A 60,996-nucleotide genomic window follows, 5' to 3' on the forward strand; every position below is an offset into this window, starting at 1 on the left:
GCTCATTTTTCATTAAAATATTCATGAAAAATAGAAATTCCACTAAAATCCAATAAAAACTGCTGTGTCTCATTCTGCCAGTATAACAAGACATTTGGCCGTTGATTTTGAGTGGATGGCTCAAATGACCTGGGAGCTATTGAAAAAATCGGGCGGTGTATTGGCTAAAAACGCTCATTTTTCATTAAAATATTCATGAAAAATAGAAATTCCACTAAAATCCAATAAAAACTGCTGTGTCTCATTCTGCCAGTATAACAAGACATTTGGCCGTTGATTTTGAGTGGATGGCTCAAATGACCTGGGAGCTATTGAAAAAATCGGGCGGTGTATTGGCTAAAAACGCTCATTTTTCATTAAAATATTCATGAAAAATAGAAATTCCACTAAAATCCAATAAAAACTGCTGTGTCTCATTCTGCCAGTATAACAAGACATTTGGCCGTTGATTTTGAGTGGATGGCTCAAATGACCTGGGAGCTATTGAAAAAATCGGGCGGTGTATTCGCTGAAAATGGTGATTTTTTGAAAAAAATATTCATGAAAAATAGAAATTCCACTAAAATCCAATAAAAACTGCTGTGTCTCATTCTGCCAGTATAACAAGACATTTGGCCGTTGATTTTGAGTGGATGGCTCAAATGACCTGGGAGCTATTGAAAAAATCGGGCGGTGTATTGGCTAAAAACTCTCATTTTTCATTAAAATATTCATGAAAAATAGAAATTCCACTAAAATCCAATAAAAACTGCTGTGTCTCATTCTGCCAGTATAACAAGACATTTGGCCGTTGATTTTGAGTGGATGGCTCAAATGACCTGGGAGCTATTGAAAAAATCGGGCGGTGTATTGGCTAAAAACGCTCATTTTTCATTAAAATATTCATGAAAAATAGAAATTCCACTAAAATCCAATAAAAACTGCTGTGTCTCATTCTGCCAGTATAACAAGACATTTGGCCGTTGATTTTGAGTGGATGGCTCAAATGACCTGGGAGCTATTGAAAAAATCGGGCGGTGTATTGGCTAAAAACGCTCATTTTTCATTAAAATATTCATGAAAAATAGAAATTCCACTAAAATCCAATAAAAACTGCTGTGTCTCATTCTGCCAGTATAACAAGACATTTGGCCGTTGATTTTGAGTGGATGGCTCAAATGACCTGGGAGCTATTGAAAAAATCGGGCGGTGTATTCGCTGAAAATGGTGATTTTTTGAAAAAAATATTCATGAAAAATAGAAATTCCACTAAAATCCAAAAAAAACTGCTGTGTCTCATTCTGCCAGTATAACAAGACATTTGGCCGTTGATTTTGAGTGGATGGCTCAAATGACCTGGGAGCTATTGAAAAAATCGGGCGGTGTATTGGCTAAAAACGCTCATTTTTCATTAAAATATTCATGAAAAATAGAAATTCCACTAAAATCCAATAAAAACTGCTGTGTCTCATTCTGCCAGTATAACAAGACATTTGGCCCTTGATTTTGAGTGGATGGCTCAAATGACCTGGGAGCTATTGAAAAAATCGGGCGGTGTATTCGCTGAAAATGGTGATTTTTTGAAAAACATATTCATGAAAAATAGAAATTCCACTAAAATCCAATAAAAACTGCTGTGTCTCATTCTACCAGTATAACAAGACATTTAGCCGTTGATTTTGAGTGGATGGCTCAAATGACCTGGGAGTTATTGAAAAAATCGGGCGGTGTATTCGCTGAAAATGCTCATTTTTCATTAAAATATTCATGAAAAATAGAAATTCCACTAAAATCCAATAAAAACTGCTGTGTCTCATTCTGCCAGTATAACAAGACATTTGGCCGTTGATTTTGAGTGGATGGCTCAAATGACCTGGGAGCTATTGAAAAAATTGGGCGGTGTATTCGCTGAAAACGCTCATTTTTCATTAAAATATTCATGAAAAATAGAAATTCCACTAAAATCCAATAAAAACTGCTGTGTCTCATTCTGCCAGTATAACAAGACATTTGGCCGTTGATTTTGAGTGGATGGCTCAAATGACCTGGGAGCTATTGAAAAAATCGGGCGGTGTATTGGCTAAAAACGCTCATTTTTCATTAAAATATTCATGAAAAATAGAAATTCCACTAAAATCCAATAAAAACTGCTGTGTCTCATTCTGCCAGTATAACAAGACATTTGGCCGTTGATTTTGAGTGGATGGCTCAAATGACCTGGGAGCTATTGAAAAAATCGGGCGGTGTATTGGCTAAAAACGCTCATTTTTCATAAAAATATTCATGAAAAATAGAAATTCCACTAAAATCCAATAAAAACTGCTGTGTCTCATTCTGCCAGTATAACAAGACATTTGGCCGTTGATTTTGAGTGGATGGCTCAAATGACCTGGGAGCTATTGAAAAAATCGGGCGGTGTATTGGCTAAAAACGCTCATTTTTCATTAAAATATTCATGAAAAATAGAAATTCCACTAAAATCCAATAAAAACTGCTGTGTCTCATTCTGCCAGTATAACAAGACATTTGGCCGTTGATTTTGAGTGGATGGCTCAAATGACCTGGGAGCTATTGAAAAAATTGGGCGGTGTATTCGCTGAAAACGCTCATTTTTCATTAAAATATTCATGAAAAATAGAAATTCCACTAAAATCCAATAAAAACTGCTGTGTCTCATTCTGCCAGTATAACAAGACATTTGGCCGTTGATTTTGAGTGGATGGCACAAATGACCTGGGAGCTATTGAAAAAATCGGGCGGTGTATTGGCTAAAAACGCTCATTTTTCATTAAAATATTCATGAAAAATAGAAATTCCACTAAAATCCAATAAAAACTGCTGTGTCTCATTCTGCCAGTATAACAAGACATTTGGCTGTTGATTTTGAGTGGATGGCTCAAATGACCTGGGAGCTATTGAAAAAATCGGGCGGTGTATTGGCTAAAAACGCTCATTTTTCATTAAAATATTCATGAAAAATAGAAATTCCACTAAAATCCAATAAAAACTGCTGTGTCTCATTCTGCCAGTATAACAAGACATTTGGCCGTTGATTTTGAGTGGATGGCTCAAATGACCTGGGAGCTATTGAAAAAATCGGGCGGTGTATTGGCTAAAAACGCTCATTTTTCATTAAAATATTCATGAAAAATAGAAATTCCACTAAAATCCAATAAAAACTGCTGTGTCTCATTCTGCCAGTATAACAAGACATTTGACCGTTGATTTTGAGTGGATGGCTCAAATGACCTGGGAGCTATTGAAAAAATCGGGCGGTGTATTCGCTGAAAATGGTGATTTTTTGAAAAAAATATTCATGAAAAATAGAAATTCCACTAAAATCCAATAAAAACTGCTGTGTCTCATTCTGCCAGTATAACAAGACATTTGGCCGTTGATTTTGAGTGGATGGCTCAAATGACCTGGGAGCTATTGAAAAAATCGGGCGGTGTATTGGCTAAAAACGCTCATTTTTCATTAAAATATTCATGAAAAATAGAAATTCCACTAAAATCCAATAAAAACTGCTGTGTCTCATTCTGCCAGTATAACAAGACATTTGGCCGTTGATTTTGAGTGGATGGCTCAAATGACCTGGGAGCTATTGAAAAAATCGGGCGGTGTATTGGCTAAAAACGCTCATTTTTCATTAAAATATTCATGAAAAATAGAAATTCCACTAAAATCCAATAAAAACTGCTGTGTCTCATTCTGCCAGTATAACAAGACATTTGGCCGTTGATTTTGAGTGGATGGCTCAAATGACCTGGGAGCTATTGAAAAAATCGGGCGGTGTATTGGCTAAAAACGCTCATTTTTCATTAAAATATTCATGAAAAATAGAAATTCCACTAAAATCCAATAAAAACTGCTGTGTCTCATTCTGCCAGTATAACAAGACATTTGGCCGTTGATTTTGAGTGGATGGCTCAAATGACCTGGGAGCTATTGAAAAAATCGGGCGGTGTATTCGCTGAAAATGGTGATTTTTTGAAAAAAATATTCATGAAAAATAGAAATTCCACTAAAATCCAATAAAAACTGCTGTGTCTCATTCTGCCAGTATAACAAGACATTTGGCCGTTGATTTTGAGTGGATGGCTCAAATGACCTGGGAGCTATTGAAAAAATCGGGCGGTGTATTGGCTAAAAACGCTCATTTTTCATTAAAATATTCATGAAAAATAGAAATTCCACTAAAATCCAATAAAAACTGCTGTGTCTCATTCTGCCAGTATAACAAGACATTTGGCCGTTGATTTTGAGTGGATGGCTCAAATGACCTGGGAGCTATTGAAAAAATCGGGCGGTGTATTGGCTAAAAACGCTCATTTTTCATTAAAATATTCATGAAAAATAGAAATTCCACTAAAATCCAATAAAAACTGCTGTGTCTCATTCTGCCAGTATAACAAGACATTTGGCCCTTGATTTTGAGTGGATGGCTCAAATGACCTGGGAGCTATTGAAAAAATCGGGCGGTGTATTCGCTGAAAATGGTGATTTTTTGAAAAACATATTCATGAAAAATAGAAATTCCACTAAAATCCAATAAAAACTGCTGTGTCTCATTCTACCAGTATAACAAGACATTTAGCCGTTGATTTTGAGTGGATGGCTCAAATGACCTGGGAGTTATTGAAAAAATCGGGCGGTGTATTCGCTGAAAATGCTCATTTTTCATTAAAATATTCATGAAAAATAGAAATTCCACTAAAATCCAATAAAAACTGCTGTGTCTCATTCTGCCAGTATAACAAGACATTTGGCCGTTGATTTTGAGTGGATGGCTCAAATGACCTGGGAGCTATTGAAAAAATTGGGCGGTGTATTCGCTGAAAACGCTCATTTTTCATTAAAATATTCATGAAAAATAGAAATTCCACTAAAATCCAATAAAAACTGCTGTGTCTCATTCTGCCAGTATAACAAGACATTTGGCCGTTGATTTTGAGTGGATGGCTCAAATGACCTGGGAGCTATTGAAAAAATCGGGCGGTGTATTGGCTAAAAACGCTCATTTTTCATTAAAATATTCATGAAAAATAGAAATTCCACTAAAATCCAATAAAAACTGCTGTGTCTCATTCTGCCAGTATAACAAGACATTTGGCCGTTGATTTTGAGTGGATGGCTCAAATGACCTGGGAGCTATTGAAAAAATCGGGCGGTGTATTGGCTAAAAACGCTCATTTTTCATTAAAATATTCATGAAAAATAGAAATTCCACTAAAATCCAATAAAAACTGCTGTGTCTCATTCTGCCAGTATAACAAGACATTTGGCCGTTGATTTTGAGTGGATGGCTCAAATGACCTGGGAGCTATTGAAAAAATCGGGCGGTGTATTCGCTGAAAATGGTGATTTTTTGAAAAAAATATTCATGAAAAATAGAAATTCCACTAAAATCCAATAAAAACTGCTGTGTCTCATTCTGCCAGTATAACAAGACATTTGGCCGTTGATTTTGAGTGGATGGCTCAAATGACCTGGGAGCTATTGAAAAAATCGGGCGGTGTATTGGCTAAAAACGCTCATTTTTCATTAAAATATTCATGAAAAATAGAAATTCCACTAAAATCCAATAAAAACTGCTGTGTCTCATTCTGCCAGTATAACAAGACATTTGGCCGTTGATTTTGAGTGGATGGCTCAAATGACCTGGGAGCTATTGAAAAAATCGGGCGGTGTATTGGCTAAAAACGCTCATTTTTCATTAAAATATTCATGAAAAATAGAAATTCCACTAAAATCCAATAAAAACTGCTGTGTCTCATTCTGCCAGTATAACAAGACATTTGGCCGTTGATTTTGAGTGGATGGCTCAAATGACCTGGGAGCTATTGAAAAAATCGGGCGGTGTATTGGCTAAAAACGCTCATTTTTCATTAAAATATTCATGAAAAATAGAAATTCCACTAAAATCCAATAAAAACTGCTGTGTCTCATTCTGCCAGTATAACAAGACATTTGGCCGTTGATTTTGAGTGGATGGCTCAAATGACCTGGGAGCTATTGAAAAAATCGGGCGGTGTATTGGCTAAAAACGCTCATTTTTCATTAAAATATTCATGAAAAATAGAAATTCCACTAAAATCCAATAAAAACTGCTGTGTCTCATTCTGCCAGTATAACAAGACATTTGGCCGTTGATTTTGAGTGGATGGCTCAAATGACCTGGGAGCTATTGAAAAAATCGGGCGGTGTATTCGCTGAAAATGGTGATTTTTTGAAAAAAATATTCATGAAAAATAGAAATTCCACTAAAATCCAATAAAAACTGCTGTGTCTCATTCTGCCAGTATAACAAGACATTTGGCCGTTGATTTTGAGTGGATGGCTCAAATGACCTGGGAGCTATTGAAAAAATCGGGCGGTGTATTGGCTAAAAACGCTCATTTTTCATTAAAATATTCATGAAAAATAGAAATTCCACTAAAATCCAATAAAAACTGCTGTGTCTCATTCTGCCAGTATAACAAGACATTTGGCCGTTGATTTTGAGTGGATGGCTCAAATGACCTGGGAGCTATTGAAAAAATCGGGCGGTGTATTGGCTAAAAACGCTCATTTTTCATTAAAATATTCATGAAAAATAGAAATTCCACTAAAATCCAATAAAAACTGCTGTGTCTCATTCTGCCAGTATAACAAGACATTTGGCCGTTGATTTTGAGTGGATGGCTCAAATGACCTGGGAGCTATTGAAAAAATCGGGCGGTGTATTGGCTAAAAACGCTCATTTTTCATTAAAATATTCATGAAAAATAGAAATTCCACTAAAATCCAATAAAAACTGCTGTGTCTCATTCTGCCAGTATAACAAGACATTTGGCCGTTGATTTTGAGTGGATGTCTCAAATGACCTGGGAGCTATTGAAAAAATCGGGCGGTGTATTCGCTGAAAATGGTGATTTTTTGAAAAAAATATTCATGAAAAATAGAAATTCCACTAAAATCCAATAAAAACTGCTGTGTCTCATTCTGCCAGTATAACAAGACATTTGGCCGTTGATTTTGAGTGGATGGCTCAAATGACCTGGGAGCTATTGAAAAAATCGGGCGGTGTATTGGCTAAAAACGCTCATTTTTCATTAAAATATTCATGAAAAATAGAAATTCCACTAAAATCCAATAAAAACTGCTGTGTCTCATTCTGCCAGTATAACAAGACATTTGGCCCTTGATTTTGAGTGGATGGCTCAAATGACCTGGGAGCTATTGAAAAAATCGGGCGGTGTATTCGCTGAAAATGGTGATTTTTTGAAAAACATATTCATGAAAAATAGAAATTCCACTAAAATCCAATAAAAACTGCTGTGTCTCATTCTACCAGTATAACAAGACATTTAGCCGTTGATTTTGAGTGGATGGCTCAAATGACCTGGGAGTTATTGAAAAAATCGGGCGGTGTATTCGCTGAAAATGCTCATTTTTCATTAAAATATTCATGAAAAATAGAAATTCCACTAAAATCCAATAAAAACTGCTGTGTCTCATTCTGCCAGTATAACAAGACATTTGGCCGTTGATTTTGAGTGGATGGCTCAAATGACCTGGGAGCTATTGAAAAAATTGGGCGGTGTATTCGCTGAAAACGCTCATTTTTCATTAAAATATTCATGAAAAATAGAAATTCCACTAAAATCCAATAAAAACTGCTGTGTCTCATTCTGCCAGTATAACAAGACATTTGGCCGTTGATTTTGAGTGGATGGCTCAAATGACCTGGGAGCTATTGAAAAAATCGGGCGGTGTATTGGCTAAAAACGCTCATTTTTCATTAAAATATTCATGAAAAATAGAAATTCCACTAAAATCCAATAAAAACTGCTGTGTCTCATTCTGCCAGTATAACAAGACATTTGGCCGTTGATTTTGAGTGGATGGCTCAAATGACCTGGGAGCTATTGAAAAAATCGGGCGGTGTATTGGCTAAAAACGCTCATTTTTCATTAAAATATTCATGAAAAATAGAAATTCCACTAAAATCCAATAAAAACTGCTGTGTCTCATTCTGCCAGTATAACAAGACATTTGGCCGTTGATTTTGAGTGGATGGCTCAAATGACCTGGGAGCTATTGAAAAAATCGGGCGGTGTATTGGCTAAAAACGCTCATTTTTCATTAAAATATTCATGAAAAATAGAAATTCCACTAAAATCCAATAAAAACTGCTGTGTCTCATTCTGCCAGTATAACAAGACATTTGGCCGTTGACTTTGAGTGGATGGCTCAAATGACCTGGGAGCTATTGAAAAAATCGGGCGGTGTATTCGCTGAAAATGGTGATTTTTTGAAAAAAATATTCATGAAAAATAGAAATTCCACTAAAATCCAATAAAAACTGCTGTGTCTCATTCTGCCAGTATAACAAGACATTTGGCCGTTGATTTTGAGTGGATGGCTCAAATGACCTGGGAGCTATTGAAAAAATCGGGCGGTGTATTGGCTAAAAACGCTCATTTTTCATTAAAATATTCATGAAAAATAGAAATTCCACTAAAATCCAATAAAAACTGCTGTGTCTCATTCTGCCAGTATAACAAGACATTTGGCCGTTGATTTTGAGTGGATGGCTCAAATGACCTGGGAGCTATTGAAAAAATCGGGCGGTGTATTGGCTAAAAACGCTCATTTTTCATTAAAATATTCATGAAAAATAGAAATTCCACTAAAATCCAATAAAAACTGCTGTGTCTCATTCTGCCAGTATAACAAGACATTTGGCCGTTGATTTTGAGTGGATGGCTCAAATGACCTGGGAGCTATTGAAAAAATCGGGCGGTGTATTGGCTAAAAACGCTCATTTTTCATTAAAATATTCATGAAAAATAGAAATTCCACTAAAATCCAATAAAAACTGCTGTGTCTCATTCTGCCAGTATAACAAGACATTTGGCCGTTGATTTTGAGTGGATGGCTCAAATGACCTGGGAGCTATTGAAAAAATCGGGCGGTGTATTGGCTAAAAACGCTCATTTTTCATTAAAATATTCATGAAAAATAGAAATTCCACTAAAATCCAATAAAAACTGCTGTGTCTCATTCTGCCAGTATAACAAGACATTTGGCCGTTGATTTTGAGTGGATGGCTCAAATGACCTGGGAGCTATTGAAAAAATCGGGCGGTGTATTGGCTAAAAACGCTCATTTTTCATTAAAATATTCATGAAAAATAGAAATTCCACTAAAATCCAATAAAAACTGCTGTGTCTCATTCTGCCAGTATAACAAGACATTTGGCCGTTGATTTTGAGTGGATGGCTCAAATGACCTGGGAGCTATTGAAAAAATCGGGCGGTGTATTCGCTGAAAATGGTGATTTTTTGAAAAAAATATTCATGAAAAATAGAAATTCCACTAAAATCCAATAAAAACTGCTGTGTCTCATTCTGCCAGTATAACAAGACATTTGGCCGTTGATTTTGAGTGGATGGCTCAAATGACCTGGGAGCTATTGAAAAAATCGGGCGGTGTATTGGCTAAAAACGCTCATTTTTCATTAAAATATTCATGAAAAATAGAAATTCCACTAAAATCCAATAAAAACTGCTGTGTCTCATTCTGCCAGTATAACAAGACATTTGGCCGTTGATTTTGAGTGGATGGCTCAAATGACCTGGGAGCTATTGAAAAAATCGGGCGGTGTATTGGCTAAAAACGCTCATTTTTCATTAAAATATTCATGAAAAATAGAAATTCCACTAAAATCCAATAAAAACTGCTGTGTCTCATTCTGCCAGTATAACAAGACATTTGGCCGTTGATTTTGAGTGGATGGCTCAAATGACCTGGGAGCTATTGAAAAAATCGGGCGGTGTATTGGCTAAAAACGCTCATTTTTCATTAAAATATTCATGAAAAATAGAAATTCCACTAAAATCCAATAAAAACTGCTGTGTCTCATTCTGCCAGTATAACAAGACATTTGGCCGTTGATTTTGAGTGGATGTCTCAAATGACCTGGGAGCTATTGAAAAAATCGGGCGGTGTATTCGCTGAAAATGGTGATTTTTTGAAAAAAATATTCATGAAAAATAGAAATTCCACTAAAATCCAATAAAAACTGCTGTGTCTCATTCTGCCAGTATAACAAGACATTTGGCCGTTGATTTTGAGTGGATGGCTCAAATGACCTGGGAGCTATTGAAAAAATCGGGCGGTGTATTGGCTAAAAACGCTCATTTTTCATTAAAATATTCATGAAAAATAGAAATTCCACTAAAATCCAATAAAAACTGCTGTGTCTCATTCTGCCAGTATAACAAGACATTTGGCCCTTGATTTTGAGTGGATGGCTCAAATGACCTGGGAGCTATTGAAAAAATCGGGCGGTGTATTCGCTGAAAATGGTGATTTTTTGAAAAACATATTCATGAAAAATAGAAATTCCACTAAAATCCAATAAAAACTGCTGTGTCTCATTCTACCAGTATAACAAGACATTTAGCCGTTGATTTTGAGTGGATGGCTCAAATGACCTGGGAGTTATTGAAAAAATCGGGCGGTGTATTCGCTGAAAATGCTCATTTTTCATTAAAATATTCATGAAAAATAGAAATTCCACTAAAATCCAATAAAAACTGCTGTGTCTCATTCTGCCAGTATAACAAGACATTTGGCCGTTGATTTTGAGTGGATGGCTCAAATGACCTGGGAGCTATTGAAAAAATTGGGCGGTGTATTCGCTGAAAACGCTCATTTTTCATTAAAATATTCATGAAAAATAGAAATTCCACTAAAATCCAATAAAAACTGCTGTGTCTCATTCTGCCAGTATAACAAGACATTTGGCCGTTGATTTTGAGTGGATGGCTCAAATGACCTGGGAGCTATTGAAAAAATCGGGCGGTGTATTGGCTAAAAACGCTCATTTTTCATTAAAATATTCATGAAAAATAGAAATTCCACTAAAATCCAATAAAAACTGCTGTGTCTCATTCTGCCAGTATAACAAGACATTTGGCCGTTGATTTTGAGTGGATGGCTCAAATGACCTGGGAGCTATTGAAAAAATCGGGCGGTGTATTGGCTAAAAACGCTCATTTTTCATTAAAATATTCATGAAAAATAGAAATTCCACTAAAATCCAATAAAAACTGCTGTGTCTCATTCTGCCAGTATAACAAGACATTTGGCCGTTGATTTTGAGTGGATGGCTCAAATGACCTGGGAGCTATTGAAAAAATCGGGCGGTGTATTGGCTAAAAACGCTCATTTTTCATTAAAATATTCATGAAAAATAGAAATTCCACTAAAATCCAATAAAAACTGCTGTGTCTCATTCTGCCAGTATAACAAGACATTTGGCCGTTGACTTTGAGTGGATGGCTCAAATGACCTGGGAGCTATTGAAAAAATCGGGCGGTGTATTCGCTGAAAATGGTGATTTTTTGAAAAAAATATTCATGAAAAATAGAAATTCCACTAAAATCCAATAAAAACTGCTGTGTCTCATTCTGCCAGTATAACAAGACATTTGGCCGTTGATTTTGAGTGGATGGCTCAAATGACCTGGGAGCTATTGAAAAAATCGGGCGGTGTATTGGCTAAAAACGCTCATTTTTCATTAAAATATTCATGAAAAATAGAAATTCCACTAAAATCCAATAAAAACTGCTGTGTCTCATTCTGCCAGTATAACAAGACATTTGGCCCTTGATTTTGAGTGGATGGCTCAAATGACCTGGGAGCTATTGAAAAAATCGGGCGGTGTATTCGCTGAAAATGGTGATTTTTTGAAAAACATATTCATGAAAAATAGAAATTCCACTAAAATCCAATAAAAACTGCTGTGTCTCATTCTACCAGTATAACAAGACATTTAGCCGTTGATTTTGAGTGGATGGCTCAAATGACCTGGGAGTTATTGAAAAAATCGGGCGGTGTATTCGCTGAAAATGCTCATTTTTCATTAAAATATTCATGAAAAATAGAAATTCCACTAAAATCCAATAAAAACTGCTGTGTCTCATTCTGCCAGTATAACAAGACATTTGGCCGTTGATTTTGAGTGGATGGCTCAAATGACCTGGGAGCTATTGAAAAAATCGGGCGGTGTATTGGCTAAAAACGCTCATTTTTCATTAAAATATTCATGAAAAATAGAAATTCCACTAAAATCCAATAAAAACTGCTGTGTCTCATTCTGCCAGTATAACAAGACATTTGGCCGTTGATTTTGAGTGGATGGCTCAAATGACCTGGGAGCTATTGAAAAAATCGGGCGGTGTATTGGCTAAAAACGCTCATTTTTCATTAAAATATTCATGAAAAATAGAAATTCCACTAAAATCCAATAAAAACTGCTGTGTCTCATTCTGCCAGTATAACAAGACATTTGGCCGTTGATTTTGAGTGGATGGCTCAAATGACCTGGGAGCTATTGAAAAAATCGGGCGGTGTATTGGCTAAAAACGCTCATTTTTCATTAAAATATTCATGAAAAATAGAAATTCCACTAAAATCCAATAAAAACTGCTGTGTCTCATTCTGCCAGTATAACAAGACATTTGGCCGTTGATTTTGAGTGGATGGCTCAAATGACCTGGGAGCTATTGAAAAAATTGGGCGGTGTATTCGCTGAAAACGCTCATTTTTCATTAAAATATTCATGAAAAATAGAAATTCCACTAAAATCCAATAAAAACTGCTGTGTCTCATTCTGCCAGTATAACAAGACATTTGGCCGTTGATTTTGAGTGGATGGCTCAAATGACCTGGGAGCTACTGAAAAAATCGAGCGGTGTATTGGCTAAAAACGCTCATTTTTCATTAAAATATTCATGAAAAATAGAAATTCCACTAAAATCCAATAAAAACTGCTGTGTCTCATTCTGCCAGTATAACAAGACATTTGGCTGTTGATTTTGAGTGGATGGCTCAAATGACCTGGGAGCTATTGAAAAAATCGGGCGGTGTATTGGCTAAAAACGCTCATTTTTCATTAAAATATTCATGAAAAATAGAAATTCCACTAAAATCCAATAAAAACTGCTGTGTCTCATTCTGCCAGTATAACAAGACATTTGGCCGTTGATTTTGAGTGGATGGCTCAAATGACCTGGGAGCTATTGAAAAAATCGGGCGGTGTATTGGCTAAAAACGCTCATTTTTCATTAAAATATTCATGAAAAATAGAAATTCCACTAAAATCCAATAAAAACTGCTGTGTCTCATTCTGCCAGTATAACAAGACATTTGGCCGTTGATTTTGAGTGGATGGCTCAAATGACCTGGGAGCTATTGAAAAAATCGGGCGGTGTATTGGCTAAAAACGCTCATTTTTCATTAAAATATTCATGAAAAATAGAAATTCCACTAAAATCCAATAAAAACTGCTGTGTCTCATTCTGCCAGTATAACAAGACATTTGGCCGTTGATTTTGAGTGGATGGCTCAAATGACCTGGGAGCTATTGAAAAAATCGGGCGGTGTATTCGCTGAAAATGGTGATTTTTTGAAAAAAATATTCATGAAAAATAGAAATTCCACTAAAATCCAATAAAAACTGCTGTGTCTCATTCTGCCAGTATAACAAGACATTTGGCCGTTGATTTTGAGTGGATGGCTCAAATGACCTGGGAGCTATTGAAAAAATCGGGCGGTGTATTGGCTAAAAACGCTCATTTTTCATTAAAATATTCATGAAAAATAGAAATTCCACTAAAATCCAATAAAAACTGCTGTGTCTCATTCTGCCAGTATAACAAGACATTTGGCCGTTGATTTTGAGTGGATGGCTCAAATGACCTGGGAGCTATTGAAAAAATCGGGCGGTGTATTGGCTAAAAACGCTCATTTTTCATTAAAATATTCATGAAAAATAGAAATTCCACTAAAATCCAATAAAAACTGCTGTGTCTCATTCTGCCAGTATAACAAGACATTTGGCCGTTGATTTTGAGTGGATGGCTCAAATGACCTGGGAGCTATTGAAAAAATCGGGCGGTGTATTCGCTGAAAATGGTGATTTTTTGAAAAAAATATTCATGAAAAATAGAAATTCCACTAAAATCCAATAAAAACTGCTGTGTCTCATTCTGCCAGTATAACAAGACATTTGGCCGTTGATTTTGAGTGGATGGCTCAAATGACCTGGGAGCTATTGAAAAAATCGGGCGGTGTATTCGCTGAAAATGGTGATTTTTTGAAAAAAATATTCATGAAAAATAGAAATTCCACTAAAATCCAATAAAAACTGCTGTGTCTCATTCTGCCAGTATAACAAGACATTTGGCCGTTGATTTTGAGTGGATGGCTCAAATGACCTGGGAGCTATTGAAAAAATCGGGCGGTGTATTGGCTAAAAACGCTCATTTTTCATTAAAATATTCATGAAAAATAGAAATTCCACTAAAATCCAATAAAAACTGCTGTGTCTCATTCTGCCAGTATAACAAGACATTTGGCCCTTGATTTTGAGTGGATGGCTCAAATGACCTGGGAGCTATTGAAAAAATCGGGCGGTGTATTCGCTGAAAATGGTGATTTTTTGAAAAACATATTCATGAAAAATAGAAATTCCACTAAAATCCAATAAAAACTGCTGTGTCTCATTCTACCAGTATAACAAGACATTTAGCCGTTGATTTTGAGTGGATGGCTCAAATGACCTGGGAGTTATTGAAAAAATCGGGCGGTGTATTCGCTGAAAATGCTCATTTTTCATTAAAATATTCATGAAAAATAGAAATTCCACTAAAATCCAATAAAAACTGCTGTGTCTCATTCTGCCAGTATAACAAGACATTTGGCCGTTGATTTTGAGTGGATGGCTCAAATGACCTGGGAGCTATTGAAAAAATTGGGCGGTGTATTCGCTGAAAACGCTCATTTTTCATTAAAATATTCATGAAAAATAGAAATTCCACTAAAATCCAATAAAAACTGCTGTGTCTCATTCTGCCAGTATAACAAGACATTTGGCCGTTGATTTTGAGTGGATGGCTCAAATGACCTGGGAGCTATTGAAAAAATCGGGCGGTGTATTGGCTAAAAACGCTCATTTTTCATTAAAATATTCATGAAAAATAGAAATTCCACTAAAATCCAATAAAAACTGCTGTGTCTCATTCTGCCAGTATAACAAGACATTTGGCCGTTGATTTTGAGTGGATGGCTCAAATGACCTGGGAGCTATTGAAAAAATCGGGCGGTGTATTGGCTAAAAACGCTCATTTTTCATTAAAATATTCATGAAAAATAGAAATTCCACTAAAATCCAATAAAAACTGCTGTGTCTCATTCTGCCAGTATAACAAGACATTTGGCCGTTGATTTTGAGTGGATGGCTCAAATGACCTGGGAGCTATTGAAAAAATCGGGCGGTGTATTGGCTAAAAACGCTCATTTTTCATTAAAATATTCATGAAAAATAGAAATTCCACTAAAATCCAATAAAAACTGCTGTGTCTCATTCTGCCAGTATAACAAGACATTTGGCCGTTGATTTTGAGTGGATGGCTCAAATGACCTGGGAGCTATTGAAAAAATCAGGCGGTGTATTCACTGAAAACGCTCATTTTTCATTAAAATATTCATGAAAAATAGAAATTCCACTAAAATCCAATAAAAACTGCTGTGTCTCATTCTGCCAGTATAACAAGACATTTGGCCGTTGATTTTGAGTGGATGGCTCAAATGACCTGGGAGCTATTGAAAAAATCGGGCGGTGTATTGGCTAAAAACGCTCATTTTTCATTAAAATATTCATGAAAAATAGAAATTCCACTAAAATCCAATAAAAACTGCTGTGTCTCATTCTGCCAGTATAACAAGACATTTGGCTGTTGATTTTGAGTGGATGGCTCAAATGACCTGGGAGCTATTGAAAAAATCGGGCGGTGTATTGGCTAAAAACGCTCATTTTTCATTAAAATATTCATGAAAAATAGAAATTCCACTAAAATCCAATAAAAACTGCTGTGTCTCATTCTGCCAGTATAACAAGACATTTGGCCGTTGATTTTGAGTGGATGGCTCAAATGACCTGGGAGCTATTGAAAAAATCGGGCGGTGTATTGGCTAAAAACGCTCATTTTTCATTAAAATATTCATGAAAAATAGAAATTCCACTAAAATCCAATAAAAACTGCTGTGTCTCATTCTGCCAGTATAACAAGACATTTGGCCGTTGATTTTGAGTGGATGGCTCAAATGACCTGGGAGCTATTGAAAAAATCGGCCGGTGTATTGGCTAAAAACGCTCATTTTTCATTAAAATATTCATGAAAAATAGAAATTCCACTAAAATCCAATAAAAACTGCTGTGTCTCATTCTGCCAGTATAACAAGACATTTGGCCGTTGATTTTGAGTGGATGGCTCAAATGACCTGGGAGCTATTGAAAAAATCGGGCGGTGTATTGGCTAAAAACGCTCATTTTTCATTAAAATATTCATGAAAAATAGAAATTCCACTAAAATCCAATAAAAACTGCTGTGTCTCATTCTGCCAGTATAACAAGACATTTGGCTGTTGATTTTGAGTGGATGGCTCAAATGACCTGGGAGCTATTGAAAAAATCGGGCGGTGTATTGGCTAAAAACGCTCATTTTTCATTAAAATATTCATGAAAAATAGAAATTCCACTAAAATCCAATAAAAACTGCTGTGTCTCATTCTGCCAGTATAACAAGACATTTGGCCGTTGATTTTGAGTGGATGGCTCAAATGACCTGGGAGCTATTGAAAAAATCGGGCGGTGTATTGGCTAAAAACGCTCATTTTTCATTAAAATATTCATGAAAAATAGAAATTCCACTAAAATCCAATAAAAACTGCGCTGTGTCTCATTCTGCCAGTATAACAAGACATTTGGCCGTTGATTTTGAGTGGATGGCTCAAATGACCTGGGAGCTATTGAAAAAATCGGGCGGTGTATTCGCTGAAAATGGTGATTTTTTGAAAAAAATATTCATGAAAAATAGAAATTCCACTAAAATCCAATAAAAACTGCTGTGTCTCATTCTGCCAGTATAACAAGACATTTGGCCGTTGATTTTGAGTGGATGGCTCAAATGACCTGGGAGCTATTGAAAAAATCGGGCGGTGTATTGGCTAAAAACGCTCATTTTTCATTAAAATATTCATGAAAAATAGAAATTCCACTAAAATCCAATAAAAACTGCTGTGTCTCATTCTGCCAGTATAACAAGACATTTGGCCCTTGATTTTGAGTGGATGGCTCAAATGACCTGGGAGCTATTGAAAAAATCGGGCGGTGTATTGGCTAAAAACGCTCATTTTTCATTAAAATATTCATGAAAAATAGAAATTCCACTAAAATCCAATAAAAACTGCTGTGTCTCATTCTGCCAGTATAACAAGACATTTGGCCGTTGATTTTGAGTGGATGGCTCAAATGACCTGGGAGCTATTGAAAAAATCGGGCGGTGTATTCGCTGAAAATGGTGATTTTTTGAAAAAAATATTCATGAAAAATAGAAATTCCACTAAAATCCAATAAAAACTGCTGTGTCTCATTCTGCCAGTATAACAAGACATTTGGCCGTTGATTTTGAGTGGATGGCTCAAATGACCTGGGAGCTATTGAAAAAATCGGGCGGTGTATTGGCTAAAAACGCTCATTTTTCATTAAAATATTCATGAAAAATAGAAATTCCACTAAAATCCAATAAAAACTGCTGTGTCTCATTCTGCCAGTATAACAAGACATTTGGCCGTTGATTTTGAGTGGATGGCTCAAATGACCTGGGAGCTATTGAAAAAATCGGGCGGTGTATTGGCTAAAAACGCTCATTTTTCATTAAAATATTCATGAAAAATAGAAATTCCACTAAAATCCAATAAAAACTGCTGTGTCTCATTCTGCCAGTATAACAAGACATTTGGCCGTTGATTTTGAGTGGATGGCTCAAATGACCTGGGAGCTATTGAAAAAATCGGCCGGTGTATTGGCTAAAAACGCTCATTTTTCATTAAAATATTCATGAAAAATAGAAATTCCACTAAAATCCAATAAAAACTGCTGTGTCTCATTCTGCCAGTATAACAAGACATTTGGCCGTTGATTTTGAGTGGATGGCTCAAATGACCTGGGAGCTATTGAAAAAATCGGGCGGTGTATTGGCTAAAAACGCTCATTTTTCATTAAAATATTCATGAAAAATAGAAATTCCACTAAAATCCAATAAAAACTGCTGTGTCTCATTCTGCCAGTATAACAAGACATTTGGCCGTTGATTTTGAGTGGATGGCTCAAATGACCTGGGAGCTATTGAAAAAATCGGGCGGTGTATTCGCTGAAAATGGTGATTTTTTGAAAAAAATATTCATGAAAAATAGAAATTCCACTAAAATCCAATAAAAACTGCTGTGTCTCATTCTGCCAGTATAACAAGACATTTGGCCGTTGATTTTGAGTGGATGGCTCAAATGACCTGGGAGCTATTGAAAAAATCGGGCGGTGTATTGGCTAAAAACGCTCATTTTTCATTAAAATATTCATGAAAAATAGAAATTCCACTAAAATCCAATAAAAACTGCTGTGTCTCATTCTGCCAGTATAACAAGACATTTGGCCGTTGATTTTGAGTGGATGGCTCAAATGACCTGGGAGCTATTGAAAAAATCGGGCGGTGTATTGGCTAAAAACGCTCATTTTTCATTAAAATATTCATGAAAAATAGAAATTCCACTAAAATCCAATAAAAACTGCTGTGTCTCATTCTGCCAGTATAACAAGACATTTGGCCGTTGATTTTGAGTGGATGGCTCAAATGACCTGGGAGCTATTGAAAAAATCGGGCGGTGTATTGGCTAAAAACGCTCATTTTTCATTAAAATATTCATGAAAAATAGAAATTCCACTAAAATCCAATAAAAACTGCTGTGTCTCATTCTGCCAGTATAACAAGACATTTGGCCGTTGATTTTGAGTGGATGGCTCAAATGACCTGGGAGCTATTGAAAAAATCGGGCGGTGTATTGGCTAAAAACGTTCATTTTTCATTCAAATATTCATGAAAAATAGAAATTCCACTAAAATCCAATAAAAACTGCTGTGTCTCATTCTGCCAGTATAACAAGACATTTGGCCGTTGATTTTGAGTGGATGGCTCAAATGACCTGGGAGCTATTGAAAAAATCGGGCGGTGTATTCGCTGAAAACGCTCATTTTTCATTAAAATATTCATGAAAAATAGAAATTCCACTAAAATCCAATAAAAACTGCTGTGTCTCATTCTGCCAGTATAACAAGACATTTGGCCGTTGATTTTGAGTGGATGGCTCAAATGACCTGGGAGCTATTGAAAAAATCGGGCGGTGTATTGGCTAAAAACGCTCATTTTTCATTAAAATATTCATGAAAAATAGAAATTCCACTAAAATCCAATAAAAACTGCTGTGTCTCATTCTGCCAGTATAACAAGACATTTGGCCGTTGATTTTGAGTGGATGGCTCAAATGACCTGGGAGCTATTGAAAAAATCGGGCGGTGTATTGGCTAAAAACGCTCATTTTTCATTAAAATATTCATGAAAAATAGAAATTCCACTAAAATCCAATAAAAACTGCTGTGTCTCATTCTGCCAGTATAACAAGACATGTGGCCGTTGATTTTGAGTGGATGGCTCAAATGACCTGGGAGCTATTGAAAAAATCGGGCGGTGTATTGGCTAAAAACGCTCATTTTTCATTAAAATATTCATGAAAAATAGAAATTCCACTAAAATCCAATAAAAACTGCTGTGTCTCATTCTGCCAGTATAACAAGACATTTGGCCGTTGATTTGGAGTGGATGGCTCAAATGACCTGGGAGCTATTGAAAAAATCGGGCGGTGTATTCGCTGAAAATGGTGATTTTTTGAAAAAAATATTCATGAAAAATAGAAATTCCACTAAAATCCAATAAAAACTGCTGTGTCTCATTCTGACAGTATAACAAGACATTTGGCCGTTGATTTTGAGTGGATGGCTCAAATGACCTGGGAGCTATTGAAAAAATCGGGCGGTGTATTGGCTAAAAACGCTCATTTTTCATTAAAATATTCATGAAAAATAGAAATTCCACTAAAATCCAATAAAAACTGCTGTGTCTCATTCTGCCAGTATAACAAGACATTTGGCCGTTGATTTTGAGTGGATGGCTCAAATGACCTGGGAGCTATTGAAAAAATCGGGCGGTGTATTCGCTGAAAACGCTCATTTTTCATTAAAATATTCATGAAAAATAGAAATTCCACTGAAATCCAATAAAAACTGCTGTGTCTCATTCTACCAGTATAACAAGACATTTGGCCATTGATTTTGAGTGGATGGCTCAAATGACCTGGGAGCTATTGAAAAAATCGGGCGGTGTATTGGCTAAAAACGCTCATTTTTCATTAAAATATTCATGAAAAATAGAAATTCCACTAAAATCCAATAAAAACTGCTGTGTCTCATTCTGCCAGTATAACAAGACATTTGGCCGTTGATTTTGAGTGGATGGCTCAAATGACCTGGGAGCTATTGAAAAAATCGGGCGGTGTATTCGCTAAAAATGGTGATTTTTTGAAAAAAATATTCATGAAAAATAGAAATTCCACTAAAATCCAATAAAAACTGCTGTGTCTCATTCTGCCAGTATAACAAGACATTTGGCCGTTGATTTTGAGTGGATGGCTCAAATGACCTGGGAGCTATTGAAAAAATCGGGCGGTGTATTGGCTAAAAACGCTCATTTTTCATTAAAATATTCATGAAAAATAGAAATTCCACTAAAATCCAATAAAAACTGCTGTGTCTCATTCTGCCAGTATAACAAGACATTTGGCCGTTGATTTTGAGTGGATGGCTCAAATGACCTGGGAGCTATTGAAAAAATCGGGCGGTGTATTCGCTGAAAATGGTGATTTTTTGAAAAAAATATTCATGAAAAATAGAAATTCCACTAAAATCCAATAAAAACTGCTGTGTCTCATTCTGCCAGTATAACAAGACATTTGGCCGTTGATTTTGAGTGGATGGCTCAAATGACCTGGGAGCTATTGAAAAAATCGGGCGGTGTATTTGCTAAAAATGGTGATTTTTTTGAAAAAAATATTCATGAAAAATAGAAATTCCACTAAAATCCAATAAAAACTGCTGTCTCATTCTGCCAGTATAACAAGACATTTGGCCGTTGATTTTGAGTGGATGGCTCAAATGACCTGGGAGCTATTGAAAAAATCGGGCGGTGTATTCGCTAAAAATGCTAATTTTTCATTAACATATTCATGAAAAATAGAAATTCCACTAAAATCCAATAAAAACTGCTGTCTCATTCTGCCAGTATAACAAGACATTTGGCCGTTGATTTTGAGTGGATGGCTCAAATGACCTGGGAGCTATTGAAAAAATTGGGCGGTGTATTCGCTGAAAAAGCTCATTTTTCATTAAAATATTCATGAAAAATAGAAATTCCACTAAAATCCAATAAAAACTGCTGTCTCATTCTGCCAGTATAACAAGACATTTGGCCGTTGATTTTGAGTGGATGGCTCAAATGACCTGGGAGCTATTGAAAAAATCGGGCGGTGTATTCGCTGAAAATGGTGATTTTTTGAAAAAAATATTCATGAAAAATAGAAATTCCACTAAAATCCAATAAAAACTGCTGTGTCTCATTCTGCCAGTATAACAAGACATTTGGCCGTTGATTTTGAGTGGATGGCTCAAATGACCTGGGAGCTATTGAAAAAATCGGGCGGTGTATTCGCTGAAAATGGTGATTTTTTGAAAAAAATATTCATGAAAAATAGAAATTCCACTAAAATCCAATAAAAACTGCTGTGTCTCATTCTGCCAGTATAACAAGACATTTGGCCGTTGATTTTGAGTGGATGGCTCAAATGACCTGGGAGCTATTGAAAAAATCGGGCGGTGTATTTGCTAAAAATGGTGATTTTTTTGAAAAAAATATTCATGAAAAATAGAAATTCCACTAAAATCCAATAAAAACTGCTGTCTCATTCTGCCAGTATAACAAGACATTTGGCCGTTGATTTTGAGTGGATGGCTCAAATGACCTGGGAGCTATTGAAAAAATTGGGCGGTGTATTCGCTGAAAACGCTCATTTTTCATTAAAATATTCATGAAAAATAGAAATTCCACTAAAATCCAATAAAAACTGCTGTCTCATTCTGCCAGTATAACAAGACATTTGGCCGTTGATTTTGAGTGGATGGCTCAAATGACCTGGGAGCTATTGAAAAAATTGGGCGGTGTATTCGCTGAAAACGCTCATTTTTCATTAAAATATTCATGAAAAATAGAAATTCCACTAAAATCCAATAAAAACTGCTGTGTCTCATTCTGCCAGTATAACAAGACATTTGGCCGTTGATTTTGAGTGGATGGCTCAAATGACCTGGGAGCTATTGAAAAAATCGGGCGGTGTATTCGCTGAAAATGGTGATTTTTTGAAAAAAATATTCATGAAAAATAGAAATTCCACTAAAATCCAATAAAAACTGCTGTGTCTCATTCTGCCAGTATAACAAGACATTTGGCCGTTGATTTTGAGTGGATGGCTCAAATGACCTGGGAGCTATTGAAAAAATCGGGCGGTGTATTGGCTAAAAACGCTCATTTTTCATTAAAATATTCATGAAAAATAGAAATTCCACTAAAATCCAATAAAAACTGCTGTGTCTCATTCTGCCAGTATAACAAGACATTTGGCCGTTGATTTTGAGTGGATGGCTCAAATGACCTGGGAGCTATTGAAAAAATCGGGCGGTGTATTGGCTAAAAACGCTCATTTTTCATTAAAATATTCATGAAAAATAGAAATTCCACTAAAATCCAATAAAAACTGCTGTGTCTCATTCTGCCAGTATAACAAGACATTTGGCCGTTGATTTTGAGTGGATGGCTCAAATGACCTGGACGCTATTGAAAAAATCGGGCGGTGTATTGGCTAAAAACGCTCATTTTTCATTAAAATATTCATGAAAAATAGAAATTCCACTAAAATCCAATAAAAACTGCTGTGTCTCATTCTGCCAGTATAACAAGACATTTGGCCGTTGATTTTGAGTGGATGGCTCAAATGACGTGGGAGCTATTGAAAAAATCGGGCGGTGTATTGGCTAAAAACGCTCATTTTTCATTAAAATATTCATGAAAAATAGAAATTCCACTAAAATCCAATAAAAACTGCTGTGTCTCATTCTGCCAGTATAACAAGACATTTGGCCGTTGATTTTGAGTGGATGGCTCAAATGACCTGGGAGCTATTGAAAAAATTGGGCGGTGTATTCGCTGAAAACGCTCATTTTTCATTAAAATATTCATGAAAAATAGAAATTCAACTGAAATCCAATAAAAACTGCTGTGTCTCATTCTACCAGTATAACAAGACATTTGGCCATTGATTTTGAGTGGATGGCTCAAATGACCTGGGAGCTATTGAAAAAATCGGGCGGTGTATTGGCTAAAAACGCTCATTTTTCATTAAAATATTCATGAAAAATAGAAATTCCACTAAAATCCAATAAAAACTGCTGTGTCTCATTCTGCCAGTATAACAAGACATTTGGCCGTTGATTTTGAGTGGATGGCTCAAATGACCTGGGAGCTATTGAAAAAATCGGGCGGTGTATTCGCTAAAAATGGTGATTTTTTGAAAAAAATATTCATGAAAAATAGAAATTCCACTAAAATCCAATAAAAACTGCTGTGTCTCATTCTGCCAGTATAACAAGACATTTGGCCGTTGATTTTGAGTGGATGGCTCAAATGACCTGGGAGCTATTGAAAAAATCGGGCGGTGTATTGGCTAAAAACGCTCATTTTTCATTAAAATATTCATGAAAAATAGAAATTCCACTAAAATCCAATAAAAACTGCTGTGTCTCATTCTGCCAGTATAACAAGACATTTGGCCGTTGATTTTGAGTGGATGGCTCAAATGACCTGGGAGCTATTGAAAAAATCGGGCGGTGTATTCGCTGAAAATGGTGATTTTTTGAAAAAAATATTCATGAAAAATAGAAATTCCACTAAAATCCAATAAAAACTGCTGTGTCTCATTCTGCCAGTATAACAAGACATTTGGCCGTTGATTTTGAGTGGATGGCTCAAATGACCTGGGAGCTATTGAAAAAATCGGGCGGTGTATTCGCTGAAAATGGTGATTTTTTGAAAAAAATATTCATGAAAAATAGAAATTCCACTAAAATCCAATAAAAACTGCTGTGTCTCATTCTGCCAGTATAACAAGACATTTGGCCGTTGATTTTGAGTGGATGGCTCAAATGACCTGGGAGCTATTGAAAAAATCGGGCGGTGTATTTGCTAAAAATGGTGATTTTTTTGAAAAAAATATTCATGAAAAATAGAAATTCCACTAAAATCCAATAAAAACTGCTGTGTCTCATTCTACCAGTATAACAAGACATTTGGCCGTTGATTTTGAGTGGATGGCTCAAATGACCTGGGAGCTATTGAAAAAATCGGGCGGTGTATTCGCTAAAAATGCTAATTTTTCATTAACATATTCATGAAAAATAGAAATTCCACTAAAATCCAATAAAAACTGCTGTGTCACATTCTGCCAGTATAACAAGACATTTGGCTGTTGATTTTGAGTGGATGGCTCAAATGACCTGGGAGCTATTGAAAAAATCGGGCGGTGTATTCGCTAAAAATGGTGATTTTTTTGAAAAAAATATTCATGAAAAATAGAAATTCCTCTAAAATCCAATAAAAACTGCTGTGTCTCATTCTACCAGTATAACAAGACATTTGGCCGTTGATTTTGAGTGGATGGCTCAAATGACCTGGGAGCTATTGAAAAAATCGGGCGGTGTCTTCGCTAAAAATGGTGATTTTTTTGAAAAAAATATTCATGAAAAATAGAAATTCCACTAAAATCCAATAAAAACTGCTGTGTCTCATTCTACCATTATAACAAGACATTTGGCCGTTGATTTTGAGTGGATGGCTCAAATGACCTGGGAGCTATTGAAAAAATCGGGCGGTGTATTCGCTAAAAATGCTCATTTTTCATTAAAATATTCATGAAAAATAGAAATTCCACTGAAATCCAATAAAAACTGCTGTGTCTCATTCTACCAGTATAACAAGACATTTGGCCGTTGATTTTGAGTGGATGGCTCAAATGACCTGGGAGCTATTGAAAAAATCGGGCGGTGTATTGGCTAAAAACGCTCATTTTTCATTAAAATATTCATGAAAAATAGAAATTCCACTGAAATCCAATAAAAACTGCTGTGTCTCATTCTGCCAGTATAACAAGACATTTGGCCGTTGATTTTGAGTGGATGGCTCAAATGACCTGGGAGCTATTGAAAAAATCGGGCGGTGTATTCGCTAAAAATGGTGATTTTTTGAAAAAAATATTCATGAAAAATAGAAATTCCTCTAAAATCCAATAAAAACTGCTGGTGTCTCATTCTACCAGTATAACAAGACATTTGGCCGTTGATTTGGAGTGGATGGCTCAAATGACCTGGGAGCTATTGAAAAAATCGGGCAGTGTATTCGCTAAAAATGCTCATTTTTCATTAAAATATTCATGAAAAATAGAAATTCCACTAAAATCCAATAAAAACTGCTGTGTCTCATTCTACCAGTATAACAAGACATTTGGCCGTTGATTTGGAGTGGATGGCTCAAATGACCTGGGAGCTATTGAAAAAATCGGGCGGTGTATTCGCTAAAAATGGTGATTTTTTGAAAAAAATATTCATGAAAAATAGAAATTCCTCTAAAATCCAATAAAAACTGCTGTGTCTCATTCTACCAGTATAACAAGACATTTGGCCGTTGATTTGGAGTGGATGGCTCAAATGACCTGGGAGCTATTGAAAAAATCGGGCGGTGTATTCGCTAAAAATGATGATTTTTTGAAAAAAATATTCATGAAAAATAGAAATTCCACTAAAATCCAATAAAAACTGCTGGTGTCTCATTCTACCAGTATAACAAGACATTTGGCCGTTGATTTGGAGTGGATGGCTCAAATGACCTGGGAGCTATTGAAAAAATCGGGCAGTGTATTCGCTAAAAATGCTCATTTTTCATTAAAATATTCATGAAAAATAGAAATTCCACTAAAATCCAATAAAAACTGCTGTGTCTCATTCTACCAGTATAACAAGACATTTGGCCGTTGATTTGGAGTGGATGGCTCAAATGACCTGGGAGCTATTGAAAAAATCGGGCGGTGTATTCGCTAAAAATGGTGATTTTTTGAAAAAAATATTCATGAAAAATAGAAATTCCTCTAAAATCCAATAAAAACTGCTGTGTCTCATTCTACCAGTATAACAAGACATTTGGCCGTTGATTTGGAGTGGATGGCTCAAATGACCTGGGAGCTATTGAAAAAATCGGGCGGTGTATTCGCTAAAAATGATGATTTTTTGAAAAAAATATTCATGAAAAATAGAAATTCCACTAAAATCCAATAAAAACTGCTGGTGTCTCATTCTACCAGTATAACAAGACATTTGGCCGTTGATTTGGAGTGGATGGCTCAAATGACCTGGGAGCTATTGAAAAAATCGGGCAGTGTATTCGCTAAAAATGCTCATTTTTCATTAAAATATTCATGAAAAATAGAAATTCCACTAAAATCCAATAAAAACTGCTGTGTCTCATTCTACCAGTATAACAAGACATTTGGCCGTTGATTTGGAGTGGATGGCTCAAATGACCTGGGAGCTATTGAAAAAATCGGGCGGTGTATTCGCTAAAAATGGTGATTTTTTGAAAAAAATATTCATGAAAAATAGAAATTCCTCTAAAATCCAATAAAAACTGCTGTGTCTCATTCTACCAGTATAACAAGACATTTGGCCGTTGATTTGGAGTGGATGGCTCAAATGACCTGGGAGCTATTGAAAAAATCGGGCGGTGTATTCGCTAAAAATGATGATTTTTTGAAAAAAATATTCATGAAAAATAGAAATTCCACTAAAATCCAATAAAAACTGCTGTGTCTCATTCTGCCAGTATAACAAGACATTTTGCCGTTGATTTTGAGTGGATGGCTCAAATGACCTGGGAGCTATTGAAAAAATCGGGCGGTGTATTCGCTAAAAACGCTCATTTTTCATTAAAATATTCATGAAAAATAGAAATTCCACTGAAATCCAATAAAAACTGCTGTGTCTCATTCTGCCAGTATAACAAGACATTTGGCCGTTGATTTGGAGTGGATGGCTCAAATGACCTGGGAGCTATTGAAAAAATCGGGTGGTGTATTCGCTAAAAATGGTGATTTTTTGAAAAAAATATTCATGAAAAATAGAAATTCCTCTAAAATCCAATAAAAACTGCTGGTGTCTCATTCTACCAGTATAACAAGACATTTGGCCGTTGATTTGGAGTGGATGGCTCAAATGACCTGGGAGCTATTGAAAAAATCGGGCGGTGTATTGGCTAAAAACGTTCATTTTTCATTCAAATATTCATGAAAAATAGAAATTCCACTAAAATCCAATAAAAACTGCTGTGTCTCATTCTGCCAGTATAACAAGACATTTGGCCGTTGATTTTGAGTGGATGGCTCAAATGACCTGGGAGCTATTGAAAAAATCGGGCGGTGTATTCGCTGAAAACGCTCATTTTTCATTAAAATATTCATGAAAAATAGAAATTCCACTAAAATCCAATAAAAACTGCTGTGTCTCATTCTGCCAGTATAACAAGACATTTGGCCGTTGATTTTGAGTGGATGGCTCAAATGACCTGGGAGCTATTGAAAAAATCGGGCGGTGTATTGGCTAAAAACGCTCATTTTTCATTAAAATATTCATGAAAAATAGAAATTCCACTAAAATCCAATAAAAACTGCTGTGTCTCATTCTGCCAGTATAACAAGACATTTGGCCGTTGATTTTGAGTGGATGGCTCAAATGACCTGGGAGCTATTGAAAAAATCGGGCGGTGTATTGGCTAAAAACGCTCATTTTTCATTAAAATATTCATGAAAAATAGAAATTCCACTAAAATCCAATAAAAACTGCTGTGTCTCATTCTGCCAGTATAACAAGACATGTGGCCGTTGATTTTGAGTGGATGGCTCAAATGACCTGGGAGCTATTGAAAAAATCGGGCGGTGTATTGGCTAAAAACGCTCATTTTTCATTAAAATATTCATGAAAAATAGAAATTCCACTAAAATCCAATAAAAACTGCTGTGTCTCATTCTGCCAGTATAACAAGACATTTGGCCGTTGATTTGGAGTGGATGGCTCAAATGACCTGGGAGCTATTGAAAAAATCGGGCGGTGTATTCGCTGAAAATGGTGATTTTTTGAAAAAAATATTCATGAAAAATAGAAATTCCACTAAAATCCAATAAAAACTGCTGTGTCTCATTCTGACAGTATAACAAGACATTTGGCCGTTGATTTTGAGTGGATGGCTCAAATGACCTGGGAGCTATTGAAAAAATCGGGCGGTGTATTGGCTAAAAACGCTCATTTTTCATTAAAATATTCATGAAAAATAGAAATTCCACTAAAATCCAATAAAAACTGCTGTGTCTCATTCTGCCAGTATAACAAGACATTTGGCCGTTGATTTTGAGTGGATGGCTCAAATGACCTGGGAGCTATTGAAAAAATCGGGCGGTGTATTCGCTGAAAACGCTCATTTTTCATTAAAATATTCATGAAAAATAGAAATTCCACTGAAATCCAATAAAAACTGCTGTGTCTCATTCTACCAGTATAACAAGACATTTGGCCATTGATTTTGAGTGGATGGCTCAAATGACCTGGGAGCTATTGAAAAAATCGGGCGGTGTATTGGCTAAAAACGCTCATTTTTCATTAAAATATTCATGAAAAATAGAAATTCCACTAAAATCCAATAAAAACTGCTGTGTCTCATTCTGCCAGTATAACAAGACATTTGGCCGTTGATTTTGAGTGGATGGCTCAAATGACCTGGGAGCTATTGAAAAAATCGGGCGGTGTATTCGCTAAAAATGGTGATTTTTTGAAAAAAATATTCATGAAAAATAGAAATTCCACTAAAATCCAATAAAAACTGCTGTGTCTCATTCTGCCAGTATAACAAGACATTTGGCCGTTGATTTTGAGTGGATGGCTCAAATGACCTGGGAGCTATTGAAAAAATCGGGCGGTGTATTGGCTAAAAACGCTCATTTTTCATTAAAATATTCATGAAAAATAGAAATTCCACTAAAATCCAATAAAAACTGCTGTGTCTCATTCTGCCAGTATAACAAGACATTTGGCCGTTGATTTTGAGTGGATGGCTCAAATGACCTGGGAGCTATTGAAAAAATCGGGCGGTGTATTCGCTGAAAATGGTGATTTTTTGAAAAAAATATTCATGAAAAATAGAAATTCCACTAAAATCCAATAAAAACTGCTGTGTCTCATTCTGCCAGTATAACAAGACATTTGGCCGTTGATTTTGAGTGGATGGCTCAAATGACCTGGGAGCTATTGAAAAAATCGGGCGGTGTATTTGCTAAAAATGGTGATTTTTTTGAAAAAAATATTCATGAAAAATAGAAATTCCACTAAAATCCAATAAAAACTGCTGTCTCATTCTGCCAGTATAACAAGACATTTGGCCGTTGATTTTGAGTGGATGGCTCAAATGACCTGGGAGCTATTGAAAAAATCGGGCGGTGTATTCGCTAAAAATGCTAATTTTTCATTAACATATTCATGAAAAATAGAAATTCCACTAAAATCCAATAAAAACTGCTGTCTCATTCTGCCAGTATAACAAGACATTTGGCCGTTGATTTTGAGTGGATGGCTCAAATGACCTGGGAGCTATTGAAAAAATTGGGCGGTGTATTCGCTGAAAAAGCTCATTTTTCATTAAAATATTCATGAAAAATAGAAATTCCACTAAAATCCAATAAAAACTGCTGTCTCATTCTGCCAGTATAACAAGACATTTGGCCGTTGATTTTGAGTGGATGGCTCAAATGACCTGGGAGCTATTGAAAAAATCGGGCGGTGTATTCGCTGAAAATGGTGATTTTTTGAAAAAAATATTCATGAAAAATAGAAATTCCACTAAAATCCAATAAAAACTGCTGTGTCTCATTCTGCCAGTATAACAAGACATTTGGCCGTTGATTTTGAGTGGATGGCTCAAATGACCTGGGAGCTATTGAAAAAATCGGGCGGTGTATTCGCTGAAAATGGTGATTTTTTGAAAAAAATATTCATGAAAAATAGAAATTCCACTAAAATCCAATAAAAACTGCTGTGTCTCATTCTGCCAGTATAACAAGACATTTGGCCGTTGATTTTGAGTGGATGGCTCAAATGACCTGGGAGCTATTGAAAAAATCGGGCGGTGTATTTGCTAAAAATGGTGATTTTTTTGAAAAAAATATTCATGAAAAATAGAAATTCCACTAAAATCCAATAAAAACTGCTGTCTCATTCTGCCAGTATAACAAGACATTTGGCCGTTGATTTTGAGTGGATGGCTCAAATGACCTGGGAGCTATTGAAAAAATTGGGCGGTGTATTCGCTGAAAACGCTCATTTTTCATTAAAATATTCATGAAAAATAGAAATTCCACTAAAATCCAATAAAAACTGCTGTCTCATTCTGCCAGTATAACAAGACATTTGGCCGTTGATTTTGAGTGGATGGCTCAAATGACCTGGGAGCTATTGAAAAAATTGGGCGGTGTATTCGCTGAAAACGCTCATTTTTCATTAAAATATTCATGAAAAATAGAAATTCCACTAAAATCCAATAAAAACTGCTGTGTCTCATTCTGCCAGTATAACAAGACATTTGGCCGTTGATTTTGAGTGGATGGCTCAAATGACCTGGGAGCTATTGAAAAAATCGGGCGGTGTATTCGCTGAAAATGGTGATTTTTTGAAAAAAATATTCATGAAAAATAGAAATTCCACTAAAATCCAATAAAAACTGCTGTGTCTCATTCTGCCAGTATAACAAGACATTTGGCCGTTGATTTTGAGTGGATGGCTCAAATGACCTGGGAGCTATTGAAAAAATCGGGCGGTGTATTGGCTAAAAACGCTCATTTTTCATTAAAATATTCATGAAAAATAGAAATTCCACTAAAATCCAATAAAAACTGCTGTGTCTCATTCTGCCAGTATAACAAGACATTTGGCCGTTGATTTTGAGTGGATGGCTCAAATGACCTGGGAGCTATTGAAAAAATCGGGCGGTGTATTGGCTAAAAACGCTCATTTTTCATTAAAATATTCATGAAAAATAGAAATTCCACTAAAATCCAATAAAAACTGCTGTGTCTCATTCTGCCAGTATAACAAGACATTTGGCCGTTGATTTTGAGTGGATGGCTCAAATGACCTGGACGCTATTGAAAAAATCGGGCGGTGTATTGGCTAAAAACGCTCATTTTTCATTAAAATATTCATGAAAAATAGAAATTCCACTAAAATCCAATAAAAACTGCTGTGTCTCATTCTGCCAGTATAACAAGACATTTGGCCGTTGATTTTGAGTGGATGGCTCAAATGACGTGGGAGCTATTGAAAAAATCGGGCGGTGTATTGGCTAAAAACGCTCATTTTTCATTAAAATATTCATGAAAAATAGAAATTCCACTAAAATCCAATAAAAACTGCTGTGTCTCATTCTGCCAGTATAACAAGACATTTGGCCGTTGATTTTGAGTGGATGGCTCAAATGACCTGGGAGCTATTGAAAAAATTGGGCGGTGTATTCGCTGAAAACGCTCATTTTTCATTAAAATATTCATGAAAAATAGAAATTCCACTGAAATCCAATAAAAACTGCTGTGTCTCATTCTACCAGTATAACAAGACATTTGGCCATTGATTTTGAGTGGATGGCTCAAATGACCTGGGAGCTATTGAAAAAATCGGGCGGTGTATTGGCTAAAAACGCTCATTTTTCATTAAAATATTCATGAAAAATAGAAATTCCACTAAAATCCAATAAAAACTGCTGTGTCTCATTCTGCCAGTATAACAAGACATTTGGCCGTTGATTTTGAGTGGATGGCTCAAATGACCTGGGAGCTATTGAAAAAATCGGGCGGTGTATTCGCTAAAAATGGTGATTTTTTGAAAAAAATATTCATGAAAAATAGAAATTCCACTAAAATCCAATAAAAACTGCTGTGTCTCATTCTGCCAGTATAACAAGACATTTGGCCGTTGATTTTGAGTGGATGGCTCAAATGACCTGGGAGCTATTGAAAAAATCGGGCGGTGTATTGGCTAAAAACGCTCATTTTTCATTAAAATATTCATGAAAAATAGAAATTCCACTAAAATCCAATAAAAACTGCTGTGTCTCATTCTGCCAGTATAACAAGACATTTGGCCGTTGATTTTGAGTGGATGGCTCAAATGACCTGGGAGCTATTGAAAAAATCGGGCGGTGTATTCGCTGAAAATGGTGATTTTTTGAAAAAAATATTCATGAAAAATAGAAATTCCACTAAAATCCAATAAAAACTGCTGTGTCTCATTCTGCCAGTATAACAAGACATTTGGCCGTTGATTTTGAGTGGATGGCTCAAATGACCTGGGAGCTATTGAAAAAATCGGGCGGTGTATTCGCTGAAAATGGTGATTTTTTGAAAAAAATATTCATGAAAAATAGAAATTCCACTAAAATCCAATAAAAACTGCTGTGTCTCATTCTGCCAGTATAACAAGACATTTGGCCGTTGATTTTGAGTGGATGGCTCAAATGACCTGGGAGCTATTGAAAAAATCGGGCGGTGTATTTGCTAAAAATGGTGATTTTTTTGAAAAAAATATTCATGAAAAATAGAAATTCCACTAAAATCCAATAAAAACTGCTGTGTCTCATTCTACCAGTATAACAAGACATTTGGCCGTTGATTTTGAGTGGATGGCTCAAATGACCTGGGAGCTATTGAAAAAATCGGGCGGTGTATTCGCTAAAAATGCTAATTTTTCATTAACATATTCATGAAAAATAGAAATTCCACTAAAATCCAATAAAAACTGCTGTGTCACATTCTGCCAGTATAACAAGACATTTGGCTGTTGATTTTGAGTGGATGGCTCAAATGACCTGGGAGCTATTGAAAAAATCGGGCGGTGTATTCGCTAAAAATGGTGATTTTTTTGAAAAAAATATTCATGAAAAATAGAAATTCCTCTAAAATCCAATAAAAACTGCTGTGTCTCATTCTACCAGTATAACAAGACATTTGGCCGTTGATTTTGAGTGGATGGCTCAAATGACCTGGGAGCTATTGAAAAAATCGGGCGGTGTCTTCGCTAAAAATGGTGATTTTTTTGAAAAAAATATTCATGAAAAATAGAAATTCCACTAAAATCCAATAAAAACTGCTGTGTCTCATTCTACCATTATAACAAGACATTTGGCCGTTGATTTTGAGTGGATGGCTCAAATGACCTGGGAGCTATTGAAAAAATCGGGCGGTGTATTCGCTAAAAATGCTCATTTTTCATTAAAATATTCATGAAAAATAGAAATTCCACTGAAATCCAATAAAAACTGCTGTGTCTCATTCTACCAGTATAACAAGACATTTGGCCGTTGATTTTGAGTGGATGGCTCAAATGACCTGGGAGCTATTGAAAAAATCGGGCGGTGTATTGGCTAAAAACGCTCATTTTTCATTAAAATATTCATGAAAAATAGAAATTCCACTGAAATCCAATAAAAACTGCTGTGTCTCATTCTGCCAGTATAACAAGACATTTGGCCGTTGATTTTGAGTGGATGGCTCAAATGACCTGGGAGCTATTGAAAAAATCGGGCGGTGTATTCGCTAAAAATGGTGATTTTTTGAAAAAAATATTCATGAAAAATAGAAATTCCTCTAAAATCCAATAAAAACTGCTGGTGTCTCATTCTACCAGTATAACAAGACATTTGGCCGTTGATTTGGAGTGGATGGCTCAAATGACCTGGGAGCTATTGAAAAAATCGGGCAGTGTATTCGCTAAAAATGCTCATTTTTCATTAAAATATTCATGAAAAATAGAAATTCCACTAAAATCCAATAAAAACTGCTGTGTCTCATTCTACCAGTATAACAAGACATTTGGCCGTTGATTTGGAGTGGATGGCTCAAATGACCTGGGAGCTATTGAAAAAATCGGGCGGTGTATTCGCTAAAAATGGTGATTTTTTGAAAAAAATATTCATGAAAAATAGAAATTCCTCTAAAATCCAATAAAAACTGCTGTGTCTCATTCTACCAGTATAACAAGACATTTGGCCGTTGATTTGGAGTGGATGGCTCAAATGACCTGGGAGCTATTGAAAAAATCGGGCGGTGTATTCGCTAAAAATGATGATTTTTTGAAAAAAATATTCATGAAAAATAGAAATTCCACTAAAATCCAATAAAAACTGCTGGTGTCTCATTCTACCAGTATAACAAGACATTTGGCCGTTGATTTGGAGTGGATGGCTCAAATGACCTGGGAGCTATTGAAAAAATCGGGCAGTGTATTCGCTAAAAATGCTCATTTTTCATTAAAATATTCATGAAAAATAGAAATTCCACTAAAATCCAATAAAAACTGCTGTGTCTCATTCTACCAGTATAACAAGACATTTGGCCGTTGATTTGGAGTGGATGGCTCAAATGACCTGGGAGCTATTGAAAAAATCGGGCGGTGTATTCGCTAAAAATGGTGATTTTTTGAAAAAAATATTCATGAAAAATAGAAATTCCTCTAAAATCCAATAAAAACTGCTGTGTCTCATTCTACCAGTATAACAAGACATTTGGCCGTTGATTTGGAGTGGATGGCTCAAATGACCTGGGAGCTATTGAAAAAATCGGGCGGTGTATTCGCTAAAAATGATGATTTTTTGAAAAAAATATTCATGAAAAATAGAAATTCCACTAAAATCCAATAAAAACTGCTGTGTCTCATTCTGCCAGTATAACAAGACATTTTGCCGTTGATTTTGAGTGGATGGCTCAAATGACCTGGGAGCTATTGAAAAAATCGGGCGGTGTATTCGCTAAAAACGCTCATTTTTCATTAAAATATTCATGAAAAATAGAAATTCCACTGAAATCCAATAAAAACTGCTGTGTCTCATTCTGCCAGTATAACAAGACATTTGGCCGTTGATTTGGAGTGGATGGCTCAAATGACCTGGGAGCTATTGAAAAAATCGGGTGGTGTATTCGCTAAAAATGGTGATTTTTTGAAAAAAATATTCATGAAAAATAGAAATTCCTCTAAAATCCAATAAAAACTGCTGGTGTCTCATTCTACCAGTATAACAAGACATTTGGCCGTTGATTTGGAGTGGATGGCTCAAATGACCTGGGAGCTATTGAAAAAATCGGGCAGTGTATTCGCTAAAAATGCTCATTTTTCATTAAAATATTCATGAAAAATAGAAATTCCACTAAAATCCAATAAAAACTGCTGTGTCTCATTCTACCAGTATAACAAGACATTTGGCCGTTGATTTGGAGTGGATGGCTCAAATGACCTGGGAGCTATTGAAAAAATCGGGCGGTGTATTCGCTAAAAATGGTGATTTTTTGAAAAAAATATTCATGAAAAATAGAAATTCCTCTAAAATCCAATAAAAACTGCTGTGTCTCATTCTACCAGTATAACAAGACATTTGGCCGTTGATTTGGAGTGGATGGCTCAAATGACCTGGGAGCTATTGAAAAAATCGGGCGGTGTATTCGCTAAAAATGATGATTTTTTGAAAAAAATATTCATGAAAAATAGAAATTCCACTAAAATCCAATAAAAACTGCTGTGTCTCATTCTGCCAGTATAACAAGACATTTTGCCGTTGATTTTGAGTGGATGGCTCAAATGACCTGGGAGCTATTGAAAAAATCGGGCGGTGTATTCGCTAAAAACGCTCATTTTTCATTAAAATATTCATGAAAAATAGAAATTCCACTGAAATCCAATAAAAACTGCTGTGTCTCATTCTGCCAGTATAACAAGACATTTGGCCGTTGATTTGGAGTGGATGGCTCAAATGACCTGGGAGCTATTGAAAAAATCGGGTGGTGTATTCGCTAAAAATGGTGATTTTTTGAAAAAAATATTCATGAAAAATAGAAATTCCTCTAAAATCCAATAAAAACTGCTGGTGTCTCATTCTACCAGTATAACAAGACATTTGGCCGTTGATTTGGAGTGGATGGCTCAAATGACCTGGGAGCTATTGAAAAAATCGGGCAGTGTATTCGCTAAAAATGCTCATTTTTCATTAAAATATTCATGAAAAATAGAAATTCCACTAAAATCCAATAAAAACTGCTGTGTCTCATTCTACCAGTATAACAAGACATTTGGCCGTTGATTTGGAGTGGATGGCTCAAATGACCTGGGAGCTATTGAAAAAATCGGGCGGTGTATTCGCTAAAAATGGTGATTTTTCATTCAAATATTCATGAAAAATAGAAATTCCACTAAAATCCAATAAAAACTGCTGTGTCTTATTCTAGCAGTATAACAAGACATTTGGCCATTGATTTCGATTCAATCGGTCAAATGACCTGAAAGCTATTAAAAAATTGGCCGATGTTTTCATGAAAAATGGTGACTATTCTTTAACTGTTCACAAGAGACTGTTTTTCTGGCATTACTTTGGTTATTGAATTAAAACAAGAGTTTTAGTGTGTTAGTAAGTGCTGAAAAATCTTTCCGTCTATATATAATGTTCACTTGATGTTAAACAAGTGACACAAGCACACAAAGTCACTGTTTTATCACTAGAGTAGTAACCACACAACACTTATACACCGAATTCAGGTCATCTGACTCACATTGATGCAATATCTTTATAGGTGCTTTATTTGACAACATGTCCCATGATCACTATCTAGGACAAAGACTTATTCAGGAGGGGCTCATCTATCATGAATGCATGGGGTTGTGTGTGTGTGTGTGTGTGGATAGTGGATAGCTCAGTCTTCACTTTGACTAATGTAGTAACAGCTGCATACCAATAGAGGTCACTTTTCTGTCTCTTCTATAGCACCTTCAGTCTTCACTGAGTGGTTAAAAATGTGTGTGACCTTCTTAAAGGTAGTGACATCTTAACCTCATTATTGTTTGAGCAGCAAAGTTGAGACAAAATCTGTTTAATTTACAGGAGCAACCTCGAGGTAAAATAATTATAATAATAATAAGAAGAAGAAGAAGAAGAAAAAGAATAAAACATTTTAAAAAATGGGCGTACAGATATATTTACACAGTCGTTCTCATACCATCATAAAGCTGCTGTACTGTAGTTCAGATCAGGATAAAGTCACTTTTTGGTTGTAGAAGGAGTTGGAGTAGCAGGGGGAAAAAACAGAATTAATCCTTCTCCGGAGAGCAAATACCGCAAAGAAGTTCTGTTTGAAGAGGAGAGGATTAATCTAATTGCTCCATATCGATTTACATCTGTCGGGAGGAAACAATCGTGATCATTAACTGAGACCCAAATTCATAAAAACAGACGCAACTCATCATCAAGGTCACTTGAGGTGGTCTCCTGACAATCGCATGCTGCCATCGGTGTGAGTATGCATGTGAATGAGGGGAAAACTGTGAAGTAACGCAGTTAATTTACCTTAGTAGTAAGAAAAAAATGCTTATATTATTATATATACTTTATCGTACTATATAGATTTCAAAATTGATTCTGTCAACCTTGTGTTGCAGTCTAATGAACATTGTTCCACTGTTGTGCTTTACATCATAAACCCACACTTATAACACAAAACTTAAAATACAATTAGGACAATATAGTTATGTAAAAAAAACTTTATTTTTAACCCTAAAAGTAGCCCAAGAATAATATTGAGTTTGTTTTAGTGTGTGGACTGGTTGAATATGCACTACAGCAGGGATGCCTAAACAAAGGCAAGTCAGATATAACCCTCTCATGACTCATTTTCTAAATCTGTTTTAAATCATTTTATCTCTTGTGTTTATGACTCAAGAAATATGTGAAAATACATTTCGTCTGTATTGTTTTCTTCATTTTCAAGTTCCTGCATTTGTTTCTCACTTGCCTCTGTGAGCTTGAATCTGTGATTCAAAGTTGATTGATGGATGTCCTGCACAAAGTGTCACTCTGCCTGCCGTGCTCAGAATATAAAAAAGAATCCATAATTACAGATCCTCCATATCTAAAGAGCACTTTTACCTAAAACTTTTACCTCAAACAGCATAAACAGTAATTCATATTTTGTCTCCTTTCTTTGATTTGGTGGGCCAAATCAAACCTTATGGAGGGTTAACTTTGGCCCGCAAGCCCCACTTTGGGCAGCCCTGCACTAGAGGACATCAGTGTATGACTTGACACTGTCTAAATAATTTTTCTACGCCATATTATGTGTTACTTGACCATCCATTAAAATCTTTACTTTTATTTACCCAAAAATCCTTGTTTGAACGACGCATACCTCTATGGCTTCATACACCTGCTTCAACAACAAGTACAATTTTAAGCTTCTTAGATTTATTGGGAATCATGGCATCGGTTAAAAGGTCCACATGATGATGTTTTAATCAATTATGTAACCTCTTATTTTTTTTCTTCATGGCATGTTACAGTAACAATAACAACATATTTGTAACAAAATAATCCAAACTCAAATGTCCTCATACAAGATTTCTGAGCTTTAATTACATATACATGTTTGTATATTGGCTTGAGTCATTTGTTCAAGCCAAAGCAATAGTCCACATTAACTCTATTTTTAGAAGCTATTTTCAATCAGACGGTTTTTTTCCCCAGTGCTTCAAATCATTAGTGTCACATCACCCAACAACCTCAGAGGAGCTGCGACCCAGCAGCCCTGCTCTGATCTGATGGAGTGGAACAACATTTAATCAGAGTCTAAGTCCCTGTTGTGTTTTGTTTTATTTTGTTGTTTGCAGATCTTAAGCCCCCCTCCACTGTTCTTTCCACTGACTTTACACACCTGATCCCCGTGACCTGATTGCAGCAGCAAGGGTCGTGATCTGTAGCTGAACTTTACCTCACTGTGTCAGGCCAAACAAGATCAACTGGCCAGTAATCAGCCCCCAAATGTAGACCTGTGAATTTTTTGCATGAGCTTGTCCTGTTTATACATGACACAGCAGTTACTTGTTGTCTATTTTTAACCCCACGTTGACATTACATAAAAACCAGGATGTATAAATAGTAATATTGAGTAACAGTATCTTAATGTAATCGGTGCTAGCATTCACAGCATGGCTACCACGTGCCAGGGGTCAGATCTGTGCCACCATTTCAAAATGACTCACTCTTTCGGACGCACACCAACAGATCAACATACACACACTCAGACACAGTGATAGTCTCTCATGAGGGCTTGAGGTAGTTATAGAGGGCACTGAGTCCTCCTTGCAGCACCTCCTTGATAGGCTTGAGCAGGGGGTTGTGAACAATATGAAGTCCTTTATCCAGCGGGTGGCAGGCCAACCTCCCGAGCCTGTTCAGTAGGTACATTTCCATCGGAACGTTTTGCAGTTCATTGAAGTCAACATTGAGGAGTTCTAAAGACTCAAGAAAGCACAGCGTCTTAGGCAGCGTGTGGATACTGTTTCCCTCCACGATGAGGATCTTCAAGTTCACCAGGTCCTGGATCTGGTCCGCAATGGTCTCCAGACGGTTGCAAGCCAGGTGGAGAAAGACCAGGCCCTTCATGCTGTAAACGCAGGTGGGGATGTGAACAATGCGGTTGTAGCTGAGGTTGAGTTTGGTCAAATTGTGCATGGTTGCCAAGCTGCCAGGGAGGCCTGTGATCTGGTTGTTGGCCAGGCTGAGCACTTCCAGGCAGGCGCAGGAGCCCAGCTCCTCCGGGACTTCGCTCAGGCGGTTACGACAGGCGAACAGCACGCGCAGCTTTTTCAGGAGGCCGATTTCCGGCGGGAGGCTGGACAGGTTGTTACCCCACAGGTTGAGGATCACCAGATTGTCCAGAGTGCCAAGGGCAGGGGGAAGAGAGCACAGGCAGTTCATGGACAAGTTTAGCTTCTGCAGTTCTCGGAGCTCCCACAGCTCAGTGGGGGTACCATCGAGCCCCCGCATGGCCAGGCTGAGGGTGCTGTAGCCAAAGTGCACTGTGGTGTGTCTGCGGATCCTCTCGGCAGCCGAGGACACGCTGGGCTGGTCGTCTCTCGTGGCACTCTTCTGCCTTTGACTCACACTCACCTCATCCAACTGCTTGTTGGACAAACTGCGAGATTGCTTCCCACCCATCCTGTTGGTTCTATCGCCTATAACAAGACGTCAGCATGCCATTAGCTGAATCACCAACATTGAGAGGATTGTTAGGGATAATGGCTGCTGATTGATCTCGAGGGTTCTTGAACATGATCAGTTCTACAGGTTGTCGTAGAACTTCTGATGTTTGGCAGCAGTCACACTGAATCCTTGGCTGGAGTTTTTGCTCACCGAGTTGAGTTGCAGGCTGCTGTAACTGAGCACTATGGGGACTCGTGGTCTGCGTCTCCCAGACCAACTGCCTGTCTTACTGGATTTCATACCCCAGCTGGCCCTGTCACTTTGTGAGGCCACAGATAGCACCCTGCTGCTGCTCCACCCACTACAGGAGGGCAGGACTGGGGATAGGATGCTGTGTGAGCTCAATCAGTTGAGGTCACTGGCATGAGCTCATAGCCAAACACACAGAAATACACTGCTGCTCCCAAACGCTGTCACCCTTGCGACACAGCTGCTATCTCTTGAAACTGTAATACATTTAAAACAATTCAGATATTTCGCATACCATCCCTGGCTGACAATAATCTCTTCTCACTTTTTTCTCTCGCGTCGGCCCCTTGCGCCTTTGTGCATGATCTCTTGTCTCAACTTTAAATATGGCACCAAGCTGGCAGCCGTGAAAGCACTGAATCATCTCTCAAAAAAGTAACAGTTCTTAGAGGTATTAGTGGAACCTTATGCACAGACGTGTTGGTATAATCTCAAGTGCAAAAGGACATGGAACATTCCAGCATACTCCGAGAAAACTCTGCTGCTATTCAAACTCTCATTCATGTGCGCCCGAGGGGAGAATCTCTCTTTATGTAAAAGCATATACTGTGGTGCATTTACATTTTTGAATGTGTCTTTCCCCCCAGCAACTTACACACTGAGGTAAAACGCTCTTAATGCCTTTTCTCTACGGACTTCTTTAAGTGTCTTCATAGCATTTACTGGAAGCTTTTTGTTCCGCTTTCTTTTCAAAAATTTAAATTCAGAAAAGATTCAAACATTATAATTTTCCAGAATTTCCCCAGAGTCGTGTGAATAGTTGTGTGTCTGCTAATCAGTTCAGGGTTGTAAGGGTGGTGAAGATATCCCATGATGCATCTGTTGAGTCGCAGGGTAGAGAGTACAGGTCCTCGCAGAGTTAAACAGAGATTCCATCTGAGGTACCCTACTTTTACTTTACATGAGTATTTCCATGTAATGATACTTTAAGCTTCTACTTAACTTCATGTCAGAGCAAGATATTGTACATTTCACTCTTGTGCATTTATCCTCCAACAGATGGGAGATCCCCAGGACAGACAGACAGACAGACATGGGATAGATGCCGAATGTACAGAATGTACAGTACAGCATGTACACTGAACCGCTGCATGCCAACCATACTTCAAATTTTTATATCTGAATATTGGTCTATTATGGTGTAGTTATATATATTATAGCGTTTCTATACAAAAAGTATTAATGTGCACCACTTTCTGACTATTATAACTTATGAACACATCTGAACACATATTTAACACTAGAGTGGCACTCAGTAGAGTGCATACCTCTGCCAAGGCCCAACAGTCCCCTTTTGTACTCACTCATAGATACCAGCTACCTTAATACGTCTGATTTACGTCAAGATCCGCACTTTATTCCCTGAGAAAGTAATTCATCAAAGTTTCATAGAAATATTTTCAGTAGTTTTTGTGCAATCCTGCTGACAAACCAACAAACCAACCAACAAACAGACCTCCTTGGCGAATGTATTGGGTTGTCAGTCATTATCTGCGTCTATACAAGCATACAGTTATGGATGCGTCACATAAGGAGTTCAAGTTGTTGAGAACTACATCAGTAAACACTTAAAAAGACCTCATGTCTGCTTACAACTACATAACTGTGTGTTATAAACCATTTATTAAATGTTTATATGCTGCTTATAAATGCTTAAGTGTTACCTTGCTTTGACCATTAGACAACAATTATAAATTATAAACAACAAAAGAATTTTATGAATATTTTCCTTCATATTTATTTTATGGCACCAATCAAGGGGTGTCGCTGAAGTGATTAACTTGACTTTTGCAGCAGGAGAGGGCCACACTCACAAGCCGTGAACGAGTTATATAAACATTATAGGGGTGTAAATGGGACCTTGGACTTGATCCATTTTCCTCGACAGCCTTACAGAGTCTGACCAGGACTTAGAGTGGCCTTAGTCATCATTCTTCTCCCAGTCCAGTAATCAAAGTACTGCAGTGGGAGAAGTAATGACAGTTAGCAGTGATAGCCAACTCTGGGGACTTGTGGCTGTGCTCAGAGCACGGCTATATCAGCACTTATGAATGACAGGTTGAATCATGTGTTTGCTGAATTGGACACCGGAGATGAGGCTGTTGGGGTGCAGTGCCCATTCAGGCAGCTGCTTGTGCAGCACGACTCATCTGGACATTTTTTACTGCAACAGCTTCATATCACAGTAGCTTCCTGTAGAAATGAGTTTCTGGCTGACTGGATCAAGACAAAGTCTTTACACAGCCCTCAGAGTTTAGGAGGTCTGTACTGCTGATCTTGTGCATATGTGGAGCACGGCTGATTTCACAAACAGCAGGACTGCTACATCGTGCCATCCTCTATTTACATGAAAAATGACACCGCCAGAGCAACCCCCCTCGTGTGCAAACACATCCCAGAATGCATGCTGTCAAATATGCAGAAAACCGCTGACATCATATGCAAATCCCTCATTATGGGTTAACTGTAGCATTGAAATACCTGGAACAAGCTGAGATGGATGGACAGATGGAGGGAGAGGGTGGGGCAGGAGATAGATAGGCAGGTGGATGAATGGACATGGTGAATAATGCTCATTTCTATGACGGAGAGATGTCATCATGACATACCTCTCCATAACACACTGCCGCCTCACACTTCGTCATAATCTAGTGAGGCATGAATCTTCATTAAATGCTCCTTTTTTATCCCGTGCATGCTTTTTTTTTTTCCACCTCCAAATGACTCTTCCTTTCTACCAGAGGAACAGATGTGTGGAAACAGCTTGAGATTTAAATTACAAGAAAATGGATTTTACTATTCCTCTTGCATTCGCACAACACCTTAATACGGAGTCCCATTAGCACCAAATGAGGATGAGTTATTCACTCTGAGAACAGTTACACCCTCCAGTCCTCAGGGTGACAAAAATGATCTCATTTGAGAAAGCTCATCTGGTTATGTGGCACAATAATGACTCTGGATGAGCTACCTTTAGAGACTCAAGTTCAAGATATATACCATTATTACTTGTTCATTACTGTGGAGGCTTCTGGCGATGACAGATGATATATGGCCCTGCTGCCACAGAATCTGCCGTAGGTGTCTCTGTCCTGCTGAAATGTAAGGAGTACCTGCCAAGACCCGAGGCTCTTTAGAGTCTATATTGCAGACACATTACTCCCTGAAGCCAGCACTCTTATTGAAGAATATGTTCCCTCTTTAGACAGAACACAAGACAAGATCAGGTCTGAGAGACAAGAAATATGCATTTTGCAAGCCTATTGAGTATTCCAGACAAAATTAGCTGCGTGAAATGAAAGAGAGCATGTGAATAGGGGTGGATGGTGAGCCACCTGAGCTGATAATCGTCTATTATTCAGCAGGTGCAAATGTGAATATTCACACCACTGGACACTTTCCACTTTCCATTTGTGCACGCTGACGCATCCGCCCAGCTAATGGAGTCTGTGGAAATGGCCACAGCATTCTTGTCAAAAATTGAGGATATGTCACACATTTGAATTACCATCTGGAAATTGGCTGCAACACTGCTCTGCCCAAACCTCCAGGTGACACAAAGGAGCTACTCAGCAATGCAAATTAGCGAGGAGGAAATTTGAGGGAGTGTCCAATGAGTGTGCTCGAAGGCTGAACGCGAGGCAAAGAACATTTCATTTCAATGTTTCAAATGTTCATTTATTTACCTGATTGGACACGCCAAGGTTGCCGCTGGCTGGCTGTGCAAGTTGTCACCATGGAAATGACCGTCCATCAAGGCAGCTTTAACATATTCAAGCCTACTTTGAAGACAAATTGGTGCTAAAAGAGCACAAACACAAATTCATCGCCTTTCTACATCTCCTTCGAATATTTTTCACTTCCTTATCAACTCTAACTGAAGCACCTCCGCTGAGTATCTTGTAATCTCCTAATCTCCCTCCCCAGGCCACACGCCAGGTATCTGTAGTTAGATCTGCGGTGAAGCAGCCAGATTCATCTTGAGATAAACTGGGACAACATGATGAATAGATAATAAAGGCACCCAGGGGAGAGCACTATCCGGGTTAACTCCACCGCATAAAGATACCATTTGTAATGATGGCTGGAATCAACGGGGAAGAGCAGTGAGCAAAGCTAACTGGGCTCCAAAGTGACCAAATCAGTCCTGACTTTGCTGATGCAGCAGATGGGGAGTACAGACCAATTGTGGCTGTGACAACAACAAGCCGGGTGATGAAGTACCACCGAGCAGCCTATCTGGGTCTCACCTGCTCACTGCCGAATGGGCTACTGAGTGCTAAACAAAAACAGTTGTACAGTGAGCGTAGTTGCAGACTGATCATGATGAGATAAAGTATCAGTGCTTTGAGGTGGCAGTGAGGTTGATTGATTTATTTGGACCTCGTCACTGCCGACAAAATCAGCAGAGACTCAGGAGGGACAATAATGAACTTCTCCTCCAAAGCTGCATTAGATACAGAGTGACGCCAGCTAACACATGAGGCATCTATTGTGTGTGGGCGCTCGGTGCCAGACACCTGGTCCTACGAGGCCCCTCAGACCCCTATGGGAATGAAGTATCAAGTAAAATTTCAGACCATCACAGGAAATATACTGTAATGTAACGGGAGTTGAGTTGGGGACATGTAACCCGAAAAACAATATAAAACAATAAATGCAATCAGAGACATCGTAAAAACAAATCAAATCTGCAGGAGAAAAATAATTCAGGATGACTCATACTCCTCTTACTAGCTTTTTTGGAGCCTTCAACCACATCTAATGGATGGGCTTTAAATATGTCATGAAATTGGCTGAGTTGTGTCTTCAGTTTAAGGAATAAAAGAGTAAAAAGAGTATTCTACTTTTAAACAGTGCTTACGTTTTCCTGTACATCCCAGTGGCTAACGTCAGCCAATGTCAGATTTAGGCCCAACTTGCCCCTGACAATTAGCTCTACACCTCCATTTTGCAGATCCACATCTAAGAGTAGTTAGTCCTGATTCTTGATGGAATAACGGTGTAGGCCGCTGTGCATTCTGACGTATTATGGTCATTTTCTTTATAGCAATCTATGATGTCTAATAATGTCTTGGTAGCTAAATGGCTAGCTTGCTAACATTATGTTGTGATTGCTGATTTGTGTATAACAGTCCCGCATTTTGCCAATTTTCAATGCGAAGCCTATAAAAGCTATAAGGCACCACCAGTGACAAGGTAATGAAGAAGTGGTTTGTTTTGGGTTTTTTTTTTGATAAATTGATTGACAGTGTGAGTTGTTAGCATCCATGCTTTCCTGTCTCCATTAGATAAATGGTGAATAATAATTGTGATAATACCGGGATTGCCACAGATATCACCACAGCTGAAGAGGTCTTATTGGTAAAAACCTGTCGCGTCTGTTTACATAAATACCAGCCATGACTACTGATGACATATGAGGGCCTTGAAGGGTTGTCTCATTTTACAGGGGGACATGTTCAACCCCTACCTCTTGAAGCTCTATTCTGAGGGTCTAGGGGGCACTTGAAAATGAGAATTAGGGGTAAAAATTGTAAATGGGATTGAGCCTTAGCCTTGGATCAAAACCATTCAAAGAGACAACACAGGGACTGTTCATAATACTCAAACATGTTACCACACTACTCATATAAACTCAGAAAAAAACAGTTTATATCAATGTAAACAGGCTACTACATATAGCAGCAGCTAAAAGAGGAAAACATGAGCAGCCTGACGACAAGACATTGCCTACAGATCTGGCATAGCTGGGAACAATTTCCCAAAGTCAAGAATACGCAGCCTGGTCCTAAACCATTAAACCTCTTCCCACATCTCAGATCTTTTCACGAAAATTAAATGAAATTTAGTCTCATTGTCAGACTTCACCTGAAGCACTACATAAGTGGCAACGGCAGAGCAATAGTAAGGGTTAGCAAATTAGCAAATGAGCAGTGCAGCAGCAGGACAGCAGAGTCAAAGAGAGGAAAGAGTGGGTGACTGGCAGTTTCAATAGAGGGCCTTTTGCAAAGGCTGCGTTGAATACATGTTGAAGTGTGTGGAGATTATTATGTGTGTGAGTTGTCTGCTTGATCTAAGCATTGGTGATGTGTCAGGTGAGCTGGAGAAACCCATATTAGAAAGTTTTTATTTCGACCAAAAGTGACAGTTTCATCACAAGTTCTGCTCGTGTCACCAGACCTTGAAACAATAGAATGTGACAAGCTCTGTCCTGGAAATTAGGATGCTTGCCAGGCGATCACTGCCAGCAAGCCATAAATGTTTCATGTGGTGCTGATATGGTAATCATTGGATCCCTACAATGACACCTTGTGAGAGTTGGATAACGATGGCTGTCTTTCAGGCCTGTGTGACTCTGGCCACGGTCCAACAGCTGAGGCACAGCCTGAAGTGTTGATCTGCCAGTTTAAAAGTCTGCGTTGTGTCCTATAGGTAGATAAAAGTCTCAAAGATGAGCCAAGTAAAGGTGCGACGGGTGTCCTTTGGGCATCATGCACACATACAGACTGAAAGGTGCCGCACAAATGCATTCCTCTGAGTTAAATATGCATTCCGTTTCATGAGGTTTGTGGGTCCAGGTGCCCGTTGGTGGCACAGACCCAGCTGGAGGATGTGGCTGACTCGCTCCACTGGCGCTCAGGCTGGCATACTAACAGAGCCAGGGGTGCTTTCACAGTGAGTTGAAAGAGGCTGGCGCCGGTGCCACACACCCAGGGTTCAGAAGCTCCAGCTGCATGTCCACCAGCTCGCATGGCTAAAGAAATTAGGGACTGGAGTGTGAATTTTTTTAACCTGCATCATGGTTCGTGACGAGAATATGGATCTCATGACATTAACAATCACGCACAACACCGCCGCCTTAATCACATCGCCCCCCTCGTTGTACGCGAGATTCTGTGAGATTAATTGTTAGGGTTGAGGTGGAAAAAAAAAGACATTTTCCAATCACAAGGGATGAAGCAATAAAAGGCCAACATGTCTAAAAGAGCTTAATGTATTATTTCTCTGAGGCTTGTGTAAGCCTTTTATTAAAGTGAAACAATCTTGTCAGACACCTGTTGTTCCTGCATGGGGGTATTTATTGTTGGCCTATGTCAGCACACTGTAATCCCTGGCTGGAACATGGCTGTATTACCAGTGTGACCTATTCTTGGTCATCATAATTTCCTGTGTGTGTGTGTGTGTGTGTGTGTGTGTGTGTGTGTGTGTGTGTGTGTGTGTGTGTGTGTGTGTGTGTGTGTGTGTGTGTGTGCGAGAGAGAGAGAGAGAGAGAGAGAGAGGGGCAGAGACAGTGACAGCGTTCATGCCCGTGAGTGTGTATTTGTGTGTGTCCAGTGATTGCAGGCACCCTTCAGCCATTTCAGTTGAGCTTTTTTTTTTTTTTGACACCCAATGTCATGCAGAACAAATCGCCTATTGCTGACACCAGTGATTTCTTGTCTCCAGTGCTGAGAAGTGTGTGTGGAGGCAAAACAGTCGGGTCTTACTGACGGCGAGTTGGACAGTTCTGTGATTAAGTAGTAATGGTCCAGGACGTGACAGGGAAACAGGGGATTTCATTGGTCACAGGGCAAGAAAAACTGCACACCCTTGGGTCTGTGGGCTATTTTTGAGAGAATGGGTAATTATTTCAAGAGTTTGGCTCCAAGACTCTATAAACTGGAATTTAAAGGAATAGTTCACCCCAAATTAAATATACATATTTGTTTCTCTCACCTGTAGTGCTATTTATCCAGTTGATTGTTTTGGTGTGAGTTGCAGAGTTCTGGAGATGTTTCCCGTAAAGATGTCAGCCTCACTTGAATATAATGGAACTGGATGGCACTCAAAGCACCACCGATATAAATTTAAAAAAACTCAACAGCAATGTCTCTTTTCAGAAATCATGACCCCTTTATTCAAGACAATCCACAGCAAACAGTTTTAAACCGACCTGAGAAGCCTGTATAAGATTATGTATACAGTAACAGAAGACAATAGTACCAAGCTTGCCATATACCCCAACAAATGAGCATAAAATGTGTTTTTGACCACTAAGGGTATTTGTCTTTCACACGTGAGCGCACACAATTAAAGCACACTCACATCCATAAAGTAAAAGTTTGTTAAAAGTGAATTATCATTTATGCAGTGCTATATTATACTGTAAGGCTTTAATTTCCCATTTACCCTTTTAAACCATATTTTGGCCACACACATGATATTGAAAGCACACTCACTCATAGATCACTTCTCATTGTGTGACAGAATGATAGCTAGCTGAATCGCTGACTGCAAAAGAGAGGGAACTCGCCACTAGCTTTGCAGAGCCATGTCCCTGAACTGCTCAAAAATGAAAAGAATTCAGATATATTTCTTATATTCATCGTTTTTTTTTTTTTAAGATCACTTTGAAATATATTTAATTATACAAGAAATAATTTTATTGGACCTATTTTTGACTCAATCTAGTGACATTTTTCAGCATCTATGGGGAGCAATGCCCCTCCTGCCCCCCCCCCCCCCCCCCCCCAAACTATTTTCTTTTTAAGGACACCCGCCAGCCACATCACTGCACAGAAGGTAACGTGCATCTACTCACGGGCAAGAGGCTTAAGGGATGTAAACATTAATGGTGTCCTCGGCTGAGCTGTAATGTCAGATAGTTTAGTTAGCTTAGTTAGCTATCCTCTTGTCCATAAGTGGGTGCACAATTCCTTTGCGTGGCGATATGGAAAGAAAATAGTTCCTACTTGCTCAAAACAGAGTAAGCGGGTCATGATTTCTGGAAAGAGGTGTTGGTGTTGAGTGCCATCTAGTTCCATTATATCCCAGAGAAGGCCGGTATCTTCAAAACTCTACAACTCACACCAAAAAAAAATCTAGATTGAGAAATAGCACTACAGCTGAGAGGAAAACTGTGTATTTTTGATTTGGGGGACAGCTGTTCCTTTAAGATCTCTAAAATTCAGCTGAAAATTCAGTTTCACAGGCTTCATCATTAGAGTTTCTGGAGTACTAAGTAGTGAGTGACACATACTAAACATTAGGGTTGAAAAGCAAAGAGGACTCTCATCATCTCACCACCTTCGCAGCGCCTGCCTTGAATTCCAGCGTCTGCCTACGAGCTTAACCCACTAATTGTGGCCTGAGCTCCTATGGTATTGTTGCATGCCTGTGGGTTGGTTTAAGGCCACAGTTATATTAAGACCTGGCTGTTTTAACATCCATAATGGAATACTGTATCAGCTCAGATAATAAGGGATGTGTGCAGTCTGATTTATATGTGAGGTTGTTGTTGGTACAGGCGGTATTTCTATGTTTAGGGGTTTGTAATGCACAGCTTATGAAACATAGATGGAAATAACATGTAATTAGACGATGATGTTTCTATGGGAATACATACGATGCATGCAATACATATTTGAATTCTTACAGATGGGCCTGTGGTGCTGTAAGTGGCTCCTGAGTGAGATAAAAATGGTGTTATGGGGACATCTACTGGACATCTATGAGAAGGTGGAGAAGATTTTTTTTTTTCTGCTGTACACCACCCTGTTCATTTTAGACCTCTCAATCATGGTGTCCACTACACTGGAAGCCACTTTTAGCATTTTTCTCGCACACTTTTTTTTCTGTGACTCAATATACATCTGTTCATTCCAGTGGATGTTATGCCAAAGGGTATATTCTGCCTATCTCCTATCCCCCTTATTTTGAAAAACATGATATAATTAACACTTGAACAGTTTTATTTAACAGCAATATTAAATAGTCTTCAGATGTTATGTCAATATAGGCCCAACAGGATGTGCTTTTTGGTGCCAACAAAGATGTCCAAGAAAAATATTATCGTAATCTGGATAAAAGTATTTCAAACATCTCTTATTTAGTTGAAAACATTTGTTTTTACCTGTCTGTTTTTTTGAGAATAAAAGGATTTAACAGTTTTTTTTTCTGATTTGGCAGACATGTACAAAACTCCTTCAAAATAACATCTATTGAAAAAAAAGTTAATGGCTAAACTTTCTGTGTAAAAACAATAACTGAAAAAAATACATTACTGTACGATTTAATGATTCAGGTGTGAAAGGGTAAAATCATCCGATATAACTCCAGTAATATTGGATAGTAGATCTGCATACCGTAACTCTGCTATGAGATCATAGTGTCCTTATTGTGCCTTTGACACTCTCACTATTACTTTATTCTGTTAATTCTTTTTTTTTTTTTTTTTTACGATTGGCACTGGTGTGTGTGATACTAAATGAAAGTTTTAAGTGATTGTACTGCACAGTGTTGAAACCAGGATTTTAGAAATATTGAGGTTATAAGTCTTGATTTGCCCCATTACAGCCCTGCTAGCCTATAAAAAAAAGTTTATAGGAAATGTTTCAATTTTTCTTTTTATATGCTTTTAACTCATGCATCTTGGTTTAAGGCTTTCATCACACTGTCACAATTTAATTCTATTAGAGAATCTTTGAAATCTCTTTATTATGTTTTCGTTTTTTGTCGTAAAAACAGGCCCATTCAAAGATATTTAGTCTAAACAACGTCACAATTAGCAATCAAAAACTGCTAAAAGTAAAAGAGTAGGAATAAAAATACTCCGCTGTGAGTAAAAGTGTGTAAGCATTATCAGCAAAACTCACTTTAAGTAAGTGAAAGTACTTATTCTGCAGTAAAAGTGTCCCTGTCAATGTTTTTTGATTAACATTACCGCTGAATCAATGTTTATGTTGCATTTTACTGCTGTTTAAGGTTAAGTTTTGACTGTTGGGCAGTTTAATCTACAGCAAAGCCTCATAATCCATAAGATCATTGTATGTTTGTAGTGTGGCTGTCCTGTAATAATGACATATCTCTAAAAAAGTCAACTTTTCATGAGCTCAGAAAAGCAGCCTTGTTTACAGATGTCATTTAAAACCAATCCTTATCTTTATAAACAGGAGCATGTTATCAGGTAATCAGAAAATTCACAATAAAAATTGGAACATTTTGGTGCATAGATGTTTTTTACTGGACAGGAAGGCTATGATTGTAATCTCAAAATGGAAACACTATCTATACTAACCAAAGTGCAAGTACCTCCAATTTTTATTTAATTACAGGACTTGAGCAAATTTGGCCTACTCAGCTACATTCCACCACTAATTACACATCCCCCCATGTGTCATTTGTTTACACTTTATTGATCCCAGGGGGAATTCACAAGCTATTAACAAGTGTTATTGACATTGTAATGTATTTGTTAATTATCTTTATCTGATTCTGCAAAGTAACCAAATGTAGTGAATCAAAAAAGTACTTGTCTCTTAATTATAGTGGAGTATACGTATAAGGTGTCAGAAAATATAAATATTCAAGTGAAGTGGCCTATCTCAAAACTGTGTTTAAGTACAGTACTTAAGTAAAATATTTTCCACCACCATTCAGTGTTGTAAAAAGAAGGAAATGTCATACTTGAATAAAAGTAAAGATATTGTGCTAATATATTAGTTTGGTGAAAATAAAAGTCATCAGTACGAATAAAACTTGAGTAAAAGTCTTAAAGTATCTGGCAATAAATGTAATTAAGCACCAAAAACTAGTAAAAGTAAATTATAAATGGTTTTACATACTGTATACTATGGGTCAACTGTTTGTCACCTTGCCAATTATCTGATTTTTCAGATTATTAGGATCATATTTGCCTCCAAAAACTCGGCCAGTGGAGTGGAAGTGTAAAGTGGCAGAAAATGGAAATACTCAAGTAAAGTGCAAGTAAGCCTATTTAAAATTGCACCTAAGTACAGTACTTGAGTTAATGTACTTAGTTACATCCCATCACTGCCAATAATTAGGATGTAGTATAATGAATCGGCACGCACTTAGTTATCTGCAACCACTAATAAGATGATATAATGATAAACACTATTCAAGCTCAGTTAGGATATTGGAGTATGGGTGCATGTAGCGCTAACTAACTTTGAGTAGTGTGTACTTTTTAAAGGTATATTTTGATGGTAATACTGGTAATGTTTCAGTTCTTCTTTTTAAATGGCAATAAGTCGTGCATCTTGGTTTAAGTGCTGTTCCTTGGCCCTCACACACCGTCAGGATAAAGTTCTGTTACAGAATATTTGAAATCATTGTATTATGTTTTCATTTTTTGTTGTAAAAACTGGCCAATTCAAAGCTATTTAGTCTAAACAACATCAAAATTAGCAATTAAAAACTACGTAAACTGCACTTTATTTTTGTCATTATTAAATTTTTAATTTTTCTTGTGACAACATTTTTGCAGTGTGGCATTGCTGAGTAATTCTTCTTCCACTGCCACCACTTAAAAACTTTGGCTTTCATACTTAGTAGGTTTAAACTCATCATTTATCATTCTTACTCTTCTCCAATGTTTTTATGCCCACTTTTATTGTATTGTCCATGTTAAATAATGAGTTATCCTATATTAGGCCTCCTTACTGCCACTATAAGAATTGTATAATTAAATGTATTTTCTTTACTGTATTGTGTATTTTCCAGGTAATTACTAAAATTATTACATTGTGTCCGTGTAAAAATGAAAAAAAAAAATGACGTCTTCATTGGAGCATCCAGGCCAGCATCCCTGCTCCCTGACCCTGCACACATGAAAGACATTGCACCCGACCACCCAGCCCTTCGTAATGCGCGTGGCAGCCAATCAAATTCCAGAGAGCGCGCCCTGTCGCTCGACGAACAGCCGCCTCGTCCAATCGGGGTTTTACAACGGGCACCGACTCCCGCCTGCACTCCGCGCGCAGCCAATTAGGACGGGGCAGTAATTACTAATTCATTACATCGCAAAGGGGAGTGACGCAGTTATTGTAGATCTATAGATACTCCATGCTTTCTTTATATGACCTGAAATAAACATTTTATTTCCAACCCGCGGACGTAAAACCCCCACAAACGGACCAGAGAGGAAGGGTTCCTGCTGTCGTCTGGAGGCTGTATGTCGAATCTCTGCACCCGTTGAATTTGGATGCCATTCCGGTTGGAGGTTGCGGTTCACCCCGAGGACTAGATGCGATAACCAGAACGAGATATGCCGCAGCCGAAATCACGTAAAATCGCCATCCTCGGGTACAGATCCGTAGGTGAGTCCAGACGAGATAAAGAGGTCGGGGTGTCAGGCTAACTCACGGGCCTCGGATATGATGCTGAGGATGGGTTTCAGCGGCCTTTCGGGTCCGCTTGAAATCCACTATCCGAGCGGTTTACGCCTCCTATAGTGGACTTAAACCACATAGGATCTGACATCTCATAGCGCCACCAGGTGAGCCGTGGCCTTGTGCCTCTCAGCACACGAGGCCTCTCATTATGTGGCCCAATAGAGATATTTTTGCGCTAACTATCCAGTCTGATCGATGCGTTTCGGATCGCTGACCCTCACCCTGGTGCCCATGCTCCGCGCGAAGGCCCGACGGACCACCCGCATTTGACGCATTAACTGTGCGGTTTGTTCCGTCGTACGTGAAGCCCGAGAAGCGCAGTTTGTATGCGGTGAAAGTATGTTGAGGATGGCAAGATGGCACACACAGATAGCTCGGCTGGAGGCCCAGCGGCATACCAGCACTGAGCGCATCCAATGTTCACGTACTTGTATTGCGCTCATGGCTGACTACTCCATAATGAGATGATAGTAAACGTTGTGTTGCTGTTCCGTGGCCCTAAGGTGGTCATTTTAAGTTGGTAGATAATAGTGAATGTGTTTTTTTTTCTATACAGTATTTTTCACAGAGAGGCCACTAATTCAATTTTTAGCATCTTTGTACTGAATATTCTGAGCCACAGTACAGGGTTGAAGAAACAAAGGAATTAAAACTACAATATCTTGTAAACTTTGACAATTTATTTCTTACATCTAAAGGGTCCCTGTTAGGGGTCGACCGATGTGACTTTCTCAGGGCCGATACCGCTTATTAGAAATCAAGGAGACTGACAACTGATATTTGGGACCGATGTCAATTTGCTGTGAAACTGAAAATCGTTGCACCAAAATTTCAAACAACCGATACTAATAATTCTGAAAAATGTGAATATCAGCCTCGGTCTGCCCCTGGTCCCTGTTTACAGTTTACTTTCTATTTTGCAGGAAAGTCCTCCTTGACAATTCAGTTTGTGGAAGGCCAGTTTGTGGACTCCTATGACCCAACAATAGAAAACAGTAAGTAGAGGATTTTGTGGTCTCTCACACTTCCATACACAAACAGGGTTCCCCCACAGGAAACTGTTAAGTGGAAGTGCATCTCTAAATAGATAACAGCCTCAAATAGCTTTATTCACTGTATCTAATAGCAGCTTTTTCCTCCCCTCGTGTTGTATTTTCTAATTTGTATGACCCTACCACCTCTGGTAGGGTCTCCAGGCAAGGTGGCCCACCTCTGCTGTGGGAAACCCTGAGTGTGCATTACATCTCTTTGTTGTGCGCATATGTGAGGTGTAGGCTGTATTATCCTTTACCTGCCCTGCTCAGTGTTTCCCTTGTGTGTGTGATTTTGTTATGTCACTCATGTCTGGTTGTCAGGCACAAAGTCAACTCTCATCAGTTTTAGTTACAGAACGCAAAATCACACATTTGTCGCAGGCTTTTACAACCTGAACAATATATGGCACTCTCCATTCTTAGAGCCTCAGTTCTGATGAGGAAAAACTCCACAAAAGGACATAAGATTGGTCAGTTTGGTTGAAATCAATATTATAATTGTAATTCCTGTCAACTTACTTGGTTTTTCCAAGCTTTCTGCTCCATCTTACAGCCTTCCTCAGTGGGTGGAGTCACTCAGTTGCAATGGAGATGCTTTAGTTGTTATCACGTTAACTGATAGTGGAATTGCGATAACATTGAAAATTAATGCAAAATATTCAATAGGGCTGCAACTAATGATTATCTTTATCGTTAATTAATCTGCTGATTACTTGTTTGTTATTTTATAGAATTTTTTAAAATAACACGGATTATCCGTAACATTTTCCATGCTGTATATTTTATCTACGGTACTGAATTCTACCATATTAGTCTTATTAAAAACAAATGTTTTAAGTATAAATCAAGTTTCATGTCTGTCAGGACATAATGTTTTATGAAATTATAATAAATCTCTCCGTTTATATTTCTTTAAGCGTCGTTGTAACTGATAAAGAAATAACAATTCGGTACAGTATACAGTGATATGGTACTGTGGAGACGTGATATTTTCTGAGAGGGTTATCCTACTGAATCTTTTACTCTTGCAACCCTAAGGGTGACATCATTGTATTTTTGTTTTGTCTGGTCAATAGTACAAAACCCTATTAATATTTCATTTAAATTGGTATAAAACAGAGAAAAGCAGCAAATCCTCATATGTGAGAAGCTGGAACCAGAGAATTGTTGGCAATTTTGCAGATTTTAGGTTCACTGACTAACCAGTACCCCTCGTAGTTCAAATAAAGATATGTTTCACATTTTACTCATTCAAATCGATGTTCATTACATTGAACTTGATGATGAAAGGAGGGAAGGTGAAATAATCCTCCTCTAAATACCTCATGATTTTCTTTTACATAACCATTCTTTCATTCGTTCTTATCATATGAACATCTAAATTGTGCATCCTGATAACTCTTTAACATGATTTCCCTGAGAGAAAAACAAATTGTTACCCAGCGGGGCGTAATGTTCCCTCCAAAACCAATGTGTCCAAACACCACACCAGCTGATTACACCAGTTTCCACACTTCCAACCAGAAAGACAAAAAAAAAAAACTTTCTTCTGACGAACTTTTGGGAAATCAGCTGGTGCGGTGTTTGGTCAGAATTAGCCCTCGTGAACCTGCTAGTATAAGGTTCGACGTTATAGTCTTAGAGAAGGAATCTTGCTCGAAGCTGGAGAACATACAGTAATTCATCAACCTCCTAAACACACACACATATATTCCCAGACACTCCAGAGATTTGAGTCTAAACTTTCCCTGCAGGCTGTTTCTCTTTTTCCCGACATGTTCGCTCACATACTGTCCTGCGTTTCTCGGTTGTGTGGTCTGTATCTATATATAATCTGCGGATGGTTAGCATAAAGTGTAGTGTCAGCGTTATCATCGAGATGCTGCGGGCAGAGCGATCCCTCAGTCCTGCTGTAGATGATATGACCCATCTCCAGGCACTTATTGACATTTCTGTCCTGAATGAACTCAGTGGTACCAAAATGGATCCATAACTGGGTTGTGTCTTGTAGCATGTCTCGAGACCCACACAGTATATAAATAAAGATACAGTCGACTGCGTAGTACTGTACAGGAGAGATGTACTATGGTGTTGTGTTGTCTGTCTTTTTCAGTGTTATTTTGAAAGGAAATGTATTGCTCTTCATTCATTAAAGGATAAGCTCACCCAAAAATGAAAATTCAGTCGTTAAATATTCCCCCTCATGCCGATGGGAAGTCAGATGAAGTTTCATAGTCTACAAAACATTTCAGGAGCTTCACAGCAAAACATCATTACAGCACTCTCCTAAACAACTGATAAAGATGGGGACGTTAAAACGTTAAAAAAAACAGCAACCGGAAAAAAACACAACATAAAATGGCTCCATACAGCTCATCCACCATAATCCATTTATCTGGAAGCCGAGAGAGATCCCAAATGTATTTGAAAAGACTTTATTACACCCTTTTTTGTGTGTGTTTTAAAACAAATCCCCATCTAATTCATTTTTTAAGAGAATACTGCAACATGGGTTTGCTTTAAAGCTCCAGAAATGTTTTGTGCACTACGAAACTTCCCCTGACTTTCAGTTGGCATGGTGTTGACTAGATAACGACTGAATTTTAAAATTTTTGGGTGAACTTTTCCTTTAAACTGTTTAACTTGTCATTTCTATTAATTCATTTTCTAATTTGTCTCTTAATTGCAGCATTTACTAAGATGATCACAATAAATGGACAAGAGTACCACCTTCAGCTGGTAGACACAGCAGGACAGGTATGACTCAGTGCATTAGCCGCGTTATTAATTTTTATGTAATTACGTGCTGTTATGATGATGTTCCTTCATAGTTTGGTGTTAATCTGCGTCAGTAATTACTGCTGTTGATTGTTTCTCGTCCAAACCTACAGCTTTGCATACTAATTTCTTTACTATTTCTGTCGCTTCAGGATGAGTACTCCATCTTCCCACAGACGTACTCCATAGATATCAACGGTTACATTCTGGTCTACTCAGTCACATCTAATAAAAGGTATAGTTCCACCTTTTTTAAAAGCAAACAGATATCTGTTGAGTTCTGTATAATGAGTTGAGCTGTGTGCAGTTCATGGGTGCTGAAGAACGAACTTTGCCCTCATTTCTTGCAGCTTTGAAGTTGTACAAGTTATCCATGAAAAACTATTGGACATGGTGGGAAAAGTTCAGTAAGTACTTCTTCTACTTTTGCTGTCCGAGGCATTCCAAGACATTATGTAATACATCATGTAAGACATCGTGCATAAGTGACAATGTGCTGTTGACTTTTCCCTCTAATGCAGAGTACCAATTATGCTCGTCGGAAACAAGAACGACCTACATATGGAGCGGTACGTCCCAACACGGCTAAATCTTACACATTGTCACATGCATTTGCATATACATGAGGCATATAGTAGCATTTGCCTGTTTTATTCCTAGTTTCTGTGTCATTTCTTATCATTTTGTGGGCTCCTGGTGGCAAAAATGCATTTCTTAACACACCCAATATGTGACACACAAACAGAAATATAGAGCAGATGTTTATATCTGGTTCACAGATGACCCAAAAGACAGGGAAGCCATATGTATCAAGCATGCTTACTTATACTTGCAAATCCGCCTCACTCGATGGAAGTTCATAAGAGCAGATATCTTATGAATTTAACTCTGTGGGTTAGTAAATAGTCAAGACTGTGGCCTTACTTTGAAATATTTATGTTTTATTCTAACCTGTTTGTGTGTGTGTGTGTGTGTTTTACTTTAGAGTAATCAGTTGTGAAGAAGGAAAAGCATTAGCTGAATCCTGGAACGCTGCCTTCATGGAGTCCTCAGCTAAAGAGAACCAGGTAAAGAGCAGAGGCTGCAGAGATCATATTCAGCTGCAGGTGCTTTATGTTTGATTTGGTTGTTATCAAGCTCTTCCCTATCATTAATCATGATAGGGAAGAGCCTGTGAACAGTTGTGTAAAGTCTTCTGTGGCTCTGAAAATCAACCCTGTTGATGTCATCAGTGGCAGAGTACGCCTTTCCCGCACTAGGTGTGTTGTATTGTTGTTTCCCCCCTTGGTGGTGACATGTGTCACTCGTTTCAAAAGAAACTCAGGGTTCTTTAATATGAAGATAAACTTGTCCTGCAAATAAAATAGAACTGAATTATGACATTTTATAACAGTTTGAGCTGCAATGATTAGTTGATAAATCGGTTAGTCCATCAAAACACAATTAATTGCAAACTATTTTGATAATCTATTAATTGTGTCATTTTTTAAAGCAGACATGTCATGTGGTATTTGGATATTGGACTATTGGTTAAACAAAAGAAGCAGTTTCAAGACTTAACCTTGGGCTCTGGGAAATAATGATTTTTCACAATTTTTTTTGACATTTTATAGACTAAATGAACGAAGCTAAACCTTAGCCAACATGAGCAAAAAGATAAACAATACGGGCAACGGGAATCAGTTCTCGAAACCCTCTTTCCATTCTCTGGTGGATGTATTTCCCAACACAGCCAAGTTTCATATTCAGGAAGTCAGTTTATCTGCTTCAAATCGAGTTAGCAAACAACAACGCCACCTCTGTTGTGCCTAAAGCCAGTGAGGCTCCACTGGCTGTAAGTGTGTGCTGCTGGAAAATTCAAAGTGGTGTGACTGAGACATGTGACAGCGTCCTGTGTGTTTATGTGTGTGTGTTTGTCTCTTTCTCTCTCCCTCTCAGACGGCCGTGGAGGTTTTCCGGAGGATGATCCTGGAGGCAGAGAAGATGGACGGCGGCGTGCAGCCAGGAAAAACGTCCTGCTCCATGATGTAGAGCCACCCAATCAACACACAGGACACTGCACTGGGATATCCCGTTACTTGAAGGCTAGCTGCCAGTTCTCCTCCACCTCAGCTGACTCCACCCCTCCAGGGTCCTAAATATCCAATACTGTCTATTTATGGCTCTGATTCCACTGTTATTTATCAGTATTTCCTATTCCCTTTTGTCATCCTCCTTTTTTCTTTGTGTGTTTGATTAAAAAAAGGATGAGTGGTGGTTCCCGTGTCTTATATTTCCCACAATCCACCTCTCCTCCATCTCTGTGCTCGGCACTGATGCAAAACACAGAACATCATTCGGGTGTATCAGAAAAAATGTTTTCCTGCGCTCGGTTGTGACGACAGCCGTAACGAAGGCCAGAGATAGTAGTGGCTTAATGCATCTTAGCTTCTCATTATGCAGCTCCCATTTAGGCTATGAGCCCTACTCTGTTTAAATAACAAGAGATAAGAGAAATGTCATGTCTGCCGTGCACACGCTCTGAAAACGGATAAGTAAACATGGACGTTTCTTCTGATACATCATCGGCTGTTTGGTCTCTCCAACGTACAGCTCTTTTTCTACTTCATCTCCACGCAGTACCCACTTCTCTGTTCCTCAGTTTGTTTTCATAGCGGTTACTGTCAGCCAAAAAAATCTGCATCCATTTTCTAATGTTGAAAATGTTGTACAAATGTTTTTGATTGTAATCATTAAAGCAAAAAGTGGTTATGTAAAGCGGCCGGCTTTGAGTGTGGATTATTACTTGATGACTAATGACTGAGACGTTTGTCACCTGAGGCAGGGCAACTTAATGTATGTACTACAGTAGATATATAATGTTAAAGGGGTTAAATAAATTGAGGAGGGTGCAGGATCCAAGTGCACGGGTGATTATGATACATCTTGTATTTTTGAAACTTTGTCTCAACACTGTGGCAAAATATCAAAATGTTGCTTTTCCATGTTGTATTTTGGATAAGCAGACATATGACCTGAGAGAGCGCAACATAATAATAGACAATTTAAGATATATGTCGCTCTCCACCTTTTACAAATAAAATGGTCCTGAAAACTGACTTATTATAATGACCTTTTTACTGTTGTTACAGTATCCTACATGAACACACAACTTTCTTCCTAACTTAAAACACTTATGGTTATTTCATTTTCTCTCTGTTGTTCTCACTGGTAAAAACAAAAAACCTGTCACATACTTCAGTCAGTGCACTAATTAGAATCTGAGTGTGGTGACAGCTGATTACGTAACACTTAATATTGAGGTCCTTGTGATGAGCATTAGTTAATAGGTAATAAAACCCTTATAAGTCCTCATACTTCATTAACATTAATATTATTATGTATAAATGAGACTGTATACGTGTCAATAATAGCATCATACACACTGATAGATAATCAGACATGGTAACACTTTACAATAAGGTACACGAAAAAGAAATGAATCAGTAATGAATTGATAATAAACTAATAAATCAT

At 37.6% G+C, this 60,996-nt stretch overlaps 2 protein-coding genes across 2 annotated transcripts; one reads left to right on the forward strand and one right to left on the reverse strand.

The window, feature by feature from the left end:
- Window positions 1–39,296: 39,296 nt before the first annotated feature.
- LOC141017423 (uncharacterized) lies at window positions 39,297–40,196 on the reverse strand. Its single transcript, XM_073492141.1, has one exon. The coding sequence runs from the start codon at window positions 40,194–40,196 to the stop codon at window positions 39,297–39,299; it is 900 nt and encodes a 299-aa protein (XP_073348242.1).
- A 13,141-nt stretch (window positions 40,197–53,337) lies between these two features.
- rheb (Ras homolog, mTORC1 binding) lies at window positions 53,338–60,240 on the forward strand. Its single transcript, XM_073491239.1, has 8 exons — window positions 53,338–53,593; window positions 54,592–54,663; window positions 57,392–57,459; window positions 57,633–57,715; window positions 57,831–57,887; window positions 58,002–58,049; window positions 58,466–58,547; window positions 59,419–60,240. The coding sequence occupies exons 1-8, from the start codon at window positions 53,542–53,544 to the stop codon at window positions 59,509–59,511; spliced, it is 555 nt and encodes a 184-aa protein (XP_073347340.1). The 5' UTR covers window positions 53,338–53,541; the 3' UTR covers window positions 59,512–60,240.
- Window positions 60,241–60,996: the final 756 nt, after the last annotated feature.

The sequence above is a fragment of the Pagrus major genome, chromosome 21 (assembly GCF_040436345.1).
Source record: "Pagrus major chromosome 21, Pma_NU_1.0".
Taxonomy (NCBI): Eukaryota; Metazoa; Chordata; class Actinopteri; order Spariformes; family Sparidae; genus Pagrus; species Pagrus major.

What these genes read in the sequence shown, in the direction of transcription:
- LOC141017423 (XM_073492141.1), bottom strand. Translation starts at nt 40,196, where the DNA reads ATGGGTGGGAAGCAATCTCGCAGTTTGTCCAACAAGCAGTTGGATGAG.
- rheb (XM_073491239.1), top strand. Translation starts at nt 53,542, where the DNA reads ATGCCGCAGCCGAAATCACGTAAAATCGCCATCCTCGGGTACAGATCC. An exon ending in TGACCCAACAATAGAAAACA is followed by an intron (nt 54,664 to 57,391) that starts GTAAGTAGAGGA and finishes TCTTAATTGCAG; the next exon opens with CATTTACTAAGATGATCACA. An exon ending in CCTCAGCTAAAGAGAACCAG is followed by an intron (nt 58,548 to 59,418) that starts GTAAAGAGCAGA and finishes TCTCCCTCTCAG; the next exon opens with ACGGCCGTGGAGGTTTTCCG.